Here is a 61,742-nt window from a genome sequence, read left to right as displayed (position 1 = left end):
TTTTATCAAAGCTGTTGGTATGGCTGGAAACGGCGGGCGAATAAAACCTCTAGGGTGGTGCGGGAGGGTGCAGAGGAGGACCCCACATGCCCCTGTGATCCTGTGATTTACAGAGACTGTAACGGACACCACAGCTCTGTGGCCAGCCCTAATTCATCCTCAAGTTGAAAAGCTTGACTGCAAAGTAAATATATGATGGTGACATAAGGCAGCCGAATTCTTCAAACTTGGCTTGAGCAAATCCTCGTGTGCTCATTTGTCTTTGCTCTGTGTCTTAGAAGTGCTGAGGCGTTTTGGGGCGCACAGGAGGATTAGCACTCTGTAGATGCTCTGTGTGATTGTTTAATGAGGGGCTGACATTGATGTGAGCTCATAAGAGTCTTGTTTCTTTTTTTTCTCCCCCCCTGTCTTTTCAAGTTATTATATTTCAACAGGCCTTCAGCGGTGACAGCCAGACTGACGAGCTCTGGCTGCGTGCAGTACTGTAAAAAGAGAAACAGAGAAACGATAAAAGCAGCAGAGTGGCAGAGGAGGGAAAACCTGTGTAAATAACTCCTATTTAATTATCTGTGACTGACTTATGGGGTGTGTGGAATGGGAACAGAGGCCCGAGGCTGGGGCTCTGCTCTACCCCTTTGCTCCAAAAGTAATAAAACAAAGAGAAAAAAAGTGGATTAAGACAGTTTCATGGGGTGTAGCAGACATAGCATTTAGACCCAAACACTTAAAAAGAGCCTCACAGGCAACATTCCAGGCAGGACAGATTGTTGAAACAAGGATTTCCTTGAGCTGAAAGGTCCACAAACAACATCTACACAGTGTACTTAATGTATTCACACTTCCTCATTTGTCTTTCTGTGGCTGCCTCTCCCTCTATCTTTGACATACACGTACTAATCCTTTCACAGTTGAGTGTGCGTGCACTCAAACGTGAAAATGTAGCCTGTGCGTACACAACATAAACAGACAGGCCTTTCTGTACGTGATAGCATCTTAAAAGTGTTTGAAGTTCCAGCAGAGTAGCATCTATCTGCCTGCCTGCTTGGTGAGTCTGCGTGTCAGAGCTGGAGCTGCGGTTGACAGCCTTATCTCTCCAGTTTAGGTGGGAGATTGTCTTTCTTGTCAGCTCATCACGTCTCGCAAGCTAACGCTCCTCTTATCCACTCTGCCTACCTGTCGTCTATCTGTCTGCATTGTAATTATGCCTGTATAATAGGCGCACCCCCCCCCCCCCCCCAACCCACCCACCCACCCCTGAAACACCATGGCATGTTCCCAGATTGGCACTTTTATTTCAGAATCCAACACATTGCTGTGTTCCACTTTGTTGTATACGCACCACACCTGAAATGCTTTTCCAGACGGGCACGTAGGCAGCATGACGCCCACACCCGTGCTTCCTCAAGTCCTCGCTGCACGCTCCGAAAACAAAGCTGGTATTGTTCCCCGTGCACAGGAGTTATCGAGAGCACACAGAGATGAGGGGAGAACAGGCCAGACAGCGTCTTCGTCGAATCAGATCGTCTAGCATTGTTGTGTGAAATTCAAGATGACATCAAAACACTTTTTTCCCCCGTTGGTGAGATTACGGAGTGGGCTTGTTTTGACAGCCGCACAATCAAGGTATTCACAAGCTGGACCCGTGACAGGTCTGGCAAAAGGAACAACAACAGGCCTGGCAGGAGAGAATCTTCCCAGCTCATTTCTCATGCTTGTTAAAATCAGTTTTGCTTCCTCAAGCTATGGTCAGAGTCTCTGCCTGCATGTCTTTATCATCAAGGCTTTGTTAGGGGCATAGCTGCTGGGAAGATACATTCTTTCTCCAACTTTGAAATGGTTTCTAATTTGACAAGTAAGCGAAGATAAAATACATTTTTTAACAAAATGATGGTTTCCTGGCTTGAGAAAGCCAATTTGGAACTCACGACACGGTGTACACCACCAACATTTTTTCAAAACATAAGTAAAGAGTCGATGAGGGAAGGGACAGCAGGCGGCAATGAACGCCATGTCTTCACATTCTACAGAGAAGTTATGTAATCCCTTTGATTTAAAAGAGGTGGCATCGCTCATCTAAAACTCATCAGTTTGTGTGTACATCAGTCACACCTGCCACATCAAACATGCGCCCACAGAAGCGGCCTGCCCACGGCAACAACCTCTGTATGTGTGTGTCAAACCTGGGTCCCGGGTTCACAGACACCAGTTAAAAGTTAAAAACAGTTAAAGGAACAGTTGGGTTCTGTAGACTGTTCCTGGAAAACCACATGAGCTACAATAAACGAATAAGGGGTATACTTTTCTGAGGAGTCTGAGAGCTGCAGAAAAGGCATTCCAGACGAAGGCATGGGGAGGCCAAAACATTTTTCTCAGCGGGGTCCTTGTGGCGACAAAGCACCATGCTTGTCGCTGGCAGTGATTCACAGGCTTGCTTAAACACATGAAAGTGAAGAGCTGCTATTTATCATCCCCAGCCTTCCTCTGAAACACTCAACATCAACGGCAGAAAGTCGCACTGAGCTATTTGTTATGCAGACGTGCATTCTCATTTCGAGGGTTGCGCTGAGGCTACAGGCCAAGCTGACACTTATGAAATATTTCCCTTGCTGACCTTAGCTACTGCTTCAGCTGGGGATATTAATCCTGTCCTGGCAGACGTTGGGAACACACCGCAGCACACACAACCTCTTGGTGACTACAGAAAACAAAACTAGCAAAAACTCTCTTTGTGGTAATCATTATTATAGCCTCTGGTGATTTATTTTCTTTTACCATGTTGTGTGCAAGTAAAGGAGCAGAAGTTGGAAACGGAACAATGCAGGCACCAGAAAATGCCACACACTGACCTGGTCACAAAAAGATTCCCTTAATAGGAAGCGGTCCTTCCGTTCCTCAATACAACACACAATGTGGAAAAACCTAATTGTTGGAAATGAATAAAAGCACCCTAGAATCATTCAATCTCGTAAAAATATGTACTGTTAAGGATACCTCTTGGGCTGTGGAGCAGTGGTCATTTTAGACTTTTATGACTTGAACTGTAGCGACCACAGTGATGGACAGCAGTTAAATAAGTATGAAGTACAAACTATGTCGAATAAATGCTTCAATGTTAATAAAAGACCCACTCCAATGAAAATCACGTTTTTCATGTTCTTGTGGCATTTTTCTGATGATGGAGGACATATATGAACAAAATTAAGCTTAAAATGGTATTTCTGATTATTACTGAGTAGCATTGTAAATCAGGAGCAGACAAAAAACACAGTTTGAAAAAGATCCTATTTGTCTCGTAGCAAATACGCTGCATGAGCCACAAGGTCCTTGCTCCACTCCATTCTGATGCATCCAATTGTATATAAATTGTAAACCAATTGTAGACCATGAATGTCTTTGTTCTCCTCATCTGAGCAGGTATCAGGCTCAAAGGTCTACGGCTGGATAGCTCCAAAATTGCTCGCCATTTTTGTTGCACCGGTGCGTTTTGGTCGGTGGTGTGGGGGGCTATAAGCTAGCAGGATATAGAACAGATGGGTGATGGGAAGTGGGAGCGGGGTTGTTCTGCACCAATGGTCCCCAGAAGTCGGGGGTGAATTGAGGTGAATTGAACTCCTGCTGCTCTGTAGAAACTATGTCCTAGAAAATCAATGTTTTTTGGTTTTGGCCAAGAACAGCATTATCAAAATTAAAAGACCACTGGGAGCACTTTTAAAATAGATCAAAGCAGGATTAAAATTGAACTTTAAAGCTGTAGATTAAAATGCTTTAATTATTACGCCTGATGGAGGTGTATAATTTGTCAGTGACACAAAAATGAGATGTTTTCAACTCTTGATGTGTTTCAAAGTGTGTGACCTTGAGATAAAAAATGCTGCATGTTTGAACAAAGATTATATCCTGAAAAGAAATTGCAAAATATGTGTAAAAATGGTATGACCTCTTTTGCACCTGCATTCTGCTGTTCACTCAAAGCCAGAGGTGCACTGGGGACTGTTTCTACAACAACTCTCAGAAACACACTTTTTTCTTCTCTTCCTGGAGCTTTATCAAGTCTCAGTCTTGCTCTCTGTCCCTTTATTGCGACAACAGATGACTTGGCAGCAGTTGTTCTTTTGTAAAAGGTCATTTGGCTGCCAGAAAAGAGAGACAGTGGTCTGCTCTCGCAGATCCTGCTGCACTGATGTATCGTAAATTACTCACACATTGTACAACAACAGGGTGTTGGAAGGCTGGAGGTGAGAAGGGGAGGGAAATGGAAGAGGAAGGAGAAGGGGTGACAGAATAAGTGCAGTTTTCTTTTTAGTTTGTGGTGATGAATGGGTCTCTGAACAAGGCAGAAAATCCATCATATCACCTTTAATGGGTACACATTTCTGCAGCCATAACTCAGTGTTTAAAAATAGGGAGAGGAGGGTAAAATACGACGCCATATATTCCTTGCAGAGACACTTTTACGAGCCCTCCCTGCAGTATAAAGGCATTGATTGCTATTTCAAAGCTCAACGTCAGAGTCAGTGAGTGTTGAGTACCTCCAGCTGCCAGCAAGCCAAACAAATGGAGCTCAAAATATTGCTGGTTTCTGCTGAGCAAGAGTTGTGCATTTTGTGGTTCACACTTGGTTTTTCTGCACGGAAACACTTTGGCTTCACTTTAGCTTTAGGAAGGACCATTCATTCTAAACTAAATGTCGGTGGACATCCAAGTTATTTTAGCTGCTCAATGAGAGAAATTCTTTGATCAGTGTACACAGACAATTATATCTTTGAATATTTGGGGCAATAAATGTTATTACAAAGTTGCATGGAAAAGTAAAGAAGTAAAGAAAAAAGGAGCATGATTTAATAGGAAATTTGATCACTGCATGCTTCAAGCATGCTCAATTGAAGATGGAACTCATAGATTATGCATAGTTAGTCTTCTTAATCAATCCATCCATCCATCCATCCATCCATCCATCCATCCATCCATCCATCCATCCATCCATCCATCCATCCATCCATCCATCCATCTATCCATCCATCCATCCATCTATCCATCCATTCATCTATCCATCCATCCATCCATCCATCCATCCATCCATCCATCCATCTCATCCAACTTACTGAATCCTTTTGGGTGATGGTGGGGTCCACCCTGAATGGGTCACCGGTCTTTTGGAGAGCCACATACTCACACCCACAGTCACATGCACACCTAGGGGCAAATAAAGGGCACCACTTGACCTGTGAAGCATGTTTTTGGACTGTTCCGGAGTTCCCAGTGATAAAACAAACATGAACAGGGAGAACATGCAAACTCCACACAGAACAGTTCCAGGTGGGATTTGAACCAGAGCCTTAGTGCTGACCTCTGCAACATCATCCAGCCTGAGGAGCAATCACATTAGGAGAATAACTTCAGATTTCTACCTTTGTTGTGATAATGTTAGTGAGGGTGTACTCACACAAAGCACCGTTTATTAAACCACAATGAGCACAATATTTCACCTGCCAGAAAAAATACTGTTTTTGCACTCACATTTTGCTGACAAAGCCACAACTGTTGACTGTATAAAAGAACTGGACAAGAGTGAGTGTGACGTCACGCATAGAAAATGGTTTACTTCTGGTTCCAATGAAAGGAAGTCAATTCAGTTGCCATTTTATCACAATACAGGCACCGCCGTTGAATAACTTAAACTACAGAAAAAAACATAATGCAAATATATTAGAATTATCAAAAACTTGTTAAAAAAAAGGTAACTGATTAAGAATGGGTATTCTGACAAATACAATGACTGAGTAATAGCTATTTATTTCTCATAAGAAGTCTTTGGAATCTGAGTGTCTATGACTGGAGGAGCTAGTGTTTTTTCTGTCTCTTTAAGTTTTCATGTTTACAATAACTTTAGATGACATTTTATAGTGTGACATCCTATATATAAATATAATACTCAACAAAAAGTAAAATTCATTAGTGTCATTTATCTCAGTAATTTCAACATTTTGATGCCTTGTTTGTAATGGAGCCAAACGTCAGTCATGGCATTAAGTCTAACAAACCAAGCACCTTTAAATGTTTTTAAAGTCAAGACAGTTGGGATGTTTTAGCGTCCAGACTCCATGTGTCATCTTGGTTGATGCATCATTTCAGTGAACTGCAGCAGTAGAAGCAGCATCCACACGTATACAACAACTCCTTGTTAGATTGTTAGCGTGCCAGCAGCTGCTAATTAAAAACAAGCCAGACTGAAGCCTGCTTTGTAGCTCCTGCCAAAAACATGTGGCTTGTTTGAGTGTTTTAATAATTCACATGGATGTTATGCAAGTCTGACTCTTTTGAAGAGAAGTGAGAAAAACAGAGAAACACTGTGCACACACGGACCTTCAGGCTTTGGCAATTTCTGGCTCCCAGCTGTAAATGTACAATGTTTGTATGAGTTACTTTTAAAACCAAACCCGTGGCCTGGCCTTGGTTGGACATTTCAGCAGGCCAGCAGGGAGGAATCCTCTGCTGAAAGACCGGCTACCACTCAGTGAGGAGAAAAATGGTCAACAGGAGGAAATTAAAGCACAACACCCTGTTCTTGGATCTGATTTATATGAGCGCTCGCATGAAAAGGATGTAACTTCATACAACAATCTGCAAATTGAGTGGAACAGGAGGTAAACCCAAGCATTATTGGAGGTTTGACCTGTCAGAAGGAAGTTTATAGCAGGTGGACTAAAGTAGATGTGTCAGTAGGTGCCTAAACAGTGAACAAATGGAGGAAATACATCATGGTTACTGACAGGGCTTTAAGCTCACAGACCTTAAATGATGATACAGAAACTATCCTGTTTGCATTCTGAGCTGTGGAAGTCCCAACTCCCCTCAAATGGAAAACTTTAAAGGATATTCTTAGAAGCAAGCATTGGATTTCTCCTCTGTGTTGCAACACTGCATGTTTTATTGATCTCTGTTGAGAGTGATTCCCAATAAAAACCTTTTGTAACTTTCATTTTGTTGCATTTGTAGGTTTTTCATGCTGCAGTCATGCAGCAAAAAGAAAGTGTCACAGGGTTACATGCAGCCTTTTGTGAATCAATGTTTTGGACATCATGACATTTTTTTAACCAGCTGCAGCTTGACAGAGAGAGTGGACATACGCTGCCTAAATGTTCACACGATCCAGACCAGACCAGGAAGGACATATCCTATCTTAGACACTTTTGTGTTTTCAGGTTTCACTGAAAGTGATGAAATCCTGATGAAACTTATCACAGCCTGGTGTCAACCAGGGTACAAAAAAATGCAGCACTGGAACAAAGCAGGAAGATGGGGAAGGACCCTATCCACCTCAAAGACAATTGGATAGCAAACATATTCAAGATCTTTTCCCAAAAGACCTGTAGATCTGAAATATTTTTCCCAATTGGGTTGTTTTCTTACAACAATTTACACATCCTTTTGTTTTGGTTTTATTTTCTCCAATCATCTGTTCTTCATTATTTTCAATATCATTAAATCAAACTCAATCTGTCTCATTTGCTCCAGCAGCTTGTTGTTTTCTTTAATTAAAAAACATATTTTTCGTAAACCCTGATGCATAATTACCAGCATGCAGGAACTTGGTGTTACAGCAGATTCCTAAACCAGTGGTACCAAAGCCACGGACTGGTTGTCAATAACGGACTGGTTGTCAATAATAATGGTTGACAATATTTGTCAGACAAAATTTTCACGTACCGGCATGTATGAAGCTGAAGTTGGCGTCTGATTTTTTTTCCTTTTTAACCTCAGGTTTCCCTTAAATTTTAAAAGGTAAAATTTATATTCATCTTCTGTAATATATCTGCAGCTGGTTTAAACTTTATTTGCATAATACATTTTGAGTTGGAACCATTAGTATGTGATGTCAATTTTCCCTTAACACAAAGTTTTAAAATGGTAGCTAAAAGACTGGATGCCATCTTCAGTCTTGTCTGACTTTAAAAGTGCTACGGATAAAAGAAAAAAGAAACTGCTGCTAAAACTGGTATCTTCCAAATATAACAATAAACTTGAATCCACTAACTTTATGACCCACATCATCATAATATTAGACAGCTGGTTGTAGCTAATATGCGTTAAAATTATTATGGTGTGTTTTAATTTCACTTTAGCAACCGCCTTAAGAAAGTAGTGGATGGATTTTCAACATGTGACAGTTTTAGGGATATTTATAGGAGTTTAGGAGTTTTAGGAATTTTGATTCTTGTATTTTAGGTTCAAGGAAGAGTTGTGACTCCAACTGAAACCAATCTTTTTATCAGTTACTGCTTTTGTAGATTAATTTGAATGTTTTAGACTACCTGTTGACAGATTTTTTTAACAGATGATCTGTCAACAGGTTGTCAGCAGGAATAGTTGTGTGTCGCAACCTCAATTCAAACCAATGCAAAAACATTTACATCCTCCTTCCTTTGAAGTCAGTAAATCTCTTTGATCAATGACTAGTTTGGTCTTTCTGAACTTAAAGACACTGGAAATACCAGGAAAACTTGTAACTGTTTCAAATATTTTCCTCCAGTTTTTTTCAGTTGACAAAATGACACAAATGTGAATCTTTTAGCTGTTTAGGCACCAAAATGCAATGTAATGAAGGCTGTTATTTAGACAATGATTCTCCATGAGTTTTTATAAGTGAGGCTGTCAGACCTTGATGACCCACTTACAAATATTTTTGAAATGATCATACAAATGCTTAAAGTAAATAAATGATTTCGTAAAAGTTGGTTTTACTGTTGATTTTGAATGTGCGTTCACTTTTATGACACAACTGTGTGTTTTCATTCACACACCTGCAGAGCAGACAGCAACATTTTCATCACTGCTTACTTTATAAAACCTAATTACAAACATGTGTGTTTTTCCTCTCACTTCAAACATAGATCCTTCAGCTCATGCATTTTTCAAAAGTTTGTCATTAGGAAGATTTGCTGAATGTAAATGAAATATTCGTGCTGAACAGGAATGTAAGTTACTCTTTGTTCAACAAAACAACAAAAACACAAAGTCTTCTTCCACTCAGCATTTTATTTATAAAAACAACAGCTTTAAAAACGGCGTCACACTTGTTTAGTCTGATTCAGAGTTACTTTTTTGGAAAATCCACTTCATTTTGGTTGAAGCAAAGGCTCATTTCAACCCTATTATAGACCAAAAAATAAATCCAACCAGAAAAACCTTGAGTACACACAGACCGCTAGAGAAAATAACAACAGAACTTAAGTAATAATTTTGGTGGAGGATTTTGTAAAAATATTACCAACACAACTAAACAAATTCAGAAAAAAACTAACTAGCCGGACTTGTTATACAAGTAGCAGTTTCCAGCCACTCCACTGGATAGGCTCAAAATTGGTCCAAAATATGGTCATGTCGCTTGATTTTTATTTATGACCACAATGTATAATTTTATCAAGCTTTGAGCTTGTCCACAAGGAGGGGCTCGATCGATCACCTCTCTTGGTCTACAGCACAAGGTGTCTTCCAAAAACTCTGTTATCGTTCATGGGTTGTGCAATAAAGTTAATGAAGCATAGAAGAGAAAAGAGTAACAATCAAAGACATTCATCAACCTCATGAAGGTTGAACGGCTAAAAGACACAACACAACTAACACTACACAACGCGTGCAGGTGTCGCAATAATGAACCTAAAGGTCAATAGGCCTCTTCTCGTGTCTAATACTCTTGTAATGACACCAATATTAAGAAATCTAACTTTGATTTATCCTCTTATAAAGTAGAAAAAAGTGTTTAGCCATTTGCTTTTTGTTTTAAAAAAGAAACAGATGGATTCACCAAAAGTTACACTTCATTTAGTTTTCCATGATAATGAAAAATGAAAAAAAAAAGCATGTTTCACTTAATCAGCAATGGTTCTGCCATTTCAAGGTAAATGTCTTCAATACTAAAAGAGACAAAAGCTCCTCAACTGTCTTTGTTCTTGATGTTGCTGTCTGGCAGAAATAAATGATCGCTAAAGCCAACACAAAGCCAGAGAAATTCATCAGGTTTTCTTTTAATTCTCCACGTTTGCTTTGAAGTACTGTTGTCTTTGATGAGTCAGCCTGAATGACTTGTCAAACCATTCAAGATGACAGCAGTAAATCACAGTTGGTATATCAGTTATTATGCTGTAAGGTCACAAATCATCTTTGTCATTTTAATTGGGAGTAATTGTCTTCCAGGAGGTAAATCAAAAGGGCAGTGCTCTGCTTGGCGTGACTGTCATTGTCAGTTTGTGGTTGTTTGGCAAATTTTTAAAGCAGCGTCTCTTCCGTTTTTTTCGGTTTGTTATTATGGAACCATTACAAAACACTTCATATGGACATAGATTACCTCGCCTTTACTGAGTTGAAACAAAAAAACACTGTAAAATGAATACTCCGTCCTTCCGGTTTCTGAACCCACAAATGCCTTTCGGGGTCACAGGGTTGCTGGAGCCAACCCAGATACTGTTGGGTGTAGGCATGGTGCCTAAACATCTTACCAGTCTGTTGCAGGACCACACACATGGACACCTAGGGGCAATTAGGAGACACCAATTAACTTATAAAGCATGTCTTTGGACTGTGGGAGGAAGCTGGCGTTCCCAGAGAAGAAAACACATGCATGAGGAAAACATGCACACATGTCATTTCCCTAAGGATCAATGAAGTCTATCTAACACCACACAGAAAGGACCCAGCTGAGATTTGTACCAGGGCCTTCTCGCTGTGAAGTAAGAGTACTAACCACCACCCCACCATGTCACCCATTGTTCCAGGAATAGTTTCAGTCAGAAAGTTGATCAAGAACTTAAACAAAAGGTGTAATGGAGATATTTTTGCTTATGATTGAAATATTGAAAATAAATGGGATGCGACAAATTTTAATGGGAAATCACATCCCAAAGATTTTTATGATTAAAAAAAATAACACACAGAAGGACAAAAGATGCAAAAACGACACATTTCCACATTTGTCTTAGATGGTAAACTGAAACTTTGATGATGGTCAAAACAGATACAGGCTACACGCATTTCCATGAGTGAAACACATTACAGTTGATCCAACATGCTGCACTACAGCTTTATTCTATACGTCCTCTTTCAGGAGAAGTTTAAACCCTTTGGATGCCAACTTTCTGTCATCAAGTGTAATTTGTTTTTAACCCTTGGACAAATAGTAAACAATCACATCGACACGAAGACAAACTTGGATGTGTAAGCTCGCAAACAGCTTTTGTTTTAAATGGAAAAACTTGAGCTGAAAACCACCAAAGGTTTCAGCATCATGTCCACTTTACATGACTGCAGTAATCACAGGTGACGGCGGTTTTCAGAACCCAACAGTTATAAAAACTCCTCGCAGGTTTTTTTGGACTGGAGAAGAATGATCTTTTTTAAAGTCTTTAAATTAAATGAGCAAAGCAGAGAATGGAAATCTAGCAGCTTGCGGTTAGCTTTTTTCCCCTGCAGTGCCTCTAAAAAAATTTGAAATGAATTCTCAGAAGCCTTGATTGGAAGAAAGTGTGGTGAACCTCAACCTGAAACCCATGCAACTGTCCTCCTTTCAGATTGAAAAATGCCTGCAGGGTTGCCCTCAAGACATTAATAAAGTAGCATTGTGTAAATGCAATCAGCCTTCCTGTGCAAATGTAAAGCTACTAAAATCAGTTTTATTGGAGTGCATGTGTGGGAAAATAGAATGTGTGAAACATAGAGAAGGCAGCTTACAAGAGTCGAAGACATGATAAAATAAAGTAGATAAAAACTGATGTAAATATCTATTTTAGACAGACACAACAAAATCAATATTAATTTAAATTTTATTGACCTTTCGTTATGACATGTAAAAATTAACAAGTGTTAACAGGAGTGTTAGTTTAGCAATGTTTAAACATAAAAAAAAACTAAAACCCAATTAATTCTTTTCTCAATTTCCTGGTTTTAGTATGATCAAGAAAGTTGTGTTTTAGTGTCACTGGCTCGTCTATCAAAAACTAAACTTGTTTCTTTAGAAGTTTTAATATTTACATGCTTAAACTAGAGGTTGTAAAAATGTAAAACTGCAGTTAAAATTATTTTCCTGCTTCTTTGGTTACAAAAGAGTTTACAGTTATTAAAAAAAACAATAAGCAGGGAAGGTTTTTTTAATTGACATGTGACATGCTGTCTAAAACAAGGTTGGCATCAGATGCAAGAGGAACCAGAGAGTATTGATGAACATTGAGTTACTGAAACAAGATAAAAATGGATGAAATGCAAGAAAAAAGCTCTTTTGGAATCCTACTATTCAAGTAATTTTACTTAGAAAAGTTGCATGCAAAAAATGTAGAGTGAATGGATACTTCAAAGCCAAAAATCAAGGATTACTGGAAAGAAACCAGTAGCTCAACTGCTGTCGCAATTGGAAATTGAACTGCTATGCAAATACTACGAAGTACCAGTGAAGTGAAGTACCACCTGAAGGTCTCCTAAAAACTGCGAATGAAGCACTTAGAGCAATTCCTAGCTTGTCAATCGCTGAAACCAATGAACTGATATACATTTTAACAGCAGAGATCCTGGAGATGCTTGGCCATATAGCACCTTTGGGAGTCTGAACAGAATTTAGTGACAGCCTCAGGTGTGAAAACCTGGCCCCAACATGACTATCAGTCACCTTTTCTATATCGATTACATCAGGCTATAGACAGTGAGCGAGCAGCTCCACACCATTAAGGTCTACAGTACTTACATTGGGATGCCATTAAGATTTGAAATAAGCATTTGCGTGGTGAAAAAAAGAGACAAGTTATTTCACACAAAAAGGGTCTAACTAGCACACATTGAGGACAGTTACAAGGACCTGGGAATTCCACAGGCAAATAGCAACCTGAATCAGGCAACAAGGAAAGCGACAACAGCCCTATCTCATAGTGAGGCAAGTTCTGAGAAGCCAGCTCAATGGCCAGAACAAGATCTGGGCAATAAACAGTTAAGCTCTGCCAGTCATCAGAAACCCTTTAGGAATAGTAAGATGACCAAAGGAAGAGATAGAAACCACGGATGTTAAGACGCGAAAGCTCCTCACCAGATATGGAGGGTTTCATTCCAAATCCAGCACCCCAAGACTGTATCAACCATCGCCACACACTAGCTAGTATCAAGGAGGCTGAGGACTAGTGAGCATGGGAGCCACTTTCCAAGATGAAACATCCAAGACCTATGATTAGATCAAGCACAAGACCTCAGGCTCAGGCCATGTAGAGCAGAGGAGGCGGTGCAGGGTGAGAGAGGAGAGACCATCATGGGAGGACAAGTTCCTGCATGGTATGTACCTCCAGACCGTAACTGAAAGGTAGGTTACAGCAGATCCCTGGAAAAACCTACGACATCTCAGTCCAGACAATGCAGTGCTAGAAACTAAAAACACACTGCACAGGATCCTCAAGTTCTCAGGCTTCTGGTACAAGTACAAGTTTTTTTGTGAGAAATCTGTAGTAATACAAGCATAATATACACTATATTACCAAAAGTATTTACTCACCTGCCTTGTCTCGCATACAGTCAGGACCATAAATATTTGGACAGAGACACATTCTTTCTAGTTTTGTTTCTGTACATTTCCACAGTGAATTTTAATAAAGCAACTCAGATGCCATTGAAGTGCAGACTTTCAGCTTTTATTCCATGGGTTGAACAAAACGTTTGCATAAAAATGTGAAAAACTGAAGTTTTTTTTAACACAATCCCTTCATTTCATGGGCTCGTAAGTAGGAAAAATGAAATAACTGAAAACAAAATGGTCATTACTAAAATTTGGTTGAAAACCCTTTGTTGGCAATGACAGCCTGAAGTCTTGAAGTCATGGACATCACCAGACGGTGGGTTTTCTCCTTCTGATGCTCTGCCAGGCCTTTACTGCAGCGGCTTGCTGTTTGTTTGTGGGCCTTTCTGTCTGAAGTTTAGTCTTCAACAAGTGAAATGTATGCTCAACTGGTTAAACATCAGGCGACTGACATGGTCATTCAAGAATATTCCACTTCTTTGCTTTAATAGACTCCTGAGTTGCCAAGTTTAGAGCTCTGTAACAATTGACTGTAGAAAGTTGGCAACCTATTGCCACTATGTGCTTCAACATCCGCTGACCCCCTCTCCGTCAGTTCTCCGTCAGAACCCTTGAAATCGATTTGTATTCGTATTCCAGTTCGGGACTCCATAAGAACGGTCCATTCTTTCACAAATGTTTGTGAAAACAGTCTGCATGCCTAAGTGCTTAATTTTATACACCAGTGATAAGGAAATCTGATTGTGACCATTTGGATGGGTGAGCAAATACATTTGATAATGTAGTGTAAGTTTTTGGAGTCCTTTAACACATTGATTAATGAAATGTAAATTTAATTAACATTGGCTTTGATTAGTTTTAATGATGTTGAGTGAAAAAAGGACGAAAAATGTAAAAAAAAAAAAAAACACCACAGTGATTGTTTTTTTATTTTCAAGGACAGGTGAGGCCATTCGTTTGCTTTGAGCTGACAGACAGTGTACAAAAAGGGGTTTTGTTTGGTGGTGGGGACTGGAGAAGTTAATTAATGTTTCACCAACTCAGTTCTTTCCCATGAGGATACACTCTCTTCTCATCATTTCTTTCATAAAATTAAATGATACTCCTGTTGTCTTCCTTTTTGCTCCTGCTCTTCTGTCACCCAGCGTCTTTACACAAACTTTGAGGGATTAAGCTTGTGAGGGCTGGCTGGTAGTTGTGTCTTCAGGCTGGACTCCTCAGGTTCCATTCAGGGCTGCTTGTCTCCCCGAGGCGATAGGGAGATGTCAGCGTCTGTCAGCCTCTGTCTGTCATCGAAGCCCTGTGAGCGCAGGTTCTGCCAGCACTCCATCGAGGCTCTGTCGCTCTAAGTTTCCATCTGGCTTATGATCTGAGACAATCAGACGTGCAACTGGCAACACATCCCAACGCACCACTTCACTTTACCCAACCTCCTTTGCATCTGCGCTGATACCAAATGGGACACAGCAAACACAAGGTCAAGGTGTCTGTCATGTCTTTGTGTGAACGGTGTTGCGTTATTGCCAGTGCACGAAAGCCGGGTGTGTCACCTTGTCTGTGTGTGAGTCAGTGCAAGCTCGAGTCAGGCTGTTTTGAGTGACAGCGTGAGTGAGGTGCAGCCAGGCGGCGGCTCTTTGTAAGAGTGCACCTTCCTTCTCTTCTCACAAGTCCCTCCCGGCAACAAGCTGTCACCGTTGACAGCCCTCACAAAGAAAGGAGAAGGAAGGGAGACAGGGGGTTCGGGGATTAAAAAAAAGTTTAAGAGATGAAATTAGAGTGAAGAAGGGAACCTGACAGCACCTTGAGAAGAGGCATTGTCTGTGAGGGGAAATATCTCTGTGCGAGCAGGCTTTGATCAGTGGAGGATGAGAGCAGGGAAGAGCTTGTAAAGCTCGATGCTGAAGCTTGTTGAAAAGAGTGGAGAGAAGAAAATCTAAATCAGCACCTAAAGTACTTTTCAGTCAAGACCAGAGAAGCAGGAGCATTCTCATTAAAACAATGCTCTCTGAATGTCTTTCAGTCTTTGCTGACCACTTTTTTCTGCTGGTTTTCCTTCCTCCAGTCACTTGATTAGTTGGAAAACAAGCTCTGATGAAATCTCAACATGGGATAGTGTATGCATTTGGTAAAAAGAATAGTATTTTACCTAAAAAAAAAGTCATGTGAAGGGTATCAGAGGAGGAGAAACAGGAGGGGATGAGATATAGGAGGAAGTTTTGAGTGAGAAAGCCTTGAAACACATGAAGATCACAGAGAATGAGAAGCTGGAAGGAGGGAAATGGGAAAGGAGGTGGATTTGCTGATGGGGGTGGGAGGAGATAATCACTTTCATTTAGTGATATATTGTGTGTGTTGGGGGGTTGAAGTGAAGCAACCTGGCTTTCTTAAACGAGGAAAGAGGGAGGTAGCAAGAAGAGCTGCTCCAGTGCCCCCCAATACTGCAGAAGCCCTTTGATAGACAAAGCAGCATGCTGAAGGGGAACCTCCCGCTGGCAGGATCTGAGGAGGCTGTTTACAGAGGAGCATGTCTGATCTGAAGCTCTGGTTGCCCTCTTGTATGGAAAACACTTGGCCTTTGATGTCTTTCTTTCTCTCCAGGTTTCGATCCTGCTCCTCTTTTTAGGGCTGCCGCTTTTCACTTTTAAAGCCTCAAGAAACTGTTTCTTTAAAACTTACCAACTTAATATGCACTTACATATATTTGGTGGATTGTTTTCACTGCTGACAGTGGGGTAGAGGGAGTGCAAGGTGGTTTTTAGCCGTACCCCATTAACAAATGTTCCTCTTAAAAACTTACTCCAATGAAAGTCATGTTTTTGGTGTTTTTAACATGTGCTAATGGGATTTTTCTCATGATGGAGATTTCCTCATATCTTATATCTTAATTGTTGTTAATCAGGAGAAGTTGAAAAAATGCCGTTTGAGGGACGTCATGAAAATGGAACAAACCATTGTGTAGTATTTGTTAAGTGTATCAAGAAGTATTTATAAGTTGCATGCACCTGTGATCTTCGGGTTATGTTGTTGTACAGTGGTGCCCTTATGCCATACTCTAGTCTTTAATGAGGTGTCTATAGTGTTTCATTACAAACGAATTGAGCAGGTCGTCCAATGATCGGAGGGTCGGCGGTTTAATCCCCACTCCCCGCAATTAACTATCGTGTCCTTGGGCAAGACACTTCACCCTCCCTGAGTTTAGCGTGGCAAAAGGGAACCACTGTTCAACAACACAACCCATAAATCACATCCCCAAGACATTAGGAAATTCCTTCTAAAGAAATATACCAAGGGAAGCTTTGTTGCAATTTCAAAAAGGAAGATCTACATCATCTTCAGATACGATGGGTTGCTGATTCTTTACTCCACATGTCATTCATCAATCAATTGTATTATAATGTTAATTCACAATGTTAATTAACAACCCCAAAGTGGTATTCTGATTCATTCACGCATTTCTGAGCATTCCTCTAAAACACTACTCTCTGAGCACCAGCCCCTCCCAATTGAAAATCAGACGCATGAAAGTGAGGAACAGCCCCTTCCAGGAAAAGTCTGTGCAGCCAGCACAGCCTCCAGGCTAACACACACACACACTTTCTCCATAGAGCTAGCAGGTGCTTGGAAAACCTTTCATTTTTAATGCACAATATGCACACAATATGCTTTACAAAAGCTTGTACATTGTTTGTTGTCCTGGGTGAAACGCAAACACGCTGCCATAGTTGGCTCTAGGTTGACGTCATGAAATGGGTGGCACCCACAAGAAGCAAAAGCCGGTGCCTCAGAGATCAAGTCTTCTTACTTTCAGGTAATAAAAATTAACTGCGAGAATAACTAATATTTCATAAACCAAGTTGTTGTTTAGTGCATTAAATAGCAGGCACGTGCACACATAGGGGTGCTTGAGTATAGGGGTGCTTGAGTACCTGCCCTTTTTACCTCGTACGAAAAATGCCCTGGTGCCCCCTTCGTTTTTTTGTGTACTGACATGATTAAATTCCTGTTAGAAACACAAGAAAAAACGTCACTACTAAAACCCTCCTGGTTTCTATCGCAGACATTTTCTTGTGATCTGGGCGTTCTGCGCTGCCTCTGTCTCTGCGGCTCCACCCGGACTCTGAGAAATAGTGAAAAACAGAGAGAGAAACTGCTGTCCCACATGGACCTAAGAAGATGTGACCGTGATGAAAGACTTTGGATAACTGCGTTTAAAATATTACCAATTGTATTAAACTTAATTCTTGTTGATTATGCCTGCAGCACATTCTGCCAAACATGAATGGCCTCCAGTGTTTTATTGCTTTGAATGTCTTCCAAGTCTATGATAAAGTGAATGAACTTATGTTGACAATAATTTTTTATCACTTTCACCTAAACATGTCACATAGTTGAGAAGTTATCTCTTTGTACTTTATTTTAAAATTTTGCTTGATTTCCAAATTGTTTAAAGGACAAAAATAAAATGTAATTGCTGCCCTTTTCCGACTTTGAGCCTCTGCCCTGCTAAAATCCTGTGCACGTCCCTGGCACTGCCAAAGGTAATACATTACCATATATGTGGATATAGTTTACTCTGAAAGGGTCAAGAAGCATGATGTAGCTCCTTTAAATACATCGAAGTTTGTTTATCTGCATTCAATCCTATGGATTGTGCAAACTCCCGTTTCACTATTATATCTTTCAATCCCACTGTCAAGATCTTCCATTATTACATAACAGTTATTTTGGAGGACTGATGGGGGGGGGGGGGGGGGTCTGCTGTCGCAAATGCATAATCCAAAACACAAGCAATTTAGATTGATCACCCATGTGAAAGGTAGAAATATTACAGTATATTAAGAATTTAGCGAAAAAAATATTAATATTCTATTAGGTTTCTTTTAAAGGCCTGTTCACACCGGGACGAATTTCGCCGGCGATTTTCACCGACGTTTAACGCCTCGTGACTAAACAAAAGGCACCAACGAGAGTGTGCACACTGACGCGAAAAAACGCCACGCGTTAAAGCGTCAAAAAAAAAAAACGCCTCGGGTTCGTTTTTTTTTTTCGACGCGTCGCGTCGAAATCTACTCGACCAATGAGAATGGCGCTTTTGCTCACGTGTCTGGAGCTTCTGAAGTTGCAGTAAAACACAACTTGGGGGCGCTCAAACACAAAACTGCCTTGCTGAGCACACATACCAGCGAAGAAGATAGACGCCAAGTAGCGTCTACACAGCCGCGAAGCAATAATGACGGACATTCTAAAATATCCCCGAACCAAGCACCAGTTGGAGCTACTGGTGCTTGAAATATTCATGTTTTCTTTGTTTGATTCTGACAAGCGTGTAAATACTTGCTCTCTTCTTCTGAGTGAAAAGCGACTTTAAGAAGCGTAAAGTTGCGCAGCGCCACCTTGTGTACAGGAGTATTTCTGTTTTACATTAAGCGCCATCTAATGTCAGGGAATGAAATTGCATGTTCGCTCGGCTCATCGTCAGCGAAAATCGCCTGGGTGTGAACACAAAAAACGTGGCGAAAAACGCTGGCGAATAACGCCTGGCGAATATTCGTCCCGGTGTGTACGGGCCTTAAAGATGCCTTCAGTACTCAGTGCAGGGCTCTATCTAACAGCTAAAGGAAAAAACCACCACATATATCCATCGGTCAAATGCATTTACTAAAGATACCAAATGTTCATTACTGAAAAACATTGGCTGTAATCTTGATTTAAATTTCTGTTTAAGAAACAGATTTAAAAAATATCTGTCCTTTCTTTGCATTACATTGTTTTTATTTTTAACAGTAAATGGTATATTTAGATAGAATTAAGTAAAAAGTTATATCCAATATTTTTAAGGCTGAATAACTGCTACCAGAAACCAATTTCTATCCATATTTACTATATCCTTTTTACCTTTTGTTTCTTCTGCTAAAAGATTGACATTTTGTTGAGCAGTGCAGCTTGAAGTCTTCGGCCTTGAGAGATCGCTTGGCCTTATCACCAAACTGATGATCTGTTGGACAGAGACAGATGAGCAGATGGAGTGAGAGATGAAGTAGATAGGTGGTGGGAGGTAGAGCTGGAAGAAGGGAGGACAGTGATTGCTCAGGGGAAGTGGGATATCTGTAAAAACAGAGCACTGGGCCAAAAAACTGTAAATTCAGCACAAATGTTTCAGACACCTGAACTTGAAAAACGTCTCTGACTGAATTCCATTCATCTGGTGAACAACTGGCTCTGATTGAATCACGACCTGCTAGTTCATCATCCCATAAGTCTTCATATTCCTCTTGTCAGCTGCATCTCCACAGATCACACTGCTAGTACAGTCTAGTGACTCCACAGACTTTTCCTCCTTCACCTCTTAACCACCCTCCCGAAGCATTTGGACATGGTTTCCACATCAACCAGTGTGACAGATTGGTCGATCAGACACATGACATCAGTTCAAACAGGAGACAAGAATAAGATTAGACATGTGAGTCAGTGTGAAGAGGTCAGTGGAAACGAAAGCCCCCAGACTCGTACCCTTCATCCACACCCTGACCAATACTAATTGTAAACATATGATCTGCACTCTCCTTTGTGGTGGAGCGACATTTTACCCCGTTTGGTGCGTTCATTTACTTCCAGCTCAGTCACTATCAAGCCCCAATCAAAATAGTAATATGAAGAAAGGAGGTACTCGCCGCTGCAATGTTGTGGCTCAAATTGAAAGTGACAGCTTGACACATAATATTGCACCCGTAATGTGATTAGGCCAGCGAGGCACTCTCTCTCTAAACTCCCACATCCCAAAGAGCAGTCTCACGTCCAACTCCGCCAAACACACTCAGCCTCTTGTCTCTAAAAGGGGTGCAGAGAGGACAGTCATGTCTCCCGCTTTAGTTCCTCTTACAATGCTTTATGCTTTGAGACGAATTGAGATGATGCTGCTGTTGAATCATAACCCCCTGGAGGGGAATTGCAAACACATGTAGGGAGGTGAGAAAGAAGCTTTCTGGGTTTGAGAGCAGGTCTGCCAAGAACAGAGGCGCTGAGTGGGAGAAAGTACACTGGGGTACGGATTAAATCAGCTATTATCAGAAGCATAACTGGCATGGCTCCTCCTGTCAATCCGTGTGATGGAAATGAGCAGTGACAAAACAGTGATGTCACCCACTGCTAGTCTTGACAGAGCGGAGACGTTAAATGCAAAGATATATCTATGAAAATAATGACAGATCCAGATGGAGCAAAAATGACTGCAACTGATGCATTTGGTGGGGAACTTTGGAAAAGCTTTCCAGAGCAGACCGTATTGCGAAAGACAACCAAAGACAGGAAAGTGAAACAGCAGCAGGGATCGGAACCGAAGAAAAAAAAATAGACTTTAGAGTCGAGTCCAGCAGGAAATTCAATGAAATCGTTCATGAGACCAGAGCTGACAGTGAAAAATCACAAAATTATAAAAGTGAGCTGTAGAACTGAAAATGAATTATGGTATTGTGGCAGAAAGGAGAAGGAACAAGAGCCTAGGGCCACATTTCTAAATGAGCCGTCACAGATTGAAAGATCTTAGCCATGTTCACATCCAGCTTGGAGGGGAGCTGGTACACCCCACTTCTGAGAGATTCGGAGAGATCAGTAAGTGACAGGACCCATGAAATGACAGCTGCAGAGACTTTCAGGCAAAGAAACAAAAAATACTATGATTTCTTAACCTTAAAAAATGTATCAGCATTCAAAGAAAAGGGAATGAGCTGTTTCTCTTCCCAATGATGCATAATTTGTGTGCTTTTAACTATAGAGCTAAATAAAAAAACAGTACCTTGGGCCATGCCAAAATCTGCCTCGTCATAAAAAGAAATACATGTTTTCCATCAGCTCCATCAGCCTCCAAGGCCCATGTCTGATTCTTTCAAGATGCATTTTTTTTCTTTTTTCTCCGCAGACTCACATCTCTGTGATTTTCTGCCCTCGTCTTCTAGTTCAAGAAAATCTGTCAGGGGAAATCAAGTCAAGCTGAAGACATAGTTGAGCGCATGTGACAGGTTGAAAGCCACTCAAATGGGTCTATAATGAGTCTAATAATGGTGTGGGTAAGCATAATTTACCAAGGCTGGGGCCCAGGGAGGCTAAAGGGAAATGATGACGACAGTGCTGGTTGGCAGGCCGTGATGAGCTCTTATTCCCAATGATGCGACAAGTTTAGAGCAGAAGGTGGACGAACTCAGAGCCTGCCAGTCTCTCTGCGGGCCGGGCCCTGGGGGCTGAGCAATGGCCAGGCCTGCTCATCACTGAGCACTGGACTGGAAAATCACTCATGACTGGTTGCTTCCATGCGGCTTCGGCTGGCGCAAAAACGACCCTGTCTTCTTTGAAATAGAGAACCGGATGACCTCACATTGCCTAGGGAGTACATGTTAACCGTATCTCTCCTCCCCAATGTTTATGGTGTTGGTGTGTGTGTGTGTGTGTGTGTGTAGTGCTGCGCTGGAACTGGTGACTGGCTTTATCCACAGGCTAATCACCCACACTCCTCGGGGAAATGACTCCCTCAGGACAGGATAATCAAAAGTCCCCTTGCAGAAACCAATAAAATTGTGAAAACAAACACTCTTGAATGGAGGGAAAATATCGGCACACATACGTGTCCTTGTTTGTACTCCTTGCTCTGTTCCTGCTATACAGACTACGGTTGTAGTGAAAGGTGGTTGTGGCCTCAGTCTGTTCCATGACATGCGGCTTGAATGCACCTCAACAGCAGAGAGCTGACCTCCACTCCCATTGAATTTCACCAACTGCTGTTATCTTTACTGATTTTCCACTTATGCTGCTCCACCAAACAAATGGGAATGAAGGCTGGCCTTAAAACAGATTGGATTTTAGGTTTAAGGTTCTGAATGGTCCCGACCCAAAAAGTAAGGAATGTGCGCTTGTACATAGTTTTTTGTTGAGACAGTGCTTCATTGCAATAAATGAAATACTTTATAATGTGACACGTTTGCATGAAACATGGATTTGTGAAATGAGTAGATAAGCTGAAGATGTGGGCTGCCCCCAATGTTCCAAATCCCTTCTAATGCAAAACTGCTTTTTTGCCAGTTGTTGTTTCTGGCAGCTCAAGGTGAACAAATGTATTGTTTGATTAGCACTTTTTTGTCACCATCTGTGACCATGCATCCTGTACGCTGTTGTCTGTTGTTTTAACAATTGGCACGCTGGATATGGATAAGACCTGGCCAAACATCAAGCCGGTTCTTGATAAAAACTGCCGGGACCATTTTTTTATGTGGAGAGCCTCAGAATCACTTCTAAACCAAAAGCTCGGTGTCATACCAAGGAGGGATGTCAGAGATGCAAGTGGAATACTAAAAGACATGACATAACCAGAAGATAGTTTAAAAACTTTCAGTAATTAGAATCAATATGCAGTCTTTGGGATCTGAGGGCTATGACTCATACACAGACAATCAAATCCTGAATATTTTTGGTATAGCCTTGTGCAGTCCATACATTGATGAACATACATTCTATTGACATCCAAGGTTTAAGTGTGGAAAGATGTGGAGAATGCTGATTTATTCACAAATAGTAAGTAGTATATTTTTGTGGATGATGTAAAACAACTAAAATTAGGTTTACTATAGGCAACTGCAACGGGCAACACACAAATTAAAAGATTCTGCAGTCACTGGCAATCCCATATCTTAAAAGTCTAAAACCAAACTGTATTATATAAGAAGCAAAGCAGTATTTATCATTAACAACTTCCATAAACTTTCAGTGGAGAGGTTGGTATGACTTGCCAGCAGTACTGACTTTAGTTCTATTGAAAACATTTTGGTTTGTCAGATTTATAGGGATGTAAAAATGTATTTATTTATTTTTACTTCTAAGACCCAAACAGATCCATCTGTCTGAGGCAAGTTATAAATTTAAGTTGACCTATACCATTATAAAATTGTTTCGAAATGAAATCAATTGATTAAATCAATATTTTAAAATACCATTTGGATTATGTCAAAATGACCAAGTGCATCACAGTGGACAACAACACAAGATGCAGCAAAAAATGATCAAGCCATCATTCCTGTCTTATTTAGGAAAACAGTTTGAATTTTGAAAAAGACGTGACATACAATGTAGTATAATAATAATAATGTTCCGTTTGTCTTATTTTTATGTGAAAAAGCAACAGTGGACTGAACCTTATGAACAGATTGGCCATTAATTCTTGTTTACTTGTTTGCTTGTACAGTGTTCCCCCACGTATTGACGTTTCATAATTTACGGTTTTATGTATTCGCTGACTTTTTTTCCGTCACTCATCCGGTTCATCACAAAAACTCAGCTCAAAAGATGAGTTTCAGACTTGTGAAGCACCAAGGAGGTGCTGCGAGGGTGAGGAGGGGAGCGGAGATGAAGAGCATGCTAGCCCGTCTGCTTCCTTGTCGGCAGCAAAGGAATATTTCACAGCTATTCCCACCAGTCAGTTCCTGAATTGCTATAACTGAAGTTTGTGCCCCTGCATGGAGAAATGGCTGACTCAGAAGCGGCTGGAAAATATCCTGAAACGCGGAGGAAGATAATTGCGGAGAATAATTATTATCCGGATGACTGAATGAATGTTGGAGGAACCTGGTTTTAAGGCACAGAGAGACAGGGTGATACTCCTAATATGCCTTGTAAAGTATAGTACAGTCTATAGCTTTGAATAAAAAACTCTTCATGTCCAATGTTCTTTAATAAATGTTTTACAAAGCATCAGAAATGTTCAGAAGGGATTTGATTAGTAAGGATCGGTGATTGACATTCTTCGGCTGCAGGAGTGGGGGGTGGTTCTACCGATTTGCGGATTTGGTGTATTAGCAGTGTGTTTTTGGTCTCTAACCTCCGTGAATAAGGGGGGAATACTGTAAACATATTTAATTCACACTTGATTATCTTGTAAGAAATACAGGGAATTTAGGGCCCCTTGGTGGGGAGGGTGAGGGGACGTCACTGTGAGTAATCAGGAGATGTCCCCTTAGTGCCCTACCCACCAATTTTAACCGCACCCCCCTTAGTACACACATCCCTCCCCCCTCAATATATACATCCCAACATAAACACACACACATGCACACACACACCCTTTCAAACACACATACACGCACACACATTTTGCAAGGAAGGTGGGACCTGGGTCCGTCTGTCCCCTGCCTCTTCCCTGGTGGGGGGTACGGGCCCCTTTGCAGCGGCGGCCTTGTCCCCGGGGTGCCGGCTTCCTGGGCCCGGCGGTGCTCTCTCCGCGTGGTGGGGGGCTTCACATTACATCTGAGCCGGGGGTGTCTGGTCCCTGGGGGGTGGGTTCTGGTCCTTGCTCCTGAGTGCTGGGCCCCGCCAAATTTCCAACTGGGGCCGAGCCTGGTCGGGCCATATTTACAACACCCCTTGTGGGCCCTCTTTTTTTCCCCGGGGTTCCCCCGTCCTGGGCGGGGGCGGCGGGCCCCTGCCTCGCTCCTCCCTGGACCAACCGTGGGCCGGGCGGGTGGCTGCCTGGAGTGCGGAGCGGGTCTCCCTTGGGGGGGTCCTGGCTCGTACCTGGGGTTGGGGCGGGGGGATGCCCGGAACTCCTGGGTGGTGGTGGGGTGCTCGTCTGGGGCTGTGGGCGTCCTTCTCCGGTGGGGCCCTGCGTTGGGTTCTCCCGGCGCGGCGGGGGGGCTGCTCTCCTGGTTGGGCTGGGGCGGCGCTCTCTTTCCCTCCGTGCGTCCCTGGCCTCTGGCTCTGGGGGCCTTGCGGCGGCCCTGCTGGCCCTGGCCTGGGTGGCGGGCTTGGTCGCCCGGGCGGCGGTTGTTCCCTGCCGGTTCCCGTGTGGCGTTGGGGGGATTTCGGCTGCCGCTGCTGCTGCGGTGGGGGTCTTGGGGTGGAGATGGCTGGGCACTCTCCCTCCTTCTTGTCACGTTCCACCATCCATTTTAGAAGAACATAAACACTCACCTGAGCACTGGTGTTAGCTCACCTTTGCACTAACAGTTTGCATGACTGAATGACTGAAATATTTCACACTAGTTGGTTTTAAGGCATAAGTATGCGTGTGAACACTATCTGTTTTGTGTACATGTCGACAGGTGGACATTTTTGCAGCTAGCAGGTGTGTTTATAACATTTGAGTGTGTGTGTGGACAGGCTCCGCCCCCTTTTTTTTTTTTTTTTTCTACATTTGAACCTTACCATAATGATTAACAACCAGTAAACTTGTTGCTTTATGCTGCTTCATGGTCTTATCCCCCTTCCCCTCCTATTATCACCCCCTACCCCCCCTCTCTCTAACGTCCCTCTCTCTTCTTCCCCTCTTTCCTTTTCCGTCCGGTCCAACACCAAAGATTTTCAGACATGATTGAAATTAATAAAGTTTGGCCTCAATTACAAAAGGGGTTTATTCAGACATACCTTTGGTTTGTCTGAAGATTAATAACCCCTCTTGTTAAAGTAAAATATGTCCAACACAAGAGGCCCTCAGCTCTCATCTGTCTGCCCAGCTGTTGGACAGGACAAGTTAAAAAAAAAAAAAAAAAAAAAATTCTTATATGAATCGAATCAGTTTTGAAATTATTCGTTACACCCCCTACAGACTGACGATCACAGTCATGTAGGTGTTTTGCAACAGATGTCGATTAAATAAAAAAATGTTAACCCAGATCAGTTTGTTAGACATGAAAAAAGAGTTCATATCTGTGGGTTCCTATGCTGAGGTACCTGCTGTACTTTCTCTTGTTTCAGATATCAATCAGTCATGATGTCAATAATACAGTAAGCTGGTTAGCATTGGCAGTAAAGGTAAAGGACATTTTTGTTGTGCTCTCCACACCCATTCATCTCATCCCACAAAAGCCAATTCTTGAGTAAAATGGTTCTGTGTAAATGAACTGCTCTGACCAAGCCAACAAAATGATCATTGTTCAAACAAATAACATAACGGACATGCCGCTGCTTTTGGTCAAAATATGTTTGATAACTTTTCAATTGGACAAACTTTACAAAAATGTGTGATGAGGTTGTATAGATCAAGAAACAGTTCCAAAGTGACACCATGGAGTACATCCTCATCAAGGACACATGATTCAGGCAACAGTTTAAAATTTGTCCTGTTACTGTTTTTACTCTTTACGCCAGGATAATTAATTGAGCTTGGATGACACGAGGCAGCATGGGCCCAGAGGAATACTGCAGAACAGCAGCATGTCTGTTGCAGATGTAGGATGGCACACACAGCTGGGCATTAATGTATGTTCAGGGAAGCAGAAGCAGAAAAGCAGGGGGGTTTGTGGGAGACAGCCATCAGGGGTAAAGCAGCGCCTCCAGTGAAGCAGGTAGATGTGCGGGCCGCCTTCCCTGGCCAGCCGCCACCTTGTCAAAGTCACTTTCACAAAGTTGTGGTGACGCATGGCGCCTCAAGCGCCGCGGTTTATGTTACAGAACTGGTTAAAGGGATAACCACCTGACATTTGACATTTCTGTTTGGGGGAGAGCTGTAAAAGTACAGTTAGACTTCATTTCCTGAAAATGTCAACGGAAATATTTGTCTTTGAGAGTTTCTGTTTACTCTTCATCCTCAACATTTGTTTTGCATCTGTCTGCCCCCTGAATGTCTTTTTCTCCAACTCAGAAACAGACTTGAACACACATTGCTTTTCTACTGTATGCTGGCACTTCTTCTGTCTTCCCTTCTGCCTAAGGACAAGACCGTCCCAGAGTGTTTGTCACCCTGACTGTCTAATGGTTAAACTGAGGAGACAGGCGGCTGACAGGCCCTGTGCCAGAGCAGAGAATGCCAACAGGGGAGATTTGTGAAAATATGCCCTGTGTCATTTCCTCTACATTTCCCTGACAACTTCAGTCTGTCAGAATGCAGACTTGTGATTGCTTGGCTAGGTGGGTGGAGTGGGACAGTTTGTGTGTGGGTGAAATGTCTTAAAGTAGACGTGCGTGAGCAAATGGCTGGCAAAGTGACGTCTGCATGTGTGCCCGAGGGAAGCAGATCCCGAAAACAAAAATGTCCTTGTCGTTTTGAAAAAAGAGAATAAGAAAGAAACTCATGATGAAACGTATCTGTTAGATATGTCTTTAATGCCCTGCCGCTTTAAAGTTCAGCATTTTTAAAATCCACTTTTCCTTTTGATGTACTTGCTTTTTACGAGGCTCACCAAATCTTCCCCGAATTTCATCTTTGATCCTTCTTCTTGGAATGTGAGCTGAAAGATAGCATTTCATGCGAGGCAAAGCGGAAGAAAACAGCCTGCAGAAAGCCAGCACATTGAACATGCTAGCTGTCAGCCGCTTTTGCTTAATTTGATGCCTCTGTCTCTACCGCCGCCAGTTGAGTCTAATCTTGTTGAGCGCTGGAAATGAGTGTTGGTGACAGGGATGTCAACAGCGGTTTGTTTCGAGCTCAGCGGGAGAACAGTACCTGCCTCTGTGTCTCTGTTACACAAGTGCCCCTAGTCTTTCTCCCCCATGTGTGCCCAAGTCAGCCAGCGTTAGTGTCAATCCCATAGGCCAGAGGCGACATGCTTAATCACTCTACACCACTACTCCACAGGCACACACATTTGCATGTCCCTCCGGCAGACAGCTTAAAAAGAATCCCACCGCACTGCACATTTCTGAGCATACCAGCCAAAACCAGAACGATTTATTTGTGAGGCATCTGTGGAGAGTTTCTTCAAACACGGTAACAGACTGTGAGTCTCTGAAAGGCTGGCCTGGGAGAGGCCTTCACAGTTTGTACAGCGGGTCGTGTCAGCTTGTATAACTTTTCAGATGCTGAACTCTGTCCTCCCCTTGCTGGTGCTTGACCCAAGAGCTTTGCCTCCCTCTTCCTCCTCTCGCAGCTCAATAATTCCTCTGTGGCTGTCAATCACCTACTGGGGCCTGCTGCAAAGACGCCCAGCGGAGGTCCTGCGGGGGGAGGGGAAGTTGTTAGCAGAGGTCACAAGTTCAGAGAAAACCGATGAGGGAAGCTGAGCTTTGACTTCAGGAATAGCATGTGCATTATGAGGTGCAGGTAGAAAGCTTAGAGTACCATTGCCTTTTACATGTGTATGTGTGGAAATCCTCTCAGTGATCCCGGCCAGATCCGGTGTAGAAGCGAGACAGTTAATCCGATTCATTGTGATCAAAGAGTGCTAGCGGTGACAAAGGACCGTTTGTTTAGCCCAAGCACGACATGTTTCTCAGAGCCATAAATTAGACGAGGAATTAGAGGAGGTTTTCTGGATTTCATGCTCGTGTGGCTGCCTGTCTCTTTTGGGAACTGCACACACACTCAGAGTCAGAGCCATACAGACCACACACACAAGTGGGTAGCAAGAGAAAATGGATCTGTATGTGTTTCTAGAAGTGATGATGAGAGATGGGAGCTGGCATGTGTCAGACTTGAGAGGATTGGAAGTTTAAACAGAAACCGTGGAGAGGTTGCCCGTAGTCTGGTAAGTGATGCAGTATAAAGTATCTACAGCAGAAAGAAATGGGTTTTCACTTCCTTAAAATGATTTTTTTTCTGTTTGATTTGCAAACCATAATCAATTTTATTTTAAAAGTTAAATGATTGTTTTCTTTCTTAACTAAAACCCCTGGTCAGGACGATCTGCTGCAGCTCAAACCAAGCATCAGAATGAGGGGGAAAGATGATTTAAGTGACTGTGAACAAGACATGTTTGTTGGTGCCAGACAGGCAGGTCTGCGTATTTCAGAAACTGCTGATCCTTTGGGATTTTCACCCATAATCACCTCTAGGGTTTACAGAGAATGGTCCGAAAAAGAGAAATTATCGAGTGAAGGGCAGTTCTGTGAGCTCTCACTGAATATTGTTGATGCCAGAGGTCAGAGTAGAATGGCCAGACTGGTTCCAGCTGATAGAAAAGCAAAAGTCACTCAAACGATCACTGATTATGTGGGACGCAAAAGCCCTGCAACAGCCTATGGGACTTGTTCAGGGTATACTTCGACAGACAGTTTTGGTAGTAGTTGGGTTGGCTGCAGCAACCCCGTGACCCCAAAAAGGATTCAGCAGGTTCTGAAACTGGGTGGACGGACATCGTCACTCACTGAATTTCCAAGAAACCTACTGTTCACATTTTACCCATCCTTTAAGGCAGCGGCTACATCACAGCTTTTCTCATTTGGAACCATTTGGGGCTTCAGCCACCATAATCCGGCCCTTAAACCGGAGTTGTCTGGCAGTTATTATGTCTATTCTGCTAAAACATTTTGACAAATACCTCACGAGTTAAAGATGGCAAACAGATAGATATTGAAATGCATGTTTCATTAGGGTTTTACAACAAGGCATGTTTGGTATGTTATTTGTGTGATGCCTACAGGGACTTTGATACTTGCAATAATAAATATACTTGCTTTTGGCAATGATTATCTTTAAGTAAAAAAAAAAAGCTGAGGCTGCAGAGCACTGAGAGCATTTTTGCTGTTTACTGTTAGTTTTCTGTCGCAATGACTTGTAATTGGTTTTTATTTTTGTTGATATTTTAAAAGAGAAAAAAGATTTAGATATGTGTTTTACAAATATAAACACAAAATCAGTCTTTTGTGTTTACAAAGCAACACAAAAGAAAAATCAGTCTTTCTCTGCAGAAGAAGTTGCATCATCAAAATAAATAAATAAATAAATAAATAAATAAATAAATAAATGGATAAATAAATAAATAAATAAATAAATAAATAAATAAATAAATAAATAAATAAATAAATAAATAAATAAAACAGGTAATCTTTAATTGTTCTTATTATAAACTGCTAAAAAAAATTATTGTTGTAAATCTATCTATTCTTCAAAGTCAGATTATACATAGGGCCAAATCAATGTTTAGTTATCAGTCATTGCAAAAGAAAAGCTGCTACAATTCAGTGTTCATAAGGTATATTCAATCTACTGTGTTAAAATAACATCAAAAAGCAGAGACAACATCTTTCTCTGTTTAAGGAGAAATGACTCATGTGACTCTTGGATGAAACCCTACCCTTTTTTTCCAACTATTTGCACAATGCTTTGGTTCAGTGCTTAACAGATAATGACATTGTTCTCTAAACGAAGGTCAGTGCAACCTTTAAATAGATGAAAAGTACACAAATGTACACAAATCAGTTTAGATGAATCCTGCCAGCTCTTGGCGCAGGTGTGCTTTAACAGCATCCTCCAAGGGTTACTGAGGGCAATTTGTTTTCAAATAGATTTGAATTGTCTTTTAACTGAACTACCAGAAGCAAAACCCATTGAAGAAAGCGTTAGAGGGCAGTGGAGTCCCTGACTCCATCCATTCAAGATACTGCAAACAGAGAAAACTCAATTGTGGTGACCCTCTAAAAAGGGAAACACACACAGTGTAGTAGTAAAACTGTTGCGTGGTGCTTTCTCTGTCCTTTTCTGTCTGACATCTGTTTGTCACGTGGAGTTAAAAAAAGCAATAGGCTCCACCTATTTGTTGTCTTTTTGCATGGAAACACAGACATGAGGGAACGCTGTTATGATAGTGAGCACTGTTGCACTGTCGCCTCACTTCAAAATATCCTGGTTTGTATGCCAGCTGGGTCATTTCTGTGGGGATTTGCATGTTCTCCCTGTGCATGTGTGGGTTTTCTCCGTGCACTCCAGCTTCACTCCATCTGCTACACATAAATATATGATTTGTAGGTTTATTGGTGACTTTGAATTCTATTATAAGTGTGCGAGTCCCTGTGATCACAAACAGTCCAGAGTTTATTCTGCCTTAGCCCCACAGCAGCTCAGATATGCTCTAGCAACCCCAGTGACCTTGCACAGGACAAAGCACGAATAGAGATGGATAGAGGCGTAAACTGCAGTGAACCTGTGCCAACCTTGTAAAACTCTGAAAGCATTTTTGTATAAAAATACAGTGACACTGTAATTCAGTTCTAATAGCTAATGATCCTGTTACACATGACTATGTGGTGATTTATTTTCAAAATTTTTAATCCCAAGCAAAATAAAAGTCATTTTAAATTATAAAAGAGAAGCAGACACCTGCAGACTAACTAGTTTTTTAAACAGACTTGCAAAATTTGTACCTAATATGTTGTCAAATATAAAACTACTTTAAACTTTGTTAGCACAACTGTTCAACATTACATTCATGTTTCCGTCTGGGAAAAGTAAACTGCTCCCACTGCTGCCAGTGTGAATATCTACAAGCAGGGGTGCCCAAATCCAGGGGGGTATTCCAGAAGCATGTTTAAACTACCCTGACTTATCCCTGAACTCTGCCTGAAATCCGCTTGAACTTGCTTACTCTGGGTATGTTGGTTCCAAAAGAACGGATATGAGTTAGTGTAATTACGCTCGACTTGGTATCCTGGGTTAATGCACGTGCACAGCAAGTACATAAAGACATTCTCAATGGATCGCTGATTTCCGGAGTCACCATGGAAAGCAGGTTATGCTAACTCCCACGGTAAGTTTGAGGCTAAAGAAGTGTACAACCACCGCTTCCGGTTCCAAAAACAGAGGTATGTTTCAGGGTATGCTTAGTTTCCCTGGTAACTCATGCTCTGAACATAACCTGGTTATAGTTATGTTCAGCAGGTTTAGTTGAAGGTTAGTTTGATTTCAGAGAGGTGAAGCAGCATGGCGTGTCCATTTGAAGATGATTTAGTGGATGAAGAAGCTCAGAGAACACTTTTTCCACCATGAGAGGGTGATAAGACCATGGATGTTGGAAAGAGAAACTTTTTTACTTTTATCTAACTTAATTATTTGCTTTAGTTCAGATTAATCAATTATTTTTAGTTAAGTCAGCTTAAAAATAACACGTAGTTATCAGAAAGTTATTTTACTTTCATTCAAATTAATTAAATTAAGTGGGTGTAACTTTGGTGCTGCTGTTAGATCGGCACCGCAAGGGATTGTGGGATACCATTCCCTTTGCCTGTCTGGACGGATTTGGGTGTGTGTGGGTTTGGACCAAATGTGTTTAGTTGTTTAGCTGTTTTACTGTGTTTTGCCTAATTAATTTTTTCTTTCATTCATTTTATTGTTTTAAAAATGAGTATATCTGCAGGATCAAACTTAGACATATGAGAGTTCAAGAAGTACAATAAATTAAGATGAAAAAACATTTAATTGAATTGGAGTAATATGACATTTAGTTATATATATATATATATATATATATATATATATATATATATATATATATATATATATATATATATATATATACAGTATATATATGTACTGTATATATATATATACAGTATGTGTATATACGTATATGCGTCACAATGAAAATAGAAATGAGATAGAAACTCCTGCGTTTCCTTTGGCCGTTCTTTTTATGTCTGTCATCCAGGCAAAAACTATTTCTTTTGCTGATGCAGAGTATTATTTTTTTGATTGAGGCATAATCTTCATATGCCGTCATTCTAAGCTCCGACTCCGTCTCACTGAAGTATGGCGCTCTCTTTTTTTCTCCACGCGTTTGGTGACTCCGGAAATCGGCGATCCATTGAGAATGTCTTTATATACTTGCTGTGCACGTGCGTTAACCCAGGGTTACAAAGTCGAGCGTAATTACGCCAACTCATATCCGGTCTTTTCGAACGGACATACCCAGAGTAAGCAAGTTCAGGCTGATTTCAGCCAGAGTTCAGGATTAAAGTCAGGGTAGTTTAAACATGCTTTCTGGAATACCCCCCTGGTCCCAATCTCTCCTGATCGTTTTCACCTGTGTCTTGTCAGTCCTTTTTGTATTTAAGTCTTTTCTCTGCCTTCCTCTGTGCTGCTCCATTATGTCATTTCCCTGATTGTCTCCTCACATGTCTGCCTGGTTATCCCGATGTTTGGATTGGTTTGGTTGCCGTGTTTAGTAGTTCCTTTTGTTTGGAAATAAACCCCTTTACCTTGGAACCTTGTACCAGCCTGTCTTTGCATTTAGGGTCCTTCATCAACCCCCCTACCTGACAGTTGAAGGTTCCATTTCACTACTACAAGCGTTTTCAAACTATCTATTCCTTCTGCTCCTGATTCACAAGGATTTGAATAAAAAAAAACCTCAGAAATGCAATTTTGCATTTAATTTTCTGTGTATTTGTCTTCCATCATCAAACAAATTCAACAAGAACATGTTAAAAATACCAAAAATATTGATTTACAGAGTTGGTCTTAGAGTGATCATGTTCTTAAATGTACTTGTTGCTTCACTTCTTTAAAAGGTAAGCTAAAATTAATACAACATTATGTGCATGCTTTTTTCCTTTTAAATAAAACTAACTTGCCTTTTTTTAGTTATTAAATTGTGCCATCACACAAGCAACTTATTGCTGAAGTTCTCTCTGCGTTGCTCCTCTGGGAATCCCTACACTTGGACTTGTGTGTGAAAGAAAATAAATAAGGACTTTTTTAAGTTTACATCATGTGTGCTGTCAGACAGAATCAACTGCAGGAAAGTGATATGGCGTTGCTGAAGCTCTACTCCACAGCGATCATGCAACAGAGTTCGCTGCATCTTGAATGACATTTGTTTGTATGACGCTCCGAGCCAAAAACATCATCTGTGTTTACTCTGTGCTGGCATGTTTGGCAAAAATTTGTCAATAGTAATTATCCCACTCCAGCAGAACATGACTGCTGTATTAACAAAAAATACAAGTTGTTGAGCTGGTGAGCTATAAATGTTGATCTGATGCCTGGGGGTGTTTTAGAGCCCAGTCCCTTGAGAGCAGTCCATGGAGATGAATAGTACAAGGGTTGAAATTAATTCAAGCTTATTTCTGTGCCGAGTATTGATAAATTCTAGTTTGAGCTGACAGGATGTGCAGCTGAGAGCTTTTAGAATCTAAAACTGTCTTTTTTTGAGTACTATGATGGACTGAGAGCCACATTTCTGGAATCCTTGTGGACAGAAAGAAAAACTGCCTCAGTGAATTTAAGCGATGGAAAATAACAAGCGGGATTTGACAAATTAGTCTGAACACTTTCAACTGTCAAGCTGTTAATTTATGACTAAGCAAACTTCCATGTGTTTAGTTTGGACACCTAACAGAGAGGCCCACAGCTGTTGGAGGTGACTCCTATATAAAACATGGAGGCAGCCGTGCTATTTATTTCTGTCCTTGCCTGGTGCTTTCGCAGTGCTATTTGTTTTAATCCTCTCGAGTGTTGTCAGAAAAACTGATTCCTGTTCACGTTAATAAAAATAATATTTTGTGGAGTAAGGTCCAATGGTCAAAATACCACATTCGTAACTCTTTTCCCATCCCCGCAGCCATCAATCAACAGAGAGCTCTTTTTATTTGCTTCTTTCCAACCCATCAAGAACAGAAACCCCTATAGTAACATTTTACTGGCCTGTATGCTCTCATGTGATGGTCAAACCTTGCTTTTATGGAGCTTTGATGACTACGATATTTTGTGCCTATTAGCATCTTTGAAAGTGACAGGTTTACGGGAGAGCTTCTGAGGGTGCTCCAGCCTGTCATGTGATGATGTATACAGCTTCTATTGACACATTCAGAACTAAATGCTGTTAGGTCAAATTTTCATGTAATCTGTGGAGTGGAAACATTAAAAAAATTACTTTTCTTTACAAGATAACTGTTGGGATCATTTCTGCAAATGTCACTTTTGATGTATGGTGGCATAAAACTGGTTTTATTGTACAGATTTCAAAACACAAGAGGATCTTCGTCTCACCCCCACCTCTGCATCTCTATGGGATTGCTCCCCTCAGAGTCGCTTGACTGAAAACATGCGCTCTTTAATCACCGGGGTGACAGCCCCTGCCCTGTGTTTGCTCCTCTGCCCTGCTGCAACAATAAAAGCAGGGTCGTGCTCCTTGTCAGCTCCAAGCATGATGTTTGAAGGAGGAGGGCAGAAAACGTATGAAAGAAAAGAAGAGGGAGAAATGCATGCAGGGAGGAAAGCAGGAACTGAAAGTGAGAGCAAAGGCTCAGGGAAGTCTTGCATGCATGTCGGCCACAGAGGAACCACCAAAAAGGGCGGTTGAAGTGGAGAATTGCTTTAAAGTAATCAGGATTTTGGATGTTGAAAAGAAGAAGTTGACAGAACCCAGTGGGATTAGAGCAGCAAGACCTCAAGCATGTGTTGAGATATTGGGTAGCACGGGATCCCATGACCCCGTGACCCAGGGGACCTCTGCTTCTGTTTGTATGGCTGATCAACAAATGAAGGGGTCGACAGCAGAAGCCTGAGTATATGAATGTGTGAGTGTTGGTGTGTCTCCTTGCTCCTGTGAACAAGTGTGAACAGGTAATTTTTAACACAGAATGTGTATTTTTCCAGTAAACACGCACAGATTAAAACTCAACAAACAGGTGTTCAGCAGCATCTTGCAAGCAGCATGCCAGCACCAGAGTGTGTTCGTTCATGCCCTGATGTGTGTGTACAGCTTTGAGTGTTTGTCTCTGAATTCCTGTGGAGTTCACGGTGAGGCCAGGCCCCATGGCGCAGCGCCGGGAGAGCCCATTAATTACAGAGCAGTGACACTGCGACGGCTGAGGCCTGTAATTGATGCCTCCTGTGCTACAGAAGAGGCATTCAGTCATGCAGCCAAAAGAAAAGGGTGGACAGGCCAGGGTGGGTGGGATGATGGTGAAGGTAAAGTGGGTACCAGCTCTGGCGCTTGCTTATTATAAAACCACCATGGACCATTCCCTTTGTTACTGCTGAGTCAGCAAAATTGGTTGATGTTAACTGTCAAAGATGTTGAAAGATGAGGATCCAAAGGCATAAATGAAGGGAGACAGCTGAGGTTGAACTGAATGTGGTTTGTAAAAAAAAACAAATGAAGCACAAATTTAAAGGAACAGCATAATTAAAGGGGATGAATTCCGTAGAAAGTGCTTAGCTATTGGATGCAGATGTAGCAAATGACAGAAGTCATGTGGGAAAAAAGGCACAAAAAAAGCAGGAGATTAACGATGTGAGATGACAAGTGAGCAGTTCTTCAAAACAAAAAAGGAAATAAGCCTCAAACCATACTGTAACCATTGTGCTATCCAAGGCACTTTTTGGGGAGTTGGGTCATCTAGATCCCACAGACAAGTGCTCTGAAACATTTTTCTTCAATGATTTGTGATCTTCACTGGTGTCCATGGATTACATGAAATCTTTCCACCTTTATCCACCTTTTTCCTGGTAGGAACAACACGTCAATATAAGGGTGGGGTCATTTAAGATAGCACAAGGGTTAAAAAGGAGACATAAGATTTTGGCGTGTTGTCCAAATTCCCTCCCTACTACTCCTTAACTACTGAAAGTCTATATAGTGCATAGCTACATTGGATTTTATTTTATTTTATTTTTTTTTTTCTAACTTGTCCTGTCCAACAGCTAGGCAGACAGATGAGAGCTGAGGGCCTCTTGGGTTGGACATATTTTACTTTAACAAGAGGGGTTATTAATCTTCAGACAAACCAAAGGTATGTCTGAATAAACCCCTTTTGTAATTGAGGCCAAACTTTATTAATTTCAAACATGTCTGAAAATCTTTGGTGTTGGACCGGACGGAAAAGGAAAGAGGGGAAGAAGAAAGAGGGACGTTAGAGAGAGGGGGGGTAGGGGGTGATAATAGGAGGGGAAGGGGGATAAGACCATGAAGCAGCATAAAGCAACAAGTTTACTGGTTGTTAATCATTATGGTAAGGTTCAAATGTAAAAAAAAAACAAAACAAAAAAAAAAAGGGCGGAGCCTGTCCACACACACACTCAAATGTTATAAACACACCTGTTAGTTGCAAAAATGTCCACCTGTCGACATGTACACAAAACAGATAGTGTTCACACGCATACTTATGCCTTAAAACCAACTAGTGTGAAATATTTCAGTCATTCAGTCTGTTGAGCTGACACCTGTGCTCAGGTGAGTGTTTATGTTCTTCTAAAATGGATGGTGGAACGTGAAAAGAAGGAGGGAGAGTGCCCAGCCATCCCCACCCCAAGACCCCCACCGCACCAGCAGCGGCAGCCGGATTCCCCCCAACACCACACGGGAACCGGCAGGGAACAACCGCCGCCCGGGCGACCAAGCCCGCCACCCAGGCCAGGGCCAGCAGGGCCGCCGCAAGGCCCCCAGAGCCAAAGAGCAGGGAGGCACGGAGGGAAAGAGGGCGCCGCCCCAGCCCAACCAGGAGAGCAGCCCCCCCGCCGCGCCGGGAGAACCCAACGCAGGGCCCCACCGGAGAAGGACGCCCACAGCCCCAGACGAGCACCCCACCACCACCCAGGAGTTCCGGGCATCCCCCCGCCCCAACCCCAGGTACGGGCCAGGACCCCCCAAGGATTGGATTTTAAAAGAAATTCAGAAACCATGCTTTCTACCGATTTCGCGAAATGAAGACAAAAAAAAATATTAACACTTCATGAATCCAATCAGTTCTGATAATATAAACTTGGATGGTTTTTAAATAATAAATTGAAATGCATGTTTTTCACATGAAAAAAAATTGTTTGATGCAATACATTGTGGTCTATATTCACCAATCTAGTGAACATCTATGCACACTGGTTTTTCGCAGAGATTTCTGGGTAATCTCAAGGGTGCTGGATTTTGGAATTGTAGTTTGATCAATTAAAATTTGTAAAAGCTGCAAATGCAAAACTGTTTGTTGAAAGCTCCTAAGAAAAAATAACATTTATTATTATAGAAAATATTTAAAATAATAAACAAATAAAATTATACATATATTGTAATGAATTTATTTGGATTTTCATAAATATCCTGCAAACTTTGTCTAACAAGAATATCAGAATTTCCCTTTTTGTTTGTGCTTAGTTTTAATTTTTGCAACTATTTTTGGAAAACTTTGGAAACACGAATATGAGATTTCATTTGACTTAAAGTAACAACCCTCTGCAAATGTTTTGATATCCTGGAAACATTCTCATACAACTTTCCACAGTTTGAGACACCTGCACTCAAACTCATTTTCCTTTTTTATAGTTTATTCATGCTTATATAGATTAGTAAATAAAAACATTCTTATGCAGCTTAAAAGCTAGTGTAATCATGAAAACTAAACATGTGAATTCCATTATTTTGAATGCGTGACTGAGCCAGAGGTAGAGCTGTTTCAGTGGTTTAGCCTTAGCCACAACGGTTGAGTAATCCTGCAACTACATCTGTGTTGGTAGATTTTTATCATCGCTCTTCACTCAGCAGGTGGAATTTAATCTGTCAGTTAGAAGGTTCAATTCTTAGAATAATAAGGAAAAATGCTGCACAGAATAAGTACGCACATTGCTACTGTGGTTTGTGTAAAAGTGAATTTAACCAAGAATAAGATCTATGTAAAAACTATCAATTTCTGTTCGGTTTGACTTCTCAAAAAGAAACAAAAAGAGTCTTTTTCTTTGTCGCTGGAGTTGTGCATCTTGGCACAGGCTCTTTTAACTCTAAAAAAACTTGAAGGACTGGTTCAACATTTTTTGGACGGTTTATCCCTGTGAAGTTGTGTTGCTTACCTTGGATGTGCTGTATCTTTTTAGGAGTAATCAAGTATGATAACATCAGTCTTAAAAGATTTTATATCACTTTGAAAAAAATGTGCTTCTAAACTTGACAAATGGACAGAATATATTATTCTAATTGGAGAAACATTCTTCCCTTCAAGGCATGCTTTATATCAAAAGTTTTGTTTAAAGAAAACCTGAAGTGAAAAAATGTTTTTTTTGTGTTTTTGACATGTTTTTGTGGCATTTTTTCACAATGGAGGACATAAATAAATCTTAAAATTGCATTGCTAAGTGACCCTAACCCTTTATTCAAATCACTGTGAATCAGGAGAAGACAAAAAAAGACCATTGAAAAACGTTTTTAGCAGTGACGTTGAAGCCACAATCACAAGCTCCCTGCTTCTCCCATTACGATGCATCCACTTGTAGATGAATAGGTCTATGTGAGTCTTCATTTTCCTCGTCTGAGGTGGAATCTCAAAACTGTACGGCTAGATAACTCTAACTTAGTTCGCCATTTTTGTTGCACCGGAGATGTTATGTTGGGGTTGTAAGGGGCCGTAAACTAGCGGGAGAGAGTGTAAACAGATGGATGACGGGAAAAGAGGACAGACTTACTGCCAACAGTTCCGCCCACAAATCAGAGGCAAATTCCTGATGAGCTACCTCTGCTCTGCAGAAACTGTGTCGACCGCTGGGAAAGACCACTGGGAATGCTTTGAAAATAGATCAAAAGATGATTGGAGTGGGACTTAAACCAAGGAGTGATTGTTGATGAGTGTTAAATATTCTTCTAAAAAACAATTTAAATAATGGCTTTGATAGAAATTAATATCCTGGTTGCGCTTTTAAAAATGTTGATGGTAGTAAGAAGGTAGGTACCGGAGTATCTGAAGGAGTGAAGGAGTAAGGAGTGCTCAAATGGAAAGTGCGCCTCGCTGTCAGTTCAGGATGAGGGATGGCCTGCCAGCTAAATGAACTCCTCCTTGTCAGGGGGCTTTCACTTCCTGCCGTTGTCCTTTGATCTGCCTGATGACTAATGACCACCCTGTAAAGAACCACGCAGGCAGACATGGTGTCCCACAAGTGTGTGTGTGTGGACAGGAGGCAGGGAGTCCTCTCAGCCAGAGACATCCCCTTTTGCTCGCTTTGCTCTCTTGTTGCGACAGGAGTCAGAGATGAGGAAGGAGGAGGAGGGAAGGTGTCTGAGGAGACAAAGGTGACTCAGAGAGGACAGAGAGGAAGGTCAGGCTCGGGGCATCCGGAGACATGCTCAGTAACCCACAAGCTTTGACAAGGCCACTTTACTTGACGTAGATATACCCTTTCTGACCTTTCTGAGTGGACTATCTTGGTCACACTGTTCTGGTCTGCTTCCAAAAGCAAAGTTGACCTGAATTGACTTTGCAGGGTTGGAAGGTGTAATCTCAGTCCTCAATGCACTCTTGGCCCAGCTATCTGTCATACAAAGCCTTGACACAGCCTGTTTTATCTACATTTCAAATCTGACTCAACAATGAATCAAACAGTTATTGTTTCTTTCATGATGACAGCTAAAAGCTTCTTCTCCTCCTCTGCCTCCAAACAGACCAGAAGACAGATAGTTGGCCCTTAGATAGAAAGTGAAATCTGAGAAATGAAAACCAGGTGTGCTAAAGATTAAGCAGACAGGAAGGCGGGGCTTCTGTGTTCTTAGCCGAGCTGGGAAAACGGCCCAACAGGTCAGAGAGGGGTCAGAGCAGCAGGGAGTGGAGGTGAGAAGGTGAATCGGGAGGGATTGCATGGAGGGTGTTGGGTGAGTGGAGATGTGTTCTTTTAAAGAGGTCACCTTTTAGCTACTTTGCCCGGGGAAATGACCTCGAGCTGGCCCTGTGATTGGTTACCTGTTAGTCTACAAGCATGCTTTCCCTTTGGTTAACTGGTGTGGCGTGTTTCATGTTGATTCATCGCTCTGGAACCACATGAGTGACAGTGGTGCTTGGGCGGGAAGCCTTTGTCTTGCCAATTACTGCAGCCGGGCCCTTTGTAGCCATCCTGCCAGTCCTTTAGAGAGATCACACGGGCTGTCAGTCAGAGTCGGCTTCTCACAAAGGCAAGGAGTGACTGACAAGCACCAAGACTGACAGATTGCTGCAGTGTCTGTGTGTAGTGTAAATGATTGCTGCTGTTTAAGCATTTGGCCAAAGAACAAATACATTTCGTTGTCATTCTTTGATTTGATGAGATATTTGATTTGATTGATGGAAATTAAAGCAGATATGGATCGTAAAGTCAAAGTTTGTGTGAATGTCAAAGACTTGGTCCAATGAAAACGGCAATTTTTTTTGTTTTTAACATGTTGTTGAAGCACTTTTCTGATGGTGGAGGACATACACAAAGTAAATTAATAATAAACTACGTATCTAAGTGTTCCTTTTTTCAAATTGTGGTGAATCAGAAGCAGATGAAAAAATGCTTTTTAAAAAAGCTTGTTACGTACAAACTTCAATCAGTGGGCCACAAGCTCCCCTGCTCCATTCTGATGCATCCACTTATAGACATATGGAACCATGTACATCTCCCGCTTTCCTCGTCCATTGCAGTCCCTCCCACAAGTCAGAGGTAAATTTCTAAGGAAATCCTGGAGCTCTGCCGAAACTGTCCTAGAAAATGACTCAAGTTGTTGCTAAAAAATGGTACGATCATAATTAAACTATAATTAAAAGACCACTGGGAACACTTTTAAAATAGATCAAAAGATGATTGAAGTGGGACTTGAAATGAAAACCTGTTGCAGCAGCAATAAATATGTGAAATTCTGGCTCGTTAGTAAAACAGCTAATATTTCTTATAAATCCAGCTCTGCAGCAGTCTCTTCTTGTTGGGAAGCAACTTAAAGCTGACAGAAACATTTCAATGATAAAGCAGAGCACTTTCACATATTCTTTGACTCATCCATCAATAAGTGATCGAACTGACCCCGGAAGGTCCTGACCTCACTCTAAAGTCACACCTTTTGACATTTAAATCAATATACTAAGGCTGCCATTCTTCCCGGGGACTCCGGTGAACTTTTCACACAGACAACGGTTCTTTTGAAGAATGCAAATAATATCCGCCCCTCTTGAAACGTTTACAGGAAAAATCTGTGGCAGCAGCAAAGTATCTAAACACTCGCAGATGATTTATCACCCACAGGATACATCGGCTCATGTTGAAAGGAGATGAGGAGCAAAGCAGTCTGGGATCAAAGCTAAACAAAAATAAATCCAAAGAGAAGGGGAGTCAGTGTGCCTGGAAGGATGTGGAAATGGGAGGAGGTCGGCGTGATTTATGCCCCTTTTGGCATTCAAATCACCCACAAACAGCCTTTCTTACATTCTATCCTCCTCCTATCTCGGTTCCACCTTTCAGGTCGTTTAACCTGTGGCTGTTGACTCTGACTCTATGGTGACAAAGCAGTGTTTTTTAATGATGCTGACCAGTGGTCTAGCCCTGGCGTCACATTCTCAACTATTGCCAAAAGCTGTAAAAAATGACAGGGTCACACCTGTCACCCATGGCAACTTATTTTCAGTAAGAAATCCTTAACTGTTGGCAGGGCCAGAGATTTACAATAGAAGAAATATGATGAAGTGTTTGGCTGGTAGATGTCAAAATGATTTAATAATGGTCACCAGAGCATGAACGAACGTTTGTTTCATTTTTCTCAAAGTGAGAAAGAACAGCAGCGAAGGAAAAGAGATGTTTGGAAGGGACAGGCAGCAAGGAGGAGGTGAATGTGTAATGTTTGAGCAGTGAAAGAGAGAAAAGGGGGAAAAAAGAGAAGGACGCCAAGTCTTCGGGTTTGATGTGGGCGGTTCTCTGACAGCTATAATTCTCCAGTCAGAATTTCATCAACACAAGTTGTGTTAAAGCTGTGCCGCAGGGCTGCGGCCCTTTCAAGTCCCAAGCTCTGACAGGTAGATTTATTAGTCTTGAAATTTGTACAGATCAGACGTCACTCATGGCAAACTGTCAAGGTGTCAGTGCTCCAATGCTCCTGCGGGGGCCCTGTGCTGTTTTAAAGCATGTATGCAGGGACAGGAGGTTTTTCTGCATCGTTGCAGTTCAAAACACTCCCAGTCTTCGCCCGAACATAGAAAAGTTGAATTCATACCTCCTTTTAACTCCCGATCCAAACCTTTTAAACACCTAGCGGAAACAAAGAATGACATAAAAAACAAAAAAGCACATTTTTCTCATGCTAGCTACAAAGTTTTTTTGCTTTTTTTTTTGTAAAAGGTAGTACAGGGACCTCTTTAAAGGTCTGAACACACTGATTTACCAACACAGGTTCTGGTTACACTTTCTGGGCATGAGCTCAAAACCTCACTAAGACCCGAACCTTTGGAGCCTGAGTGAGAAAACTGAGCCAGTCATTCCGGGCAGGAGGAAGAATAAATTGAGTGGAGGTGCTGAGTGACACAGAGAGGCAAAGAAGGAGGAGGTAAACACAGGGCATGTGCAGGTTAACTTCACACTGCCAGATTTATGACCTGGTTTGTTGGCTCTCAACAGGATGGCTCCAACTTGTGAGGATGTGTAGATCTAAAAGTGCAAAAGAAGAAAATAAAAGAGAAAGTTGGAAGGCAGGAGCAGATTGCAAGAAGGCTTGTGTTGTTTGTAGGAAGAGAAGAAGAGTGAATAAAGGGAAGTACGTGTGTTAGTGCAGAAGGGAGGCACAGGGTGAGTCGGCTCTCTTGGCTGCCTGTTAAGAACTTCCTTCAACTCGACATCTGGTTCTGATATTTCAAAGCTAATTAGTCATATTGGGGTTGTCTGAAGGTAAATTTATCATCCAACAAAGAACACAAACATGTTGAAAAATGAAAGGAAGTGAATTGACACTTTGCCTGCTGTTTAAATAAATCATTTCAGCGTGATTAAAAACGTACAGCCTGTTGATGGGTGCTGGGAGCTTGGTCGGGAGGGAGGGAGTGGAACTGAAAGCTAAACATACAGGCAAAGCCTTGTTTTAGCCTTCTAACAGCTGCACCTGCTTACTGTGTGGCTCCTCTTTATGTAGTGTTGACTTGTATTCATTTATCAAAAAATAGACATCTGTGACACCTCACGTAGCAACCATGGACAGAGAAAAAAAACACTATAGTTGGACATTTTTTACACCACTACCTGTTCTATTTAATTTATTATCACTTGGATGTCTTCTACTGATTCTGATTTATGTCCCTAATATCTAAAACCCAATAGGAAATGCTGTGAAAAGATAAACAAGAAATGCTTTTTGTACAAATAAGTTTAAGGTTAATGATCTGGTTAACCATTTAGTACAACACACAATTTTTAACTATATAAATGTAAAACCCAAAGAAGGCAAAAGTTGAATAATGACATGGGAATAATGACACTTAAAAAAAAAAAAGCAAAACTGTGATCATCTTTTGATCTCCTATAAAAGAGTTCCCATTGACGTCCCAAGACATTATGATTAGTAATATTGGAGCAAAAATGGTGAGCAATATAGGAGCTATCCAGCTGTAGAGTTCAGAGGCAGATACCAGCTCAAACCAGGAAAACCAAGAAGTACAAACTAGTCATCAAAATGGAGTGGAGCAGGGAGCTAGTGGCCAGCCTATGGGGCTGTAATAACAACAAGCTTTTTCAATAACATTATTTTCGTCTGCGCCTAAATCGCAAAGATTTGAATAATAATAAATACTCAGACATTTAATTTTATGCTTAATTCTTTTTGTATATGTCCTCCATGATGTTAAAACACATTAAAAACAAGAATGTGTTAAAAACACCAAAAACACAATTTGCATCAGCGTAGCTCTGTAACCCATGTGCTATCCTAGGCACTTTAACATTGGATTTGGGTCATCTAGACCCATTAGACAGTGCGCTGGACCTTTTTTCTTCAATGATTTGTGAACCTCACTGGTGTCCATGGATTACATGAAATCTTTCCACCTTTATCCACCTTTGTCATGGTAGGGAGAACACGTCAAAGTAAGGGTGGGGTCATCTAAGATAGCACAAGGGTTAAACATAAAATGTAATTATGGCTTTCATACAGACTTTGTCACCAAGGAGAGTAAAACATTTGGCCTTCAGTTTGCTGAATACACTTGGATTTCCACCAACAGAGATCCAAAATTTTTTTTGATTAGAAGATATTAGAGAGATTTTATGTAAATTATACATGAAACTTGTGTTTGCAGAATAACCTGACAGCATAAGCGGAAAAAAGCAATTGCTGTTCTGTTAACACCGTCGTCTTTGAATTTGCTGGCAATGCTTTTGAAGATGCATTTTATTGATGATATGATTAAAAAGACAAGAACGCCGGCACCCCTGCACATAGTACAGTGGATAAAAGTTGGCCTTGTGGAAAGACTGGAGTTGTGAAAAAAAAAGACTGGCAGCTAAAATAATGTCTGTCATGAAGAAAAAAGGCAAGATGAAAGAACATGTCAAAGGAGAGATGATATCTCTTCTGAGCCTGAGGCAGATGCTCACTCATATACACATAATCACACGCACCCACAACTATACACACACCCTCTGACAGAATTTTAATAAAAACTGTCCAACGCCCTCTCCTAGAGTAAAGTGTGAGTGATGGCCTGGATAGATTCCAGCCCAGGCTCCAATCAACCAGCCAGGCACACAAACACACACACAAATACACACACACACACACACACACACACACACACACACATGAAAATCTGCCCTGACTGACATTCAAGCACCTCGCTTGGCTTCCCCTAAACTCTTGACTCCCTTTGTTTTATATCCACTGTGTATATGTTTGTGTGTTGCTAATACAATTCTGCAAATGTAGTTCATGAATGTATCAGCAAAGATGTAAGTGTTTGAAATCAGACTAAACCTTAATGAAGAACTTTATTTGTATGGTTACTCTGGAAGCATGACCACTGTGGACAGACTTTATCAATATTATTGAAGTCAAGACAGCAAGCTTGTGTTTAATACAAGGTTTAAGGTCTGTAATTACCTAAAAGTGTGTTTGTGTATGTGAAAGAAAGAGGCCAGACCTCCACGAAGAGGCCTGTCTCTTTGATGTAATCTTACCTGGCGAGCCGACAAACTGCGCTGCACATCGGACTGACATTCTTAAATAGCTCAGTGTTCAGCTCTTCATCGATGTGTGTGCGGTCATTAGAGAAGGCACAACAAGTGCAGCAAGGTGAAACTGTGCAAATGCCATGTGGGCAGGGGGATGTTGACTAGCCTGTCTTCATGGTGCACTTGTCAAATGGTGGCAGCAAGTGTTGGAGGGACATTAATAGAGAGGCAGCAAGACAGAAGCAAAGAGCAGCTGGAGGTCAGCCACGCTGAACTTTAATTCCCAGAGAGAGCCTGTTGTGATTTCTCTGGTCAAAAAGAAGTTTGCATTTTGAACATCTATCTTGTGGATAAAGAGTAGGTCTCTGCAGAATAAGGTCTGAACAGACCCTGGAGTCACTGAAAATCAGCATCAACACTTCTCTGCTTGGCTTTGAGCCACAGGATACCGCTAACCCACGGATACCATCAGCTGGGATTGTGCCTCCGTGGATTCTGCAACAAATCCGTAAAAAGTGCACTAATCAATGGACACAGAACCCAACATGTTGGTTCTTAGTGTTTTATAGAAGAGTTGCATTGATGCACCATGACAGTTCTTTTCACACAGCCCAGCTTTACAAAAACAAGGTAGGTGCCACAGAGAAACAATGTATTTTTTTTTAATTGATCATTTTTGATTTCTGATTCTACACAGCTGTTCTGTAGCACCTACTTATTGTTTGTGATGCTACGGTATTTGAAAAGAACTGTTGTGGTGTGCTAATAGAACTCTTCTCAAAGTATCAAGAAAAACCAGCAGGGTTCTGTGTGAATGGTTCGCCAACATCAGGAGACCAGGGCGTGTGTGTGGACTGACCATTTTCAACCAAAAGTTATTTCAATACAGAAATAGTAGGACTTAATTGTGTGGCATTAAAGTAAAAAAATGTGGTCAAACTTAATATGCTGACCACAATTACAGACAAGAATATATTGAAATATATCAGAAAATATCCACAGTTATATCCAAAGTTATTTTCACTTAGCTGAAAGTATTCTGTCTATTGGTGTCCTGATGGACGAGTTTACCACCAAAAATACAGCCAAATACTAGCATGTGAAAGCCACAGTAAGCCTGGACTCAGGTCTTAAAAAATACCTCCAGGAGAGCTTCTTCAAACTATAAAAACATTCAGAAAGTGCTGCTCTGCAATCTTTGTTAAACATGAGTTTTTATGCGGACTGTGTCAGCAGAAACAAATAGGGAATAGGTTTAGTTTATGCAGAATAATAAACCTCTCCTATTTCAGTGGCAGAAAAATTGGTGCAAACCAAATGGAACAATGATAACAAGTGTCATCAATGACTGTCTGCCTTTAATTGTCACTAAAGCTAAGGAAGGTATAAAAAAGGTATAGATTGCAAATATCTTGGGATGCAAATAAGAATGTCTTGCTTTGTCAAGAAAGTTAATCTTCTCAAGTTTTTTGTTGCCCTTGCACAGAAATTTCAAATATAACTTCTTAGAAGCACCAGACTTTTGCTGTGAGATGTTGCTAGAATGGAAAGACAGCATCAAAATCCTCCACAGTAACATTTATGACATTGCATTCAGCTTCTTCATTACATTTCAGTTAAAATTTCAGTCTTTGTCGCATATACTGAGTAATATTACAGAGACATTAGATTTTATGACATGAGGGATCATTTCCAAATTTTCAGGTGAACATTCACCATTCATGCAAAGAGAGGAAGGGGATGAGTGAAAGTGGGTCAGGCTCCACGCAAAGGCTGACAATGGGAGCGTTTGTGTCAGTTAATGTATGGAAAGACAGTTGATGTTAGGCACAGCTGTGTTTGCCACAAAAGCAGCTGCATCTTCTTTGAGTATTGGAGGGTGAAGTGCACTAAAATAAACATCGACCAGCAATAGATGATGGTATTAGATATAGTTCTCTGTTAGCTGCAGTTCTGGCCTGTAAGAAAAGAAGGGCGCCCAAAATTTTTCATAGTTATGTACGTATGTAGTTATTTAGAACGGGTTTTTGTTACCTGATAGGTAGTTTTAACTTGCATATGTGTTACTGACTGTTTTGTGACAAATTAGGACTTCTGAAATGAATATGTAGACCAGAATGGAAAAAAAACTTTATTGACAGTTCCTTTGAATGACTGTATTGTCAAAGGTCTCTAACCTCATAACAGATTTTTTCACGGGCTGGTCAAACATTTTCAGCAATTTAAATGATGTGTAAACAGAACACCGGGCGTCTGTCCTCCAGTACATTCCTGCGGTGGTCTTTCCACTCCTGTCTGTGTGGACTTCAGCCCACATGTGCTGGTATGTACCATCAGTGTCACAGCTGCGCTGCCCGTCACTCACAGAGGGCAGCGATGAAAGGACTTCCATTTCTCCATATTCCTTCTCCTCCCACTCCTGTCACCTCCTCTGCTCCCTCTTGGCCCTGAGAGCATGGCTGACCCCTTCCCCCCTGTCAACACCCAGGTATAATGTGACCTGTCACCAGGGCCCACAATGCCTCAGGCGGGGCCCGGCAGCTGGTTGCCCGTGGTATGAGCCGAAGACAGGATGTAAGAGGGTGGATCTGTGGGGCTACATGATGGGATTCAGTGCGTTTGAAGCACTACCAGGTCCAAGGACTTGTTGAATTCTTAAGAAAACAGTTAGTAGAATTACGTGGACATTGATGTTAGCATGTCATTAAAAATAACTTTTACATTTTGCAGCTCTTCTGTATTTTATTAAATGAACAACTTGATCACAATTCAGAGAAAATGCATACTTGCCTAAAAATTGTCTTGAGTTCACATTTTTTGTCAACTCAACAAACCAAACATGGCATAAGCAATATTTCCACAGTTTTCTGATGAGAAGATAATAATTTGATGATACTTTTAGGAATCTGTATTAAAAAAAAAGATGCTCGGATTGTACTAAACTGAGCTTTTAAGATGTCTTTTGAGAATTGTCACTTTAAAAAGCACATCAGTCAGACTTTTTATATTGCACTAAGTAAATTTGACCGTGTGTTTTTCCCCCCAGATTTGTCCAGACTGGGCTTTTTCATTGAAACTCTTTACAGTGTAAATACTTAAAATTCCTTTAATGTAATGTTGTGGAGGAGGCAGATTTTTTTGTTTTTTTATCCAAGCCATTTTGTTTTTCAACAGTCTGTGGTTGTAAAAAGATATGGAACAAATATTTTGAACCTGTTTTCATTCAAGTAATTCTCCTAGGAAATGGCCTCCATGGTGATTTTGAAACAGCTGCACTGAAAAACAGTTGAACCTTGTGGACCCTGCAGACCTTCTTAGATCCCAAAATATACATCAACCGTCGCCAAACGTGTTTTTTCAGTTTAACTCCTCAATCTATTAACAGCAGTTTTAACGGATTTATTAAAAAGATAGAGTAAAGTATCTTGAAACCATGAATGTGCAAGATAAACTTGAAAGAATGCTTTATGGATTCATTTCATTTACATCATCTAAGCTTAGAACAAACCTAAAATTTGCCAGTCTAATGCATAGAAACTTATCCCAAAAAAGTGTAAAGCCTCTTTCAGGTAACAGCATCCAAGTTGTAAAACTAGATACCGACAAGTCACAAGGATTTTCTTCAGGAATTTGCTTTGAAAAAGTTCTGAGGTGCAGTTCAACAACCAGTTTGTTTAAAAAGGCACTAAATGACTATTTTTGCCCAGGAAGTGTTGCTTTTTTGCAGCAACAAGAGAGGGTGCCTTGATCATCTGTGTAAATTCAAATTTAATTACAATTTTCTATTGTTGTCACAGTCAAAAGCAGTTTTTCTGTTTATTTTGGTTCTCCATGGCTTTTGTGAGTCTGTTGCACCTTTGCATTTATAATTGACAATTGCTAAGGTTTGAAGATTTCACAATTTAAATTTTAAGTCTGTCTTATGTTGCAAGAGAGAACCGAAAACAGAAGAAATTTGGAGTTAGAAGTCCCACGTTAAACGATTGCTGTTTCAGATATCTCCTGCAGAACGACATTTTGCTCATGTTTTTTTTCTTTACAATGTAAATGTAAAACATCCATGGAAAAAAAGTTTTTGGTGTGGAAAATCCGCTGAAGATTCCTGTCAGTGCTGCAAGGCGAGACGGAAAGTTCACTGCCACAAAGGAAAATCAAGCTTTACCTTCTAAGAGCCAAACGTTCCCTGTCATTTCAGTATTTGCCCATAATGATTTACATACAAACACTTAACATTTCAGAGCACCACAGGGCAACGTCTCACCCTGTTTGATGGCTTCCTAGCTTCCAACAACACTTGTGTCATGCGAACTGAATTTGACCTTACTTACTGCTGAAGTTTTTACAGTTACACCCTCCAGCTTCACATCATTAGAACTGTCAGAGTGAAACCCGTCACACATTTATTGTTCTGTAATGTAACATAAGCCTGTTGTGCACCGTCATAAGAGAATAGTTGACTGTATGAACCATTACAATGCATGTCTTTGTTGAATTTGACTTACTCAGAAGACGGTTTCAGGGACACATTCCCGAGTGTGTGATTTACCAAGTCTGCTATATTTCATGGACGTGTGCCCACATACTGTATATACACACAGATGACAGTGTATGTTTGGATACAGGGTGTGTGATTCAGTGCCGTGCATGCTGTGGATGGGCCTGCCCCATTAGCAACAGGGAGGGGACTGGGGGTTGTTGGCTCGGCTGCGGCCTGGCCTGGGCGCTCGCAGGATAATTTACAGCCCCTTCATCCCGGTGGAATGTGTTTGTAGCCAGGCGTAATGGAGGCCATCTATTCTCCCTGTCAGTGTTGAGAAACACTTTTTTAGCCTGCTATGGGAAGAAATGTTTGACAGAGAAAGGGCAAAGCTGTTTCTGTGCATGGTAGCTTGCAAACAAGGACGATGTGTGGGCTTCAGTGTTTTTGGTGGTAAGAGTGTTTGAAAGATACTGTTTGTTTTATGTATTCTTCATTATAAATGTGACAAGGTGAGACTGCACCAGCAGGCCTGTCTCGTGTTGGTTCAGGTTTATGTCTTCTTAGAGATGCATATGTACAAGTGCAGCACATTCTTAATAGAACATCACTGCATCTTTGCTAAAATTAGCTGAACTATCCAATTAAAGTAATGGAAAGTAGACAGAACTTTTTGCATCACTTCATAGCAACAGGCATGTTTTGAGAACATAAACGTGGTGAGGATTAAACAGCTGTGGACTGACAAACTCTTGGAATCAAGCAGACAAGAAACAGCTGCATGGCTAACAAGAAACAGGAAGGACAATTTTGGTAAAGAGCACAAGAACAAGTCCAACAACAGCGGTTCTAGCATTAAATCTCTTATCGTCTGAACTGCTTTCAGTCACTTGAAAGCCTCTGTGGGAAGTTCTGAAATGATGGAAGTCATTATATCACACTTGACATTATTCACAGACCTCAGCAAGAACTTTGTCATCCTCCTGAGAATCTGCAGACCTTAGGCAGACGTGCTGTAAGCTTAACTGCAAAATGGCTGAGCTCCTTAGCTGAGCTGTCATACAGAAGAGAAAGGGAAGGACGGGAAATTAATCAAACATGCACTCCACCTGCTTGTGTGGTTTAGAGCAAGAATACATCTGTTAGGTGTGCATGCAAGGATGTGTTTGTGTGTTAGGTACAGGTGGGATGCTACTTTATTTAATTCCCCCTATCCTTTTCCACTGGAAGCTCTCCCTCTTGTCAAGCTTTGGTGACTCTTGTTAGCGGAACAGCAAACAGGGGAGTGACTTTGCCTGACAACCTAATTTACATTGTCTGCAGAGAGCGATCAGCACAGCAACCTTATTTATGCCACATTAGGGGATTTGTCTGCACCGCCGTCTCCAGGCTCAATCCATCAGATGGCTGTTTTTCCGATGCCGCTTTACTGGAACCCTACCCTTGAGAGTGCAGAGTAGCAGGCCTATGTTTATCTGTATACACAATTGTTCTGTCTGTATACAGATGTGCCCAGGCGTTTGTGAGGTATACTTGTGTGGTTCGTCTTTGTGTGCCCGAGTGCGTCGATCCAGGCGACTGACTGTGGTCTGCATTGTCAGACAAATGGACTCCATTCTGTTAGAGACTAAATTACAGCTATAACTTCAGAGGGTTATCACAATGATTACGAGGCCATTGTCGTAATGGTGTGCCTGTTCTGCAGAAAAGTGGATACTTTCCTGCTGTGCCAGGGCTTCTTATTCAGCGTGTCCTCCACAGGAACACTCAAATTCTTCCTTTTTTGGCTGTCAGGTCTTCCTCCATTGACTTGTCAGCATTTGAACGGTTCCGAATTACATTGATGTAATTCCCACGGCACACACTTCACCGGATCACTGTCTTGATAAGTGAGTAAGATGCAAAGTGACACAGGCACCCACACGGAGTACAAACATGGCACAAGGCCTAGTGAACAGAAACATGCATGGAAGAGCTCTGCCAGTGAAACAACATAATGAACGACACCAAGGAGTTCATTATACGCAGAGGATACAAAATGTCGTGCCCGGAAAGACACGCTGAAGCTGCGAGGCGGCAACACATGTGACTCCAAGTGCTGCTCATTAATCATGAGCCAGGGAATGATGGCTAGGGGACCTAAATCCATCTGTGTTGTACTTATGAGTGTATTATAAATGTTCTGTGCAGCTGCTTGACTCAGAGAGTAAACATCCGAGGAGTATACTGCACTGTCCTTACAAGGACACTGAGCCTGCAGCACCTGTTAGGACACAGTGAAGGCATACTCGTCACCTGGTCAGCAATAGTGCCAGCACACATAAACCAGAGCCAGTGAAAGGTTTTTGAACTCAAATCCTGGTACTTAACAAATGATACAGATCAGATATTCAACCTCATCACCCCAGCAAGACGCAGCCAGCTCTAACTTGCCCAGCTGCACAGCCCCCCCGGGGGGCACAGAGCAATTTAGCCCTAAATTAATTGATGCTCCCTTCTTGCTGTAAAAAGACAATAAATGAGAGAAGGGTGTGGGCTAGAGTTCAGTATCAGTGTGCACAGTTAATGTCTGTACAGGACAGTGGAGAAGAGGGTAGTTGATAAATTAGGCAGGAGTGAACTTTACAACCCACTACTACCATTAGGAGGATGAGGGAGAGAAAAAGGCAGAGCCCATGAGGAGCACAGAGAGGAAGGAGAAAGATATGACAAGGCCGATCACAGTGATGGAGTGGCTGCGCTACCCTCGGCTGCACACTTCTGTTTGCTCTCATTCCCATTCTTTACCTGTTCAGGCACAGACGGGACACAGACATTCTGCTTTTAAAACGCATCTGCCAAAACCCGTCTGACCCATTAAGTCCTGCTGCAACATCACACAACCTGAAATACTGTCAATAGAAGGTAGAGCAAAACTCACAACAGATGGACCAGAACTGCTCCACAGACATGCGCCGACATTCATAAATCACAGCTTACCCCGATAGGTCACACAGGTAGGCCAAGAAGCGTCACCTCACAAATACTGTATATGTCATTTACTGTAATAAGCTGGGGTGATCCAGAGCCTGTCAGATAATCATTTTCTTTGAAAAATTCCCCATTAAACAGGTTATTTTTTTTTTATATGATTGTTGATATTCATTAGTTTTTTGGTTTTAAATAAGTGCTGAAGGCTTATTTGAGTACAGAATCTGAACACAGAAGTAGAGAATTATTAATAAATGAAGTGAATTAGGTCATAACTTTGCTCCAGCATGTAAGATCTTAAAAGAAATGTACTGTGGAGACTTGCTATAATGCAGTACACCTTTGTGGCCTCCCAGTTTTGCAGATTTTTTTTGTGTAGTTTTGCATGTTTTCATTTTATTTATTTTTAGCAGTGCATTGTGCTCTGCATCTTGATTGGCTGTAGACCTTGTCAATCAATCTCCTCCACGCCACGTCTCCTGTACAGTACAAAATGCATTCAGCCTGCCAAGTTTTCGTAAATCTTTGATGCCACTTAGCTGGCAGTCCAAAGTACTGTACTGTGTGTTTGCAGGTTTTCTCCCCAATAAACCAATCTTAAATGTCAATCAATGTCAACAACTAACCATAACCATGTTTTTCACTTGGAAAGGACAAAAGAAATTAGGATTAAAACTGTGCGTTTTTTTTTATTCCCATCGTGATAGATCAGGAGCAAATAAAAACCTGCCTTTATAAAAAGTTTGACGCAGCGACTGAAATGGGCGGGCCAGTCGGATCCATCCACTTGCAGACAAATAGATCAACTAATGTCTTCATTTTTCTCATTTGGCATCTGGCTCAAACTGTATGGCCGGATAGCTCTAATAATGCTCACCATTTTTGAGGTGCTGGCCGCTAGTGGAGAGAACGTGAAAAAAGGGAAAAGGGATGATGGGATGTTAGAGGATGCTTACGTAGATGCCAACAGTCCCACCCACAACACAGAGGTGACACTTTTTTTGGGCTAAAATTGCATAATTATAATTAAAAGTCCACCAAGGGCTTTTTTTAAACTAGATTAAATCATTATTGGAGTGTGACTTTTTTTGTGACTGTTGTTGGTTTTTTGTATTGTTTTTGGACTTTACAAAGAAACCTGGTTATGAAAAAGAAGGAATGCAGGGAATTATTTGCCCAGGTGGCTTGTCAAACAAGAGATTTAAGATCAGTTAAAATTTTGAGTTGGAATGCTGCCCTATTCTGATTCTTCTAAGTAAACCATATTACACAAATACCACAAACCCCTTTTTGCTCACCTTTCGGCGTATCCCTTGCTACTAACAATCAGCTTTAAATGATTCACACAGGTGGTTTGGCAGATATTTTTATTTTTAAGTGCCCTTCTTGACACAACCCTGTATTTTATCTGGGGTACGGACCGGCACAAGGGGACCCACACCTCTATCGTAATTTATTTAAACAAAGAAGCATTGACTGCAATAACATCCTACAAGAGCCAGCAGCACCTTTTCATACTTTCACAAAAGTTGTAAAAAATCTTTACAGTTAATTTAGACCATGGAAAGTACAAAGTATTACCCCCGCTCTTATACAGGCAGATGTTCCCTTTTGGGCTTCAGGGGGAAACGTTGGCAGGTAATTTATGGAGAATTAGGTCTGGGTAACACAAAGCTTTCTACACAGGCTTTGTTGGTTGTAGTGGCACTTTGGGTGGCACCTGTAGAGAAAAAGCCAGGCATGTGTACTTGCTTGTGTGTGAAAATAATAAATGCCTGTACCTTTTCCCCCCCTCTTGTGGTTTAACCACCGCTGCACGTTGCACAGTCAAAAATCTTGTAACGGAAACATCACAGATGTAAAGCATCAGTTAACGATAAAATGTTGGTCAAAGTCATTCTACATTTGAAAAATCTAAAAACATTTAAATATAAAGTTTTACTTGTTTTTTTTTTTGCTTCATATTGACTTAAAGACAGTGCCTAAAAGAGTCAGAGGGCAATCAATTCAGCAACTTAACCCTTTTTTGTTGTACTGTTTTTTTTAGAGTTCTTTCTTCATTCAAACGCCTTAAATGTTGAGGTTCACTGCATGTGACCCTTGAAAACAAACTTACAGCACGGGAACAACAATTTTTTAATGACAGGAAATGTATATGTGACACTGTTTCACATGATTTATGACTAGATTCTTTATAATAAGCAACCTAATTACACGCAGGAGCTATTAAAATTACATGCAGCCAAACCAATTAAGTTGTCTGGCTCTTGGAGTGCGTTTCCTGTGGGGGCATTTAAGGTTCATCAGCAGTAAAGGCACACAGTGATTTTATTGAAATATACAGAGGATTATAACCATTGGGCCATTATGACATGAAAATGTGTATGCATGAGGCTTTTATGAGGATACACAGAACTCAAATGACAGGAATGTTCTGCTTGGAAATTGCAAGTTTGTTTCCCATAAACTGTTGAGCAAAAGGGGTGGGTGCAGGATTTTTTGTTGATCAGCATTTTTGAAACAGATGTTGGTGGGTAATTTGATCTAAGTCAGTATATTTTAGACTTAAGGGTTCATTTTATTCTTTATTTTTATTTAGGGATGCGCTTTTAAAACTTGATGCAGTTAAAAAAAAACTCACATCGTGCCATCTTTTTAAATAAATCCAAAAGGCCTAAACATGATGCTGCAGCCCCCATGTCTTACGACATTTATAACAATGACCATTGACTGTACTGGACTGAGTGACCCCCCGGCCTTTCAAACATTAAGTACCTGCTTAATTCCATAGACTTCGAAACAGCTTTTACTCAGTCACTCTATAACCATTCCTGCTCTGATATCTTTTTTTTACTTTCTCTTGCTAATCCTATTTTTCATTTCATTGTTTCTGTGGTGCAAGTTATTCAAGTTATGAACTGGCCAATCAGATGCCTCAATAAAAGTCCTGCATTGCATATTTTAAACGTTTAATTGACAGATTCTCCTGAGCCTGCTTTCAAATGATAGGGTTAGGGGCTTCCAACAAGCTCACTACTGATTAGTGATAATGGTTGCCATGGAAATTATGACTCATATCAACTACGACCAATTACTGCTTACTGACGCCTACTTGTTCAAACATGGCGACACCTATTTTGCAAAAAAATGAAAACTGACTTCATTTTTATGGAGCCAGAAGTAAGTCATTTTCTTAAGGCCCGTACACACCGGGACGAATATTCGCCAGGCGTTATTCGCCAGCGTTTTTCGCCACGTTTTTTGTGTTCACACCCAGGCGATTTTCGCTGACGATGAGCCGAGCGAACATGCAATTTCATTCCCTGACATTAGATGGCGCTTAATGTAAACAGAAATACTCCTGTACACAAGGTGGCGCTGCACAACTTTAGGCTTCTTAAAGTCGCTTTTCACTCAGAAGAAGAGAGCAAGTATTTACGCGCTAGTCAGAATAATAAAAAGAAAACATGAATATTTCAAGCACCAGTGGCTCCAACTGGTGCTTGGTTCGGGGATATTTTAGAATGTCCGTCATTATTTCTTCGCGGCAGTGTAGACGCTACTTGACGTCTATCTTCTTCGCTGGTATGTGTGCTCAGCAAGGCAGTTTTGTGTTTGAGCGCCCCCAAGTTGTGTTTTACTGTAACTTCAGAAGCTCCAGACACGTGTGCAAAAGCGCCATTCTCATTGGTCGAATAGATTTCGACGCGACGCGTCGAAGAAAAAAAAACGAACCCGAGGAGTTTTTTTTTTTTGACCCTTTGACGCGTGGCGTTTTTTCGCGTCGGTGTGCACACTCACATTGGTGCCTTTTGTTTAGTCACGAGGCGTTAAACGTCGGCGAAAATCGCAGGCGAAATTCGTCCCGGTGTGAACGGGCCTTTAGGGTGACGTCAAACTCACTCAGTGTATTTTCAGTTACAGTCCATGACTTTCAAGGCCTTTTTCTGATTGTATACTCACAGTATATGTAATGACCTGAGATGAAAAAGAAAAAGATAACACTCTACTCAGCATATTTTAGTCGCAATACATTACACTACAATATATTAAAAAATACAAAAATGTAGTCAAACTGACCTGGAACAGAAGATGTTTCTTGAACCTTTTGTCGCATGTGGCATAAGGACAGAAGTTTGTGTGACTTTTTCTGAGAATGATAAAAGTTTTAATTGAAGCTGGATGCATGGCTTTTCATGAAAACACCGCCAAAGAAAACAAATGACTCCCCATGGATAGATGCCTTGGTATTTCCTCATGCTTTCCCAGATTTATATTACAATGATCCCAGATTCATAAGTAAATTAAAGTTTCATTTGTAGAATCTCATTCTCCTTTTACATGTTTTTACTCCAAGACAAATGACCGCATTGGGAAACTGTCCTCTTACAAAAATTGAAAATAAAAAAACAATATATTAGTGCCTTAAATGTTTTCTATCTAAAATGCTGAGATGTTTGATAAATTATATTTTTGTTGAAGCTTAGCACTGAGATTCTACTCAAATCCTCAGTGTGCCAAACACTTTTCAGTATCTTAATGGGTTTTTATGGTGAATCTGTATGTCGACGGGGAAGTTTTATGTGGAGCAATTAATCTCAGACTGTCAGTTTGTCAGATGAACCAGCTTTTAAAATAAATAAATAGTTTGGGATTTTCGGACAAATTTTGCTGCTCCGTCATTGACTCCCATTTTGCACTCCTGTTTGGCCCTTTCTCTCCTCTGCTGTCCATCTTAGGCTTCACATCTGTGTCTGTGCTCTTTGTCTTTTCTCAGACAGACAGAAACGAGGAGGAAGTGAAAGAGCTGCTGAGAGAAGATAAAGCTTTTTCGTATTGTCACCAGTCTTCCATTGAGGAAGGGCTGAGGGAAGCGGAACAAGTGAGGGGAGAGACAGAGGAGTGGATCAGTCCATCCATCACGACCACGCAGGACTGACACAACAAAAGATGGAGTGCCGGGAGAGGCCTCTCAGCTGCGAGGGGCCAGGGAACTCGGAACAATATTTTTTGGAGTCTGTCAGGCTGTCCAATAAAGAAGGCCGATATATGAACTATCTAGCAATGATGTAATGCGCCTCATAAATCTGCTTTAATTACTCAGCGTGGAGACAGCCAGTGGGAGCCCACGTCTAAATTTATGGCATCTCCGCTTGGCATCTTAACGATTCTGTGCTTTTAATATCATTACCCTGTAATTTATTATGCTGCCAGGGTGCACACCCAAACCTTCAGCATAACTCTTGTTTATTTATGCCCGTTTAAAGGCCACTTCAGTGACACAGGCATTTAGCACATTTCACATGGGCCTTAATCACTTGTTGTAATGAGGCCATTATACAGCAGTGTCCTCTGGTTGGCTCCGACTGTGGCTTGATGGCGGGGCCAGGCCTTGGGAAGCCAGTGGCAGAGTTTGCCTGGTCATGATCCCATATGTGGGGGTCAGGCTCCTTCCTCAGATCTGGCACTTTCTGAGAAGCTGGAGTTAAAATGACAACATCAGTTCTTGGTTCTTATCCAGCAAATCCCAGAGCAGCTTTCCTGACGCTCTTTCCCTCAGCTTCCCCATGTTCACTGTGGGGCGAAAAGCGCTCGCTGCTCCCCCCCTGCTGTCCCCTTCATTTCCTACCGTTCACCTCTCATTACCCCTCCATCTTTCCCTTTCTCTATTCATCCAATCTGCACTTCTCTTCCCTCAATTTATCTTTCCTCCCCCTCACTCGTTTGACGGATGAGGAGAATGAACAGAGGAAGAGAAAGGGTAGAGTGGGAGACAGGGGTGGGGTGGATAAAAAATGAGTTTAGGGTGAGGACAGGCTTTGCGTTCCTGCTGCCATGTCATGGTAATGGTTTCCAGATCAGCCTCCACATTACACCCAGGCGATATCCCGTCTCCATAAAGCTAGCTGTTAAATGCCTGCGCAACTGCCTCTGACAATGACATATTAGTTTTGCGCCCCTCTGCAATCTGATATCCCTAAGTTTGCCACCATACTAAAGATTTGATTAACGTTTCTCCATTTGGAGCCTGTAATTGGGTGCGACTGGAGCACTGGATAATCAGGCGTTTCTATTCGAAACAGCCAGCAAGCAGAGAGGGAGGGAGGGAAAAGCGAGCACCAATGCTAACGAGCAAGCTAGTTAATTAAGCCTGCAGCAGAGTGGCGACAGTTACTGATGACTCCTGTGACAAACCGCCCCGTCCCTTCCTCTTCCTCTTCCTCCCTCTCCTGCTGCTCCTTTCATTTCCTCTGCTCTAACACCTTTTGCCAATGTGGCCGCAGCAGTGATGTGAGATCTAAAGACCACCTTTACTATTGGATTTTTAGCTCTTTAGTCTCTGAGACTGAAGTCCATGTTTGCAAAATTAAAACGCTAATAGATACCTCTTAGCATCAGTGCCCTTCATTAATTTGTTGACCTCAACAAAGATGTAAAATTAAAGGTTTTATGATGACTGCTATTAGCTTCCATTTTATTTGTTATTTCTACATTTTTTAGTGGAGTGTTGGGCTTAGCTTTGGAAGCACATGCAACTGTGACTGATACAGATACCATTGTTACAAGAGCTAGATGTACTTTCTCACCACTTTAAAAATCTAGAGCAAAAAGTAATCAAATTTGATTTTGGTGGCTGTGATTTTGGCCCGCAAACGTCAATGACTTCAAGGACCACATTGTTTTCACAGTTGGAAAGATTTCTGCGCCTTTGAGGGAAAATTTGACCCCGCCACCTGCACGAAAAGTCACCAAAATTTGCCCCTAGACCCCAGCAAAAATGAATTTTTGGCATAGTAACCAACTGATCTCTAAGCTGAGCTGTTCAAGCCTGTGATAGTTTATTACCTGTTATTGAAGAATAGGCTATGTACCATGAAATTAGAAAAGTGACCGCATACTTTTTATGAACTTTGAAGCCCAGATGTCCTGGGCTGTATTTATCAAGGTGTTTACTAGTTCGTGTCTATTATCTGACTCAAAGTTGCAGAATATTCTTTCCTTGAAGATTAGAATTACTTGTTTATTGTTGCATTTTTTATCTTGTAAGGGGATTTCATTAAGGGTAAGGTTTGTTGTATTGTTTTTCAGTTCTTCATGGTCAAAACATCTGCTTTGTCACTTTTTTTGCTCCCTTGTTTTCAGAATGTTTGGGTTTATTTATTAAATGTTTAAGTATCTGCTACCAAGCCTGATCTTCCGCATTTTACATTTTTGGTCCGGCACCACCAGTTCCTCACAGAAAAACTTTCAGAATTTCATTTTCCTGACACGAGACATCGCACTTGATATGAAACATTAAATGTCAGTAAACATGTCCTGTAAACAATATATGAATGCCATTAAAAAAAAAAACATTGGTTATTAAGGGAAATTATGATATGTAGTTTTGCACGACCAAAAATTATTAACTTATTTATCAGCCCCAAAGAAGCAAAAATTGTTGTTGTTGCTATGGGCCTATCAATGATACAATGGCAACTTTTTGACTCTAAGAGTTTTCACCTTAGAGATTTTATCCTGAAGGAGAAGAGCCCAGATAACCATGGTGGAGGTACTATAGTGGAGGTTATGGATAAAAGGATAAGGATGGCAGAGTCAGAGTTAAAAAAGACATGCTAGGACCACAAACACAATCTGCATGTAGTAAAAAAAAAGACAGTTTTTACATTTTTGGCTTTACAAAATTGAGGCAGTAATGATGCTAAAAGCCACTGTTTTTCAGTGGGCTTTAATTTCATTTTACAATTTTATCTTGGTAAATTACACTTTAAAAAAAGGACATTTTGGCAGGATACATCTTAAACTGAAGGTAGGTTTTAATAATTAAAATCATAAAATGGTTTTGCTAATTAAAATTATTACAGTCAAAATAACTATTTTCTTTGACACAAAATAAAAAAAGAAGAAGCAATGACTACTTAAAATACCTACATATAACAGTTTTGGGACCTCCTTTTTTCTGCTGTCATATTGCAAACTAAAATATCACAAAAACATTTTTGAAAATCTAAAATATATTTTTGGGGGGAAAAAAGCCTGCTGTACTTTGCTTCAGTAAAGTAATTGCCAGTCAGTCGCCGCGTTGCGCGTCTGACAGCTTATTTAGCTGATGGCTGTCACTGAGCTGTAAAACAGCAATTAAATGAGTGTGGGATTCATCATGTTCATGTCACAGCCTTGTCTACTGACATCGCTCTCAGACACAGAAAACTGTCCCTGGCAGA

General features: G+C 41.2%; 1 long non-coding RNA gene across 1 annotated transcript; it reads left to right on the top strand.

Moving 5' to 3' along the window:
- Positions 1 to 27,828: 27,828 nt before the first annotated feature.
- Positions 27,829 to 60,704, top strand: LOC144994405 (uncharacterized). The gene is made up of 2 exons (XR_013657937.1): positions 27,829 to 28,977; positions 58,295 to 60,704. It is a non-coding gene; the product is annotated as an uncharacterized LOC144994405 (long non-coding RNA).
- Positions 60,705 to 61,742: the final 1,038 nt, after the last annotated feature.

The sequence above is a fragment of the Oryzias latipes genome, chromosome 9 (genome assembly GCF_053564925.1).
Source record: "Oryzias latipes strain Hd-rR chromosome 9, Olatipes_Hd-rR_3.1".
NCBI classification, from domain to species: domain Eukaryota; kingdom Metazoa; phylum Chordata; class Actinopteri; order Beloniformes; family Adrianichthyidae; genus Oryzias; species Oryzias latipes.
This window is presented reverse-complemented; position numbering and strand designations above follow the sequence as displayed.